Source organism: Poecilia formosa, unplaced genomic scaffold, assembly GCF_000485575.1.
Source record: "Poecilia formosa unplaced genomic scaffold, Poecilia_formosa-5.1.2 Scaffold260, whole genome shotgun sequence".
Taxonomy (NCBI): Eukaryota; Metazoa; Chordata; class Actinopteri; order Cyprinodontiformes; family Poeciliidae; genus Poecilia; species Poecilia formosa.
This window is the reverse complement of record NW_006800199.1, coordinates 1-68921: the sequence shown is the minus strand read 5'-3', so window position 1 is coordinate 68921 and position 68921 is coordinate 1. Positions and strand designations below refer to the sequence as shown.

Sequence of the window (68921 nt, the reverse complement as noted above, 5' to 3'; positions counted from 1 at the left end):
ATATATGGATTCCAGCAATGCAACACACACATTACGTCCGGCTGTGGGTAGATGTCCTAATCGAGCGTTTTGTTCTGTTTTGCTGGGTTGGTTTGGGTTGTATGTTCAGGTATGAGAGGCTGGAGGAGCAGCTGAATGATCTAACAGAGCTGCACCAGAATGAGATGACCAACCTGAAGCAGGAACTCGCCAGCATGGAGGAAAAGGTCGCCTACCAGTCCTACGAGAGAGCCAGAGACATTCAGGTAAACAGTGACTCCAGGACTGCAGGTTTATTTACACTCTTAGTTACTTATCAACTTGATTATTGACTTTCTTATCCACTCATTTACTTATTTGTTTACCTTTTCTACTTAGGTAGTTAATTATTTACTGCCTACATAATTACTGATGTACTGATTGAATTCAGGATTGACTTACTACCAGAAGCATTTTTACTCATAAACTCATTCACTTTTTGCCTTACTTACTTATTTACTTTCATATTTACTTATTCACTTATTTACATGTGTATGTACTTCTTTGTAGACATTTAATAGCTTACATAAGCCATACAGTATTTACTTACAATATAATTATTTACTCACTTACAAACGTATTGTTTCACTGACTTACATTTATTCAAACTCTTTGGCTTACATATTTAGTTATCTACTTATTGACTGATTTAATTGTTTACTTCTATATTTGTTCATTTTTATATTCACTGACTAACTTAACTATATTTTACTTACCAACTCACTTATTACTTACTCAGTAACTTACTTATTAACTTTTTTCAACCTACATAATTATTTACTTACATACTTTAATTGCTTCCTTTCTTACCAGGTAACTCACTTGTATTCATATATATTTACCCACCGATTTAGTTACTTACCCTCCTTGCTTCTTTAATTTTTATTAGCATCCTCGCTTAATAATTGATATGCTAACATTAGTAAGTATATTTACTTACTGACTTACTTCTGTGCTTATTTGCTAACTTAGATGTTGACTCACTAATGTATCCACTTTGTACCTTATGATTTATTTATTTAAGTGCCTGTTTTGTTTTATTTACAAGTTGCGTTATTATGACATCTGAATGATTAATCGTGCATACTTTTAACGTCAGCAATTGTATTCAGAATGCTTTATCTTAATGGTTTGTTGGGCGAGGAGGAATTTCTGCATCTGCTCCTCTTCTTTCTCTGAAGATAAAATCTGACTGTTCTTTTTGACATCCATCTGTGCTGCACTTTTTTGATGATCCAGCAACTTTAAATGGATTTGGCTAGAAATTGATGAATAAATGACCTTTAATGGGAAGGGAATTAAGCTTCCATTTTCATAAATACCGTAACATCTCTCAAACCAACACTTCATGAAACTTTTCTGAGATGTGAAGTACTTCACAGATGTGAAAGCGCGCATGCCCAGAAAGAAAGGCTTCAAGATTTAATCTACGCATGCGCGGGAAGACAAAAACAGTCGTGGATGTCATTGTGCTACTTTACATGTTCAGTTTTGCACATTTCTGATAATGAATACATGTGTTACATGAGCACTCCGTTCATGGGAGACGAAGAATGGTTACCGTTTACTATGAAGCTAATATGAAAGCTAAGCTAACCTTCAAAAGCGCGTGGGGGTTCGATGACGATCTAAAATCACAGCGCCATTTAGTGGCCTGGCGTGACAACTACAGCTAACCAGCGGTTTCTCTCTCTTTTTTTTAAATTAATTATACAATGAATCGTTGAAGTACAGGGTAGGGGGAAAAGAAACCATGATGGGTTAAGACTGTAAAAGACAAGCACGTAACAGTAAGAAATAATGGTTGTTTTTTTTTAAATTTGTTTTGTTTTTGCATATACAGATTTCAAATATTTCAGTGAGGAGTAATAAAGTCTAAAACTGATTTTAAAAAATCAAAACAAGTGGTAGAACCTCTCCAGTTATAGCAGCATATAGTAATTTTAGCAAGCAAGAAAACAATGTTTACCACATCAGATATTTGCTATGAAGGTCGTGTATAGTATATGAGTGATGGTAACATCCAGGACATTCTCAGTTTTCAGTGACAACCAGTTCTTAATGTCTCTCCTGAGTTTACATGAGAAGGGACAGGAAACAAAGAGAGTGTTAATAGGCACAAATTTAAATCTTTTATGCGAAAAATAAATCTGATCTCTTCTAGATGTAAGTTTTCCATTTTGTGTGAACATCTGTAAAAATCACACCATAAAAAATGAAGAAAGGGAAAGTTAGTAGTTAATGTTTGAAATAAAAACGATCATTCACAGTGAGGCTGGCTCACCTGGTCGTTCCTCCTTGTTTTCTGGGCCTGTGCTGTGCAGGAAGCCGTGGAGTCGTGCTTGACCCGGATCACCAAGCTGGAGCTGCAGCAGCAGCAGCAGCAGGTGGTTCAGCTGGAGGGAGTGGAGAACGCCAACGCCCGGGCTCTCCTGGGGAAGCTCATCAACGTCATCCTGGCTCTCATGGCCGTGCTCCTGGTCTTCGTCTCCACTTTGGCCAACTTCATCACCCCGCTGATGAAGACCCGGGCGCGCGTGGCCGCCACCGTCCTGCTGGCCTTGCTGCTGTTCATCCTGTGGAAGCAGTGGGATTTTGTGGAGTTGTGGTTGTTGCCCAGCTAAAACCTGGATTTAAAGGAAGGACGAGAGCCAGGAGACACAAAGAAGCTTCATCAGAAGGAGCCGGAGAGAAACTTGTTGGGCTTGGTACATTTGAGGTAGAACTTTACTGCTCTCCAGTTAAATAAAGACACCACCTCGCTCCATTCAAATATTCAGGTGTGGATGACAGACCATTAATCCCATTGCTATCACCAAAAAAAGTGAGTTTCCTGTAAGAAATCTGATTTTCTAACCATTTAAGAGACACAGAGGATCGACTTGCGCTGACTGTAAATCTTCATGTTGAAGCTGCAGCATATGTTTGAAACCAAGATGTTTTTTTCCATGAATGTTACGTGCTCTCATGCATGTTCTCATATGTGCACTCTGATGCATCCAGCTGGCATGAGTTAGCATCTCATCAATGACGAATAAATGTCTTTTCTGCCAGTTCTGTTGTCGGAAACAAAAGTGCAGATATGTCGTTTCTCCACTCAGTCATTCTCGTGTTTTTCTTTCACATCCTGTTCTGGTGTTACTGCAGTGCTATTGGGCTTTTTTTTTTTTCGATGAAGGCGGGGAGGGTTACAGCTGAACCTGCTAAAACTCACAACGCTGAATGAAATAATTGATTCTGTACACAAATACTAACAGTGTAGACCTACAGCTACCCACGGTGTCAAATTACCTGGCATGTCAACGTTTATATCCAGTTTGCAAAAACAAATATTGCTGTTTTATTAAACTGTGTAAGAAATAAATGATTTCATATATGAGACTATGCTTGATACATTTTTACGGTACAAAGAGATGTTTAAGCTGAAACTAATGCTTTTTTTTTTGTTTGTTTTTGACAAATCTACCATTAAGCTCAAATAGCCACTCACCCAGTCCAGATGCAGAGGATCTCTGAACCAAACCCATGATGTGCATCTTTAGTGCAAAACTTAAATACATGAAACACTGACAAAAATCTTTAGTTTTTACAATAAATCTGATTATACTTCTTTGACAGCAAACCAGTCAGACTGACGATAATCTTAAAATCCCAAAATCATGTCCTGTTTTTACAAATCGTGTCTCTGTTCCTGATGCTCCAGCAATGTTTTGCACAGGATTAAGTAATGGTGAAAGTGGGGGAGAAAAAAAAAGAAGCAAGTTCACCCACCTTTAACTTTTGCATGAGGATAAAATAAAAATCTTCTGGTCTTTCTGATGTTGAACAAACTCGAAGTGCATCAAAAGGTCATTTTGTTGATGCATTTATATACTGATCTTAGTTTTGACGAGAAAAAGATCAGATTTCTCAGCGTTTGACTGAATTTGTTTACAGATTAGAACTTCACTGGTGTGCAGATCAGGCGTGTCAACCTTTCCATGCGTCTTTAGTCCTGTGCACCTGCATTGGACGGCCGAATTATCTCCTCAGCAAGCAGTCAGGAGTCCTGCTGATGACCTACTTGTGTGATTCAGATATGTCGAAAGCACAAACATCACCCGGGTTTAAACCATCAACTCTGCTAAAAACAAGAAGAAAGGGGGAAAATAAAAACATTCAGATGTGTTTGTCGTCTTTTTAATAATTACTGTCAGGCAAAACCCTTACGAACAATACATTTATGACAGGTATTCTTACAGTACAAGACAGAACTCAAGGAGATCAGAGCCAGTGGCATGGCCACAACTGACCACTATCAAGTAAGACATTCATCGTCATTTAGATTGTTCCAACTTTCACAGAGTTCACAAATGTGTTTTGCATTTGACTCGTATCAAACAACAGTTTTCTTGATTACCTAGCAAATTCTAAAGACCTCGATAGAAACAGCAGAGTAGAAAAAAACAAACAAAAAAAAACAAAGAACAAAACCTTGGATAATAAGCAGAGGAATTCCTGATTTTATTTCAACTTCCTGTAAAGATGAACGATGTACAATATATTGCTTTCAGGTGCACGACTTTAAAACGGGTATATCTCCCCAGAAAAACATTCTTCAGATTCACCTTCCTCTGCCGTTTTTTTTTTCTTTTATTATTTGTTTCTCGTCTGCCAGCAGGTTAGACAGAGGTGCAGCGGTCAAACCGTTAAACCGCAGGAGGAGCTGCTTCTTAAAGGAATAAATGAGCCAAACGTACAGTAGGACCAGCAGCCCCTCCAGAGAATTGCAGCTTCCCTTCATTCATCATCATTCGTTGGAAACTCAGTTTATTCGCCTCTTTTCATGGAGTTAAAACAGAAAGAAAAAAAAAAACTATTCATGTTCTCAGAGTCTTGAGATTAAGACACAGTATCCAGTCACAGCGAACATTGGAGGAGAGGAAGGAAAAAAAAAAAGAGAAATACAAATGACACACGGTGAGTATTAAAAGCTTCATATTTGATATTACACAATAATTAAAAAAGTCGAACAGGAGGCAGCACGGAGTTTGGACTGGTCGCATATTTAGTGCTCAGAGATCAAACGTGTAACACTAAAATATGAAAACAAAAGAAGCGTTTCAAGCTCCAGAATCCGTGTTGCCCGTGAATGTAAAATGCTGTCTCAGTGGAGCGTCTGGGCGTTTCCAGCCTGATTGTGGTGTAAAAACATGGACACACGTGTTGGTGTTCAGCAGGACAGGACCTGCCCCCACAGTCTTCAGGCCATGAAGTAAAAAGTTTGTCCTGCAGGCCGAAAAACCTGCAGCCTCATTTATGAAAAGGTCTCTCCCTCTAACAGACATTATCCTGCCCTCTAAACATTAATAAAGTTTGCCTACTATTAGACATGGCAAAAGTTACCCACCTCCTCCACCGGTCTCATCTCCAACCACAGACGCATCTCCACAAATTAGAACGTGAAAAGGTTGAATTTAGTCAGTAATTCAATGCAAAACTCGCACCGTACGCAGATACATTGCATGGAGCGACATATTCCACGCATTTATTCTAGTTAATTTGATGCAGTTAATGAAAACCCAAAATACAGTTTCTCAGAACTGTAAAATATTACGCAAGACGAATAAAAAAAAAAAAAAAATGCAAATGTGATTTTATGGATGATTATCCAGTGGACCGTAGAGGCGGGCGATGTAGAGTTAAAGTTTTATCATGATGCTTCGTGATACTATCATAATAACAATAAAAGTAACAATAAAAACTATTTATTACTTCTTCTTTAGGTTATTGTATAAACTGCAACTGCATGACATGGCAGTCAGAGCTCCAAAATACAAATACTGCTCTTTTAAAACATTGAATGAAGAAGTCGGATTAGAGTTGGTAAACTGTGCACAGTAACTGCATTTAAATGCATTTTCATTTTTTTGATAGTTATTGATACTTTCATTGAACAAACTGTGGAAGAGAAGTAAAGCTAACAATTCTAACAGTATGGACAGTTTTTTTTTTCTTCAAACATCAATTGGAAATTATTGTGACGATGAGAAATTTATCATGATAAATACGATAAAAGCCCGCCTGCAGAAAACAGTCATAGAAGTTTCCCATTATTACAATCGGCCTTCTGTCACCTGAAGAATGTGTCCAGGATTAAAAGACTAACCTCCCAACACGATAAAAAGACACTCTTCCATGGATTTAACTTTAGTTGCATTGATTATTACAACAGCGTGTTTACGGGTTGCAGCGGATCCAGAACGCTGCTGCTCGCGTTCTGACTAAAACCAGGAAGATGGAGAAAATCACCCCACACCTAAACTCCTGTAGCTCAGAGAACAGACTTTAAAATACTGTTAGTTTATAAACCGCTGAACGTCTTAGCACCAAAATACCTTATAGTTCTGTTGCTGTTGTATCGGCCTTCTGGTTCTGATCTGCTCTGCATCAACAGAACGAGAACCAAACATGGCGAAGCAGCATTCAGCCTCTACAAACATCCAGAAAACTGCAAAAAAACACCGAGTTCCTTTAAATCAAGATTAGAAAACAACCTGCTTAGTGTTTATAATCAGTGGTACATTGATTCATTCTGTTCTGGATTGCAAGTTTATTATTTTTAGTTTGCCAATGTAAAGTTTCTTCTTTGTGTTTTTTTTTATCATGTAATGCATTCATGAACTGCCTTGTTCCTTAAATACACCATATAAATAAACTTGACTTAACTGATCTTATGTAATATAATCATTTTTTGAGAAACTAATTTTAGGTTTCAAAACAGCTTTAATTCAAATGACCTGAATATCACTCTGTAATGAATCTAAATATGACAAGAGTTTCATCCCTTTGCATTGAACTACTGACAGAAACGAACTTTCCCATGATAAGTTGCTGACATGCGTCCGTACGGTCGGCTTCCCCTTTGCCCTCGTTACCGTCTCGTTTGGCAAACCCTTTCAAAGTGACATCAGGGAAAGCTTCAGACACCGTCGCCTCAAATGCAGCCCTCAGTACAAGTCACAGCGAGAGAGGTACCTAGGCAGACCTCTGGGTGTAGAAGAGAATATAGGCCTGAGTGTTGCACACTTCCTCCACGCTGCAAACCTTCATCTCAGAGTCGTTACAGTGGACCCAGAAACCTGAAGAACACAAGACAAAAAGGTAAACGGCGACCCCGACGGGACGGGACACGAGGACGAGCGTTTCCTCACCTCCTTCTGTGTTGTAGCAGTATGCGGTGTAGTGCCCTGAGCCGAAGCCTTTACCATGATGCATGACCACAGCCGACAGATCGTAGGTGTAGCCTCCTCTGTGGACAGAGTGACCCGAGTCTGTGCAGCAGTACGGTTTGATGTTCAGAACCTGGTCAAAGGCCACATGGACGCCGATTTTCTCCCTGTGGTTCCGGCCCGACCATCTGCCACAGGGAAGATTTGGCATTAAAAACAAGACGCAGACACAGAAACAACCACAGAGCAACGTGGGTAGTTTTTTTTAAAAAAAGAGGTTAATCAGACAGGAAGGAAAGGCGGCAGAGAAACTTGCCTGAAACGTTTGAGGTGCAGCCGTAAAACCTGAGGTAAGCGGTAGATCAGAAGCTGCTTACGTGCTTCTGACAGAACTAAGGGTTTGTGGGATGATTTTCTTCTTCTTTCTGAAACCAGGAGAGAGAATTAAAAGTTATTCCACAAAATAATAATGAAAGAATGCACATTATTAAATCTGCAACTTCATTCTTTTAAGAACTACTTTACTGTGTCCAGCAATTTATTTTACATCACTTCAACAAAAGACCAGTTCCTCTATGGTTTGTGTTCTTAGTTAGGAGAACAACAATCTGCACTTAGAAGTTATTTTACTTTGTTCAGATGTTTTAAATTAAATTTTCTCAAACTTCAGAGCAACAGGCATTTGCATTATTCAAATGAAATAAACAGAAATGGTTAAAGTGCACATAAAGGAGCTACAGTGACCTGTGTTCACACCCACTGAGCCTTCTCACATTTACTCACAGTACAACCACAAACCACAATGTATTTCTCTTTTGACTGACTGAACACAAACTAAGAAAAATTTAAAATTATATACCGTTTTCAAATATATTACAAAGCAAATCTGAAAAGTGATGTCTTTATACAATAATCTGATTGATTTTGTTGCATAAACCTGCAAAACGAAACAGTTTTGATCTTGATTCTAAATGCCAAGTCTGTTCTGTACCCAGATGTCCAGCACTTTGCTTGAAAGCACTTTATTAATAAAATAGTTATAATTAATGGTTTAAAAGTTGTAAGTTTCAGACATAAGCAGGTATCCCCCTCCATCCCAGTCAACCAATAAAACTCTAACCAAAATGGAAAATCTGTCTTCAAATGAAGAAAAAAAAGCAATCACCCTGAGCAGCAGTCCTGTTCTGTACCAATTATGTTCGAGTGTCATTAATCAACTGCAGCTCTTAGTTTCCAGTGAGTGCCGTCTCCCCTCCTTAACGCCACACACACTACCTGCCAGGCAAGTTTAGTTTACATCAAATCAACCAAACGCAGAAGAAAAAGAGCCTTGATTTTCTTTTCTTTTCATACTAGATGCTTTCAGTCATGAAACGGAGCCGTCTGTCGGCGGACATTTTGTACCGACATGAATGAGTTCGTATCCACACTGGCGACGTTTACTAAACGCTTTGTCAACTACTGATTTTCTATAACTTACCGAGTCTACTTTAAGGATTCTTGTGATGTTAGTAAACAGCTCTGGAAAAAAAGAAGAGCCCTCTGCACTGAACCACATTGAAAACCTCCTGGTTTTTCCACCAAATGTTGATTTCTGAACTCTTCCTGAGTTAAAACATTAGTATTGTTGTTTCTAAATGAACATGAAGTTGTTTTCTTTGCATTGTTTGAGGTCAGAAAGCACTGCATCTTTTTGTTATTTTGACCAGTTCTCATTTTCTGGAAATAAATACTAAATTTTTGCTTAGAATTTCAGAGGCATGTTGTCAGTAGTTCATAGAATAAAATAACAATGTTCATTTTACTCAAACCTATAAAGAGTGAATTCAGAGAAACTGATCATTTTAAGTGGCCTCTTAATTTTTTCCAGAGCTGTATAATAAATCCTTAACATTTGATTATCATTTATAATGGTCATGTTCCAGGAGAGTTAACCATTTACAACAGGAAGCAGAACCATAAAAATAATAGATTATTGAATTCCACAATTAATCCAAAATATTTTCCATCAAATAAATTTAACAAGAGAAGTAAGAGATACCGAATGGTTAAGTAGATGGGTCCAAAAATGGCGACATGTGGCTCTAAATCAGGAGTAAAACACTGTGAAGTAGAAAATCTGAACCAGATCTTCATCTGGTTCAGATACTTGTTTGGGTATCAACAAGTATCCATTTAATCTGTTCAGGTCAAATACTTCATATAAGGAGGCAATTTAAAGTTTTCTTTAACTTCGACACAGAACTGTCAACTAAAAACCTTTATAATTCTAGAAACCAGACAACGGTTTTTCTTTAACTTTCCCTTTTGCCTGTATGCTTCTGGACTCTTTCAAACTTGAAAAGAGGGAGCAATGTCTCATCTGGCCATGAGGCTTATTGTTTAATGGATAACCTTGGTAGATAATAATAATTTAAACATGAAAAATCCTTATTTTTCCAGACTTTAAGTCGCTACTTTTTCCTCCCACTTTGAACCATGTGGCTTTTCTGTGGATTTTCCTTCAACCACCAGGGGGCTCTTTAGCAGGAAGTGAATCATTGGAAGTCAAAATTGGAAACCGAAGAAGAAATCGCTGCTTTTCATTTAGAACAAGCACATGCTAGCAGCAGGTACGACAGAGAAATGTTTTCAAATTCAAACCCCCTCATCATGGAAACAACATGAAGAAGTTCATATGATGCCGCTTTAAGTTGAAGGTTATCGATCTGGTAAACTCGGCGTGAACGAATCTATGGTTCGGCGTTGGAGACGGAGGGCTGATTTATTAAGTGGAAAACCGAGAGCGGCAGAGATACCAGCGGCTTATATATGTACGTTTCCAGCTGTTTTTTTTTTTTAAGCTTTCTGGGTGCGGTTTATAGTGAGGTGCACAGGAAAATACGGTGTTTTCTTTTTATTTCTGTTGTGAAAGTTATCGAGTGAAAATGCAGCTTGTACTAACTGTTGCAGTGGTTGCAGGCGTAGATGTTGCCTTCAAGAGCCTCCATCTCTGTAAACTTGGACAGCATCTCTATGAGGGAGCAGCTGCGCTGGTAAGCGGTGGCGCCTGGGCCTTTGTTCCTGCTGTGATATCTCTCTGGAAACTCCAGCGATAAATCCCAGAACGGCTCCACTGTGTTGGACTTGTGCTTACAGGACAGACACGTCACCTAAAAGCAGGACAAGAGGAGGAAGGAGGAGATGTGGATAATAAAATCAGTCATGTAGCGTTTTAAATTCTTTGTTATATTCTGAATTTTCGTATTTAATCATGCAACTTCTGTTGTTAAATTCTGTTCGTATTTGTTGAAGAGGACCGTATAAATAAGGTCTGACTGATAATTTTACTGTGGTGTCCAAATTAGAGATGCACAGAGAAACTGGCTGGTCTGAAACTCAAAAATCTGGTCTGAAGTGATTAATCAATCATTGAAATAATTGCAAACTAATTTAGTAAATTGATTAATCGCTAATTGGAGTAAACAGACTCAGAAAAGGCCTTTAGCTGAAAGAACACCATGTTCCGAGCAGTATTAAACCAAAACTGTATTTAATAAATATTTTGCATTTCAGATACATTTAAAAAAAAACGTACATTAAAGGAAAAAGTTTCTGAATCTTAACATTTTTATTTTCTTATTCGTAAAGGGAATTGAATTACTTATTTGCATCTTTTAATGAACTTGTAATATAAGAAAAAGGCTTTAGTGACTAAATGAAAAATTTGAAGAATGTGCCAATTTTTTATCCAACTAATCATCAGAATAATTGATAGATTAATCGACTGTCCTAATCTGAACACCCCATTACCAAACAGAGGAAGCTGCCGTGAACAACAACACTCTTCAGTGGTCGTTGTGACTAAGCGACCGTTTATACTACTAATAAAATGCGACCACAATCAGACTTATGTGTGAACAATTTACGACCCAAAGCGACCTGCATGCGCTGATGTCACAACTGTGTATTGTTCACAGAAGTAACAATTAAAGCCGCCATCTTTGGATCAGTTCTAAATTTTGGAGCGATAGGAGCCAATGGCTAATAAAAATAAGCTAAAAAAAGAAAGCATTAACTAGTAGCAGTGGCATTTTGTGGCGCATGCCTGCAGCTTCTGTATTATTTTCATAATAATCGTTGCTTGGTTCAGCCACATCCTGATTTACCATGTCTGGCTTCTTCTGGTGAAGAATTATGACACGTTTCTCCTGTCTGTGACGAAAAAGTCAGATACAATGTGACATGACCGCTCAGACTGCAGACGCCTTGAAAACAATGTGATTTAGCCCCACACAGAAGTGGTACAGCTCTTTTTTTATTTTGGAGAGTTAAAAGATCAGAACTGGGCTGTGTATGAAATAAGGGTCCAATATGAACAAAAACAAATTAATTTTAAAAAAATTGTCAAGTGCTAAAGGTGCCATTTAAATAGAAACTGTATTTTGCACATGTGAATATCTGTCTGGAGTTTGTCGAGGGTCCAACAGAGTCAAACTTTCAAAAAAAAAAAAAAAACTGTTTGAAATGATTAAAATCTTACTTTACAAAAACGATCTTTAAAAGTTTCCCTAAAACCAAGTAAAGCCCAAACAACACAGCTGACTGCTGAATAATTGGTAGCTGATGAGAGGCTGTGCAACCAATTAAAGAAAAATTACAATTTTGAAGTGAAATGAATGACTGTCAGAGAAAAAACAGGCATGGCTTTTAAGGTGAAGAAGAAACCTGACCATCATTTGCTCTTCTCAGACTTTAGGGAAATGTTTCACTGTGTCAGAGGAAACAAAGTCTTTTATATAAAGAAACAAGCAAAAATAACAAAAAGATGAGCTGCAACAAGAAATAAATATGTTTTTTTTTTCTTGTTACAATAGAGCTGCACCAATAGATTGGAATTGGCCAGTTTTCAACTGCTCAGTGACCTGGAAGTCAAATAGAGAAAAGTCTGCTCTCCCTGCCCCCCATTCATTAAATCAGGGCTGTCCACAGAGCGGCTGGGGGCCATTTTGTGACCCCTGGAATGACTTTGTGCATAATAACAATGATAAAAATTTGGCCTCCAGCACAGGTGATTGATATGGACTGAGATTTTAAATTAAGCCAGAATTAAATCTCATTACAATGGAAAATATTCCACACAACACATAGAATTGTTCTGTTAATGACCACACCCCTTGTGGTTATTACCATCTAAGTTTATACTAAATAAACTTTGCTGCAGCCACATTTCTTATTCATCAAACTTGGTTAAATACTCCTGGTATCTATAAAGTGACCAAATCATGTACCTACTGCTGAGACGATACTAAATTCTGTATTCATTTTTAGAAAATCTGGATTTATTTATTTTTTTACCTATGCACTCCTTGAGTTTCCAAAGTTCAGAGTGATGTCAGCATGTCTTATGCTTACCATGTTGTTCCACAGGAGTGTTTTACAGCTTCCTTTTATTTGGACTTTGAATGTAAGTCAATTTGATGGTAATTATGACTTTCATTACAAGAATAAAGTCGTAATATCAGGAAAATTAAGTAACTGTGAGAACTCCTACACAATAATTAAAATTAGGAGAACTGAGCATTTTATGACCTTACACTTCAGTATAAGTTACAGATAAGGAAATGCGTAATCTTTTAAACACACCTGCATCAAATTATTATCAGTAGTACAATTTTGAAACGGCCGTGCAAACAACTGTGTTTATTTAGAAGAAAGAATGACACGGACTGAACTGCTGAGATCAGATCTTCATAACCCTTTGGAAGCCTTTCCTCATCAAAACGACTTCTTCCTCACATTTTTAGCTTTGTTGTTTTTTTCTGATAAAATTGTGTCTTTATTTTGCCGATACGATGACTAGATTTTCATAAAGATCCTCATAGCCTGGCCCTAATGCTCCACCATACATCTCACAGAGAGGATGATGGAAATAAAAATCACTTTTTGGAAATATTTTCTGTCATTTGCAATTTCTTTTTCAGAAAAGCAAGCAAGGAGAAATCAAAAATCGACTGAAATTTGATCAGGTATGACAAAAATCTGCGATTTTATTCAGTATCAAGTCTAAAAACAGTCTGACTGGAGCATTACTAATCGGTGCTGAACAACTGGATTTGCTGCCATGCTGCCGGTCTCACCTGGCTGAGCAGCTGCCCGTGAAAGATGGTGTTCAGAACCTTCAGCACTTGCTTGGACAGCTTCCTCTTTGTGATGGGGATGACTATCCGCCGCTTGGACCCCTCCGTGTCCAGCTCCTGCTGCACCTTGTCCAGCAGCTCACACAGGAACTCCTGGGCGTCTTGCTGGTCGTAACCGCGGAACGCCGGGATGAGGTTCCACACGGAGTGCAGCATGGCGAAGGGAGAGACGAGAGTCCACCGGCCCGACCACATGACCCTGAATAGCGTATGCAGCTCGTGACACAGAGACATTTGCTGGCGAGTCGAGCAGCGAGGCTCTTTGGGCTGGACCAGTTCTGCAGCCTGCGGGGATGGGGCGACGCTCTCCTTTTTGCCCACGGGCAAATTCCAACACCCCGCCTTCCCCATGCGTCCCAGAGGGTTCTCCGACAGTGGCGGCGTGGTGCCGCTGTTGACGACCGCTCCAGTCACCCCCTTCACGCCCTGGGAGTGGTTGGTCTTGGCCAGCAGCTCCTCAGTCTCACACAGGTCCAAAGTGAGAAAACACTCCCTGAATTTCTGCAGGTGGCTCAGCACTTGCAATATTGAGTTCATGTAGCACGTGTTTCCCAAGTTGCGCAGACCGGTGACACCTGGAGCGTGCCTCCTCCGCGTCACCGCGTGCGTGGAGTAGTACCTCCTCAACTTAGCGGCTCTGCTGATCTGTGGCGCCCTGCGGGGCAGGGCGAGGAGTGAAGGCTTCTTGGGAGGTGGAGGTAGGCGTTCTGGGGGATCGCGAAATTTGCGAGGAATGAGTGTCATGGTTGAACGTGGCGCCTGAGTCAGAAGCCTGGCACTCTTTCTGGGAGGAATGTTGCCGAGGTCTTCCAGGAGTTTCCTTTTCACCTCCTTCTTTTGTCTCCTGGCCTCCTCAAGTTTCTCCTTGCGCTGGTTCTGAACCTCTTGGTGTTTTCTAATCCACGTCTGAAGCATCTTTCCTAGGAGTGCTTTCCTCCTGTGGCGCAGGGCCAGCTGCATGGCAGGTTGCGGCCCACCTTCCAACACCCAGGGGCCGCAGTCCCCCCCGGTGGAGGAGCGCAGCGACCGCCTACCTGGGCTCCGGACGGTAGAGAGAGCGCCTCTGAGGAGCTTGAGGTCTCCCTCTGCGTTATCGTTCAGTACATAGTCTCCACAGGCGAAGCAGAAGACATCCAGCTCACGCACCTCCATGGCCAGTGGGTGTTGGGACTCCTGAAAGTGTTTGAGGAAGTGCTCCTCTATGAAGCGTCCACAGGCAACGTGGGAGCACTTGAGGCAGGCCCACACTGAATCCGTGGTGCTGCACTCCACACAGTGCCATTTCTGTGGATTGAGGATGGAATGGTCTTGGCCCAGACGAAGGCGAACCACGTGCTTACAGCGATCCATCTGTCCGGATGCACATGTGGCCTCAGTTATAGGACACACGTCCTGCAGCGAAGCAGCAACTCATTCTGATGGAAGATTCACACAGGAAGAAAGAAAAGGTGCAGGTTTGTTAATGTAAAGATATGATTTCCTTGTAAAAGTAATCATACTACTAAGTCTGTAGAAGATAAGCAATAAATCAATTAATTGCTTGATTGATTGATCATTTCTATTTGCATGATCTAGTTTTTTCTGTCTCTTTCTTCCAAAAACTGGATCAGTCTTAACAAGTTTCAGTCTCAACAAGCTCCTTTTTTTCAGAGCAACTTTGCTTACAAAGACTACAGTAACTTTTTATTTATTTTGGGCATTTAAAATGTTAAATGTTTTTTAGGATTTCAAGTTTATTGAACTATGAGAGGGTGAACTCGCATTATTATGCCACTACCAGTGGCATAATACCTGAAATCGGTCTCAGAACAGCATTATCGTTTATTGCAATAACTTCTACAACAACTTATGATGCCACTCAAACTTTTTCACAACTCTACATTGTTGAACAATCTTTCAGTTATCTTTTGGGGTAGGTCTATGCCTGCTCTGCATTTCCTCAGATTTTTATCCATTTTTTATTTTTAGAAAATAACTCAAACTCTGACAGATTAGCAGAATCTGCGGACAGCAACCATTGCATCACGCCACTGATTCTCATTCTGATTTATGCCGTAATTTTGACTGTGCCAGTCTAACATATGAATCCGTTTTGATCCCGACTGTATTTTTGCAGTCACTGTCCTGCATGAAGGAGGACTGCGTGTTTGCTCATGTTGCAAACTGCAAACATGACTACTTATGGCTTTCTTTCAACAATAAATCTCTTCCAGCCACTCTTTCATAAACAGCAGAGCTGTAGAGTGAACCAGGGTGTTGTGCAAAGGCAAACACTTGGATAAGTATTGTTTTCATTGCTTTCTTTTAATGACACCAGTCACTCCATAGAACAATAGCTTGCTGCAATCAATGTAACCACCACTACTACCAGCAAAATATATTTAACAATTATTAAAGAAGTACTTGAATAAATGCTGGAACAGTTATAGTTAGCTGTAATCATCTGCTAAATGTTTTTTTTGCTGTAATTAATCTTTCTTGGCTTCTGGAAGAACGTTTCCAAAGCCTCTGAATACGAGAACTCAGATGTTTGGCCCATTTATGTCTACATTTATTTATTTCTACATCTGTATTTTTTTATCCGTCTCTCTCCATCTTTAAGTCTTTACCTACTGTATGTTTCTCTAATGATCATGTATTCATTTACTTACCAAGCTCAGTCCAATACTGTTGGGGGGAGTATTTCCCCTCCGACAGTCAAGCAGGATCACAACCTTTTATTCAATGACTGGATTTTTGTCAGGGGAAAGACAAAAATTTTGTGTTCTAGCACTTTCGCCAAATGTATCAGGAGTAGGAGAGCTACTCTTGCTGCTACTCACAGGAGTGCAAGTGCTGCCATCAAAATTATATAAATTGTGTTTAAAAAACCCACAAATATGCTTGTCTGTTTTGTGACATTTTTATCTTGCGACTCGGCGTCTGAGAGGAGTACAGAGCAAGTGTTTTTGACCAGGTTTTGTTAACTTTGGCGTTTCAAAAGAGAGCTGAAAGTAGACGAGCGTGATCTAATTTTGTTTATTTAGGCTAAAAAAATCAATAGCATTAATTGTAAACACATAATTACTAGGTACATGCCGTGTTCCTGTTGGGGACAGGGTGTAGAGGAAATGGTAAACTGGGATCTTGTTTTATAACCAAACCCCACAAAAAGCGTCTCCCCTACTTTATTCCTGACCCAGTTCAGTGCTCACACTGACCTCAGAGGGTCAGAACAGCAGAACAGCTGAGACTGAACATTTTCTGAAAACCCATCTGTAATTTTTGTATTCACGGATATGCTACACTGTGTTCATCTATGACATAAAATCCCAATAAAACACAGTCAGGTCTGCAAATGTGACCGGTAGAAAAGTTCAAAGGAGTTGAACCCTTGCAAACCGCCGCAGACCACTGTCGCTTCCAATTAGCAAAGCTACTGAGCATACATATATAGAGAGAGGAAATGAAACGGGTTTACTAACTGTACAAGAAGTTCTCTTGATCAGATCTGTTGCATCACATCATCTGAAATCAGCAACAAGCCTCAGGCCGATCGCTCACATCCACCGTCAGCACCAGCAACAACAGGAGGAGACTGGAAAACAGCCATGACAGGTCGCATAATGGACCAATTAATGAGGCCATCACTAAATAACGCTACACAAATAAGGCATTTGCAGTGTTTCACATGAAGAATTTCAATCAAGGCTTTTTCCAATTTCTGAACAAAATACAGTCAGTAAAAGCATAAAAGATTTATTTTAACAAGGAGAGTTACCTTGTATTCATTTATTTCACTACTGAGAAGATTGTGAATGAAATCTAGCAGGACATACAATACATGATTATTTTAAATCATTTTTTTGCAATTCCTTATTGTTTCCAAGTTCTGATTGTTAGCTTTGTTTCATTATGAACTGAGATCAAGCTTTGGCTCCCGTATAAAAGCTTTAAAAATTGGCTTTTACAATTGGGATTTTTGTTTTAATTGAATTTATTAACTGTCTTTCTATGAAGAGGAACTCAAGAATAAATAGTGTAATTTTAACAGTGGAGTAGTAGAAATACAACATATTTGTGATGCCAAAAGCTTTGTCTTATAACGTGCATATTTACTGTGTTAATATTTTGAGTTAGATATCAAAGGTTTGACTATCTTTTAGGATACAGTCCACTGAAAAAGTAATTAACTCTTCACAGATTTCTTCTGATTTTATTTTCATGCTTAATGGTCCTGTTTAAACATAATTTTATAAGACAATGGCAACCCTAGTAAATACAAAATACCATTTCATTTAAGGGAAATGTTTTCCAACTTAATCTGGCCCTGTGTGAAAAAGTAATTGCCCCTTAAATGTAAGACATAGACATACCACCTTTGGCAATACAGACCACACAGTATTTTACGTCACTGTTGAAGAGTATTGACCCACTTGTCTTTGCAGAATTGTTTAAACTCGGCCATATTGGAGGGTAATTTTGGTAGCCCATCCTCTTCTGGCAACATTTCTAAATGTTTTCTCCATTTGCTCTCACTGGGCTTTACTTGACTTAGTAATGGCTCTGTAACCATTTCCAGACTGATAAATGTCAGTGCCCTTGATTCTCATCTGCTCTTGATTTATTTGTTCGCTTTATTTTATTTTTTTTGATAGGGCAAGGTGTGTTGCTTGTTTGAGATTTTTCTTTTGTGTGTGCGCCAACTTCATGTTTCGTTTAATGTCTTGGTTGCACAGCTCTGGCAAAAATCATCCTTGAGTGGCCTGACTGCAGAAATTAAAACCAACAGATACAATTAATCACAACTCATTTTTAATTTAACAAAGATGGAAATTGTTCACAAAATGACCACATCGGTTTAGTAACTTAATAGATTAATTTTGTTTTTACTTATGTTTGACAATCTGAAATACTTGGTTATGACAGAAAAAAAAACGTTAAAGGAGGGGAGACTTTTTAACGTGTCCCACACAAACATGGTGTTTATCCCACATTTTATTGATCTGGTCTTTCTAATCAACAAACTTTCAGCATGTGTTAAATTGCAAATTCTTCTGACAAAGTTTCATGGTGCATTTTAACAAGTGCTTTAAATAAGGATTAGAATTATTTCTACCACCACTTCCTTAAAATATACAAAAAGGGTATGCGTGTTAAAATATCATGGTTAATCCATTGTGGTGTTCTGTTCTAAACCAGTTTTTCGTCTTTGTGCAACTCATTCTCTGCTTAACGCTGAAAAATTTTCCAGAAGAGAAACCGTGATCTCTCTGGGTCAGGGCAACTGGTCCCTTCCTGGTTGCACACAAGCCGTGTTATGTTGTGCTGCTGCCGCATGCATGTTCACATTACAATCGCATTAACCCTGATATTTAACATTACTACATCTCCGCTGCGTCGGTGTGTTTTTATCTGCTGTCCGGTTCAAGGGGAGGGGAGCTTTCTCCTCAAGCCATGCTAGCCTCTAGCTCACCATCTCCATGTTGAGCCAGAACAAAGAACAGTCGGAGAGCCACTCTCCAGGAACCTCCAACAACTTTGTTGCTGTGAGCCCAGCCAGCAGTAAGTTAGCCAACGCCGCTAGCCGCTAGCTGCAGCGGCTCTGCACAGGGCTTAGCTCCTGCTATAAACCCCCTTTGCTGTGTTTCACCTGGAGCCCACTTTGTTATACTTGCAGTATTTAAAGTGGTGACCATTCCAGTTGCTAAATAAGAAGTAGCATTAGCTCGGCTGCTAACGCGTTTTTTAAGCGAGGACAATTGAAGTTAACCTAACGGTTGTTGTTGTTCGCTAACGTTAACTAACGGCTAAGCTCCCCGAGCGAACCGTTTAAAAACTCCCCGGTGACATTCTCCGCGTAGAGCCGCCTATAGAGACATGGACGCCGGGCCTCGGTTACACTCGTTTTTCTTTTTCTTTTTTTTTGTTTGTTGTTGTTGTTTTGTTTTTTACTACATTTGCATCACCTTTTATTTAGGAAAAAAAAAGCAAAGTAAGATTACCATCGTCAGGATCCATCCATCCGGTTCACTCAGAAAGCTGCGGCGGATTGTTGTCCTCCTCACAGATTGAACAACCCAACTCTCGAAACGAGCCCGGACCCAGCTGCTCTCATTGGACCGGGACTGAGCGGTAGCCCGGATCTTATTGGCCCAGAAGCTGAACAACAGGCGGCAGGATGGGCCGTACTTCCGTCCACCCACCGAGGCCACATGGAACAATAACCCGAAGCTCGGGCGAAAAGAACGGCTACCTGACTCCGGTTCCCCTCATAATAAACCGTGTGGCCCGGGTGTCAGATGGTTGAAATTAATCTAATAAAATGCAGAGAGCGGAGAGAGGTAATGTAGATTTTAATCTGCGCTGGAGGTGATTTCTCCTAAAGCCCACTGCGAGTGATTGTAGTTGAAGTTGACACAAAAAGTGACACCAGCACAAAGCTGCTGCCTGCAGCAAGAAAAGTTTCCTGTTCTCACAAGAACAGCAACTACTTTAGACGATCAGTAGTTTATCCCACAGACTGCCTTTTACAGAAGCATTCATGCTCTTTTTATTTTTTTTTAATATATTTTTTAGTTTTTGTCACGCTATAATTTAATCTTAGTATAAATAAAGCTGCCTTACAGGTTAACTATACAGGTCTTAGGTTATAAAATACAAAGTTTGAACATTTTAAAGTGATGGTCAAAGAGTATGGCATAATTACAAATTTAAAAAGACAGAGTATTGTCCATCGAACGAAACTGACAAAATAAGAGCATTAATAAGAGATTTAAACTTGCTGTTCTGTCGTTGCCCGTTAATGCTGACTGAAGAACAGCTAGTTTGTATAGAAAAACTGATCATTTTTGTCTCTAGATGTGCAAAGGTAATAAAGAAATTGCAAACTATTCTTCTCCTTTGTTTACACAGTTGTGTATTGGTTTATTTTTATCTATTTGGCGCAGTTGGTAGAGCTGTTGCCTTGCAGCAAGAAGGTTCTGGGTTCGATTCCCGGCCCCGGTCTTTCTGCATGGAGTTTCCATGTTCTCCCTGTGCATGCATGGGTTTTCTCCGGTTTCCTCCCACAGTCCAAAAACATGTCAGGTTAATTGGCCTCTCCAAATTGCCCCTAGGTGTGAGTGTGTGTCTCTGTGTTGCCCTGCGACAGACTGGCGACCTGTCCAGGGTGTACCCCGCCTCTCGCCCGGAACGTTAGCTGGAGATAGGCACCAGCAACCCTCCCGGCCCCACTAGGGGACAAGGGTGTAAAGAAAATGGATGGATGAATGAAACACCAATAAAATTAATTTAGCTTTTAGACTAACATAAAGAATAAGAACAGATAACAGTGGTATAAATACTTGTACGAGGGTGGTGTACACAATCACAGCAAACAGATTTGAATCACTAAAATATTCTGTCCCTCTGGGGAAATTTAAGAAAGTCCATCCTATTTTTGTTCCAGTTTCAAATTATTTTAACCAGCTTATTTACTTCACTGTACAAAAACACAGATGCCACCATTACATGCACATGTTGAACAATTCCTTAAATTATCATACTCAGTTACACATTTCTTTTAATGTGCAGTTTTAATTAACACACATTATTTTTCTTTTTTAAATTTACAACATATCTTTTACCTTTGTGTGAATATGCATTCTTCCTTTTGCCTTCAACTTGCTGCTGGTAAACCTAAATTTTCCTACTGAATGACAAGGGATATCCGTTCTTTTGAATTCTGTCATTGTTTATGTTGAAATTAAATAGTAGAAAACAATGTTTTAATCAAAACTACATTTGTAAAAAATATAATACTGTCATAGATCTGTACTTAAAGTCTATTCATCTATTTTTAAACCTATAATTACCCCTAACTTATTATCAGTTTCAGTCTTTCTAGAAGATCGCTCAAATGTGACCAACCATTAAGGTTTTTGAAGTTTCATTATAGTAATATTGTCTCTGCTTTGTTATAGTAATTAAAAAAAACAAAACACCCAAATTATTTATATTGCTTGTATAAAAATATAGACTTTTTCTATCATATTATGAAGAACCTTGCTTGTGTATTAGTATTTAATACACTCATCTTTCATCAGGATGTTGAAAAATGAGCATAAAAGTAAAAACATAGACTCTAGATACTTTTTAATATTAAGTGTTTTTTTAAATTATTTTATTACAAAAGGCTTTCAGCAAGTTAGGGAGATTAATGCACAGTTGAAGCTACAGCTAAATGAACAGCAGGCTTGCAACAACTCTTAAGCCGTCAGACTGATCCATGGGACCAGAACAAACATATGAACACAGTAATAAAAAATAAAAAAAACTATGCTGCAGACTCAACGCACATTACTTGGAGGGATCTGTAATTTACGAAGTTTGTTGAACAGCTCCAGGTACTGAGTCATGGTGTCAACACAGTCCGCTGGAGCGAAGAGACCCTCAGGTTTGGCAGCAAACACGGTTGGAAGTTCTGGAACGTTGTTGCCAAGAAAGGACTGCATGAACTCCCTCATGAGGTTCCAGCAGTCCCCTGGTACCACACAGGGACAATATTCTACCTGTGAGAAACAAACCCACAGTTAAAACTGACAGACTGAGAAGGTGCAGCTCTTCTCTTGCTTCTAATATCAAACCGTGGCCACACCTCCACAGATATCCCCCTGGCGCTGGAGCTCATTGTGACAGCGCCGACTTTGATCAAGAAGTCACAGTAGCGATATCTTGAGCCACGGCACTCCACTTTGTGTCCCTTGGCGTTCTGGAAATGACTTTTCAGCTTCACCATGAGGACGTCAAAGTTTGCGTCTGCTGTCAGGCAGGGTCCTCCCTCAAACAGAGCCATGCAGCTCAGGGGAACCTCAGAGTTGTGCATCACATATAAGAGTTTGGAGGGCTGACCTGGAACAGGAAGGCAACACTGACTTTATAGAAATGCAGAAAGCTTTGCAAAGTTAAGCAACAGAGTCACTTTGGTGAGAATTGTAGGTTTTTACATTTTAAGATTAAGTCAAAGCACTATTGAGTATTGTAATCTGAAAAAGAGCTATTCAAATTAACTTCAACTTAAATGAAAAAAACTAGTGCCATTCATTTAAACTTAACTTGACTAACAACATGAAGTAGGCTAAAATATATTAAAACGTATCACATTATGCAGAGGTTTACATATACAATAAAAACTAATATATTTATGGCATTGTTTTTCAGTCCTGCTCTTCAATGCCCACTGCCCAGCATGTTAGATATTTTCCTACTGATTTTTTCCACCTGATTTAAAGGTGACATTATGGAAAATTACTTTTGGGGACAATTTCAAGAGGCTTGAAAGTTTTATGTTCTTCTGTTCAGACAATTATATGCAAATATAAAGTTCACCCAAAGCAGTAAAGATCAACAATAGGCTTTGGACTGCACTTTAAACATATATTTGCTGTATGTAGTGTATTTTGTATGCATTTTCATATTATTTTCTCTATTGTAATTTAATATGCCACTATTAAGAAGTGCCAAACTGTTTCCTTCATTGTTCTTATAACAGTGTCCATAAAGATGAATGATTTCATATAAACAGCAAGGGAAAGTCTGGAGTGTCATACACAATGAATCAAATCCCGTACCACATATTACAGTTCAGTACACTCAGAGAGACAAAGACTTTAATTTGTGGTCTGACATCATTACAATGTGAGTTTTGTCACATTAGGAGGAAAAAGGGGTTATCTCTCTCAAGCCTGAGAATATCAGCTCAACTGTGAAGTGTGAAAGTGGCAACATCATCTTATTTGGGAGTTTGCGGCAGGAGGGACTGGTGCACCTAAAATACATTGAATCATCAGGAACGAACATAACGCAGGAATATTGGAGCAACATCTCAAGATACCAGGAAGTTAAAGCTTTGGAACAAATGGGTTCTTCAAATGGACGACGACACAAGGCATAAACCTTTCCGTCACAAAGGTGAGGTAGATTGCTGAACCTTACCGCCTGTATTTCCTGTAGACTGGTAAGTCTCACAGTCCACACAGAAGCTGCCCTGCTTCACAGCACCCAGCTGCTCCAGTTTCTTATGCAGGATGTCCACAGTCTGCTGCACACTCTTTCCCTCCGCCACAGGAACCGGACACACACTGCAGTAAATACAGCACCACAGTCAGAGGATGTTTACGGGGAAGTAGTGGGATGCCAGGCAGGGTCTAGTTCTGTTACCAGACATCCCATATTATTTATCTAGTGTTGATTCACCAAAGCGAAACAACAAAACAGACATAATAAATGATAATAAATGTGCGAAGTCACAGATTAAACCATATAAAGAATAAACATAGGTATTACCATCAACTATGAACTCACCAAGTTACTCCCATTGATATTTTTCGTTTTCTCCTCCTGCCTTGTCGTTTCGCTTTGAGTACTTCCGGGTCATTAACGATCCAATAATTATTATGTAGCTAAATTAACGTCTGTTTTTTAAAAAATTAAACAATAATATATATGTTAATTACATCAGATAAACTAAGTGGGCATTCTTGCATTATAGTAATTATTCGATACGTTTTTTAAAATTGTTTTTACTAAACTGGATGTTGTACGTCGTGAATTATGTCACTTCCTTTGAGGTCGACTTCCACACGTGTTGAGCTTCAGACTGTTTACACTGTTTGCCAAACGTGTGCGTGTACTTTTAGTTACCAATGCTAACATATAACACTTATATTATTGTGTCAGCCTGAGCTACGAAGCAGTGATGCCCAAAGTAAAGAGATCCAAAGGAGGAGGAGAGAAGAGCGGCGGCGGAGCGGTCGAGGCGGTGGCGCTGGCCGACCAGATCCTGCAGGCGGACACGATCCGAGCCCGAGGCCGGGTGAAGGGGCGAGACGTCCGCTCAGAAAACGACGATCAGTACGTAGACGATCGATTGTCTAGGAAGATCTTACAGCAGGCCCGAATTCAACAGGAAGAGCTGCAGACTGAATATGGACTGGCCCCGGAGAAGAAAAAGACACCAGTCACTGTTCTCGGTAAGTGTGGAGAGGTTTAAGCTTTATTTTAATAGCTGGCTGGCTCTTCTTTAAAAACTTAAACAACATAGAAAATAATAAGCCGGTTTTACTGAATGAAGAGTTAATCATAGTTGTAATTTGTTTAGTTTTTGTAAAAATGTCTCTGTACTCTACAGTTGAATTTTTTATGGACAAATTTAGTTTACACTTTGAACTGCAAACTGTACACTTAGTGAAATATTAAGCACCTATTTTGTGATCAATGATATTTTTAACTTATCCTCTAAGAAAACAAGCTCAAGTACCCTTCATTCTGCGTGTTTGACATGTTTTTGTCAACTCAGTTGATTTATCTATGTCCTCAATTCACCATAAAGGCTCATCTGCTGTATTTGTATACTGCCTTGCAAATTTATCCATATACACTTAACTTTTATCACATTTGATCAGATTACAAACATGAGGTTCAGTCTATTCAGATAAGGTTCAGATAAGCAAAAGTTGTGTGGACCTGGGAAGTGGTAAGGAAACAATCTGTTCACCCCCCTTTAATCAGATCAAAGTTAAAGGTGAATAAAAACTGTTGAAAGGTACACTTTTTGAAAGGCTCTCTTTTTGTCTTAGATTTTATTTTTACAAATAAACAAAGATGCTCCAAAGTAGTGTTTTATGTCAGAATATCAAGTTGACACTTGATGAATTTAAAGTTATAGATTTTGAAATGGAGCCCTCCAAATCAAAGCTCATCTTTCATGTCGTGTTGTTTTATGACGTCCTGATAATAAAACTTTACTAAGTAAATACTTGGTACGCTAATGTCCAGACTGCCGTTATAACTGCTGGAAGAAATATGAGTCTGGGAAAGTGTGGAATATTGAAATGGAAAAACAACCAGGAAGTGTGATCTGAGCTCACTGTGATGACCTAAATGTTTCGTTATTTCCATGTAATCCCATTAAAGGCCCCGACTCTCAGGATGCGGACTCGGATGAGGAGTGGCCCGCACTGGGACACGCAGGTGCTGGTGATGCCGATGCGGAAGGCGACTCTGAAGTTGTTGTGGACGCCGACGATGAAAAGGCCATTGAGATGTTCATGAATAAGAACCCTCCAGTGAGGTAAGAAGCAACCACCTGCATTCATTTTGAATCTAACCGTGGGGATTAACGTAGATTGTCTGTGAAGTTATGCCTGTCCTCCGGTTCTGAGCTGGTTTTGTTTTTACAATGGTTGCAGAAGGACCTTGGCGGACATCATCATGGAAAAGCTCACAGAGAAGCAGACTGAGGTTGGAACAGTGATGTCTGAGGTGTCCGGTCACCCGATGCCCGAACTGGACCCCAGAATCATAGAGGTGTACAAAGGTGTGAGTAAGGTGAGTTCACCTGCATTCTTCTAAACCCATTGGGTGAGGGCCTGGGGTGACCAAAGTGCAGCCAGGGGACAATTTGTGTCCCCTGGACTGATTTTGTTCAGTCCCTGACTGCAGTACAACAACGACATAAAGTTTGCCCACCAGTACAGCTGGTTGATACAGAATATTTTTTAATTAGGGCAAAATTATTAAGCACAAACTATTCATATTTTAATTACCACACTTATTGCATTTTCTTTATTTCCATAGTCAATACTATCACATTTATGACTTTTACTTAAAACCCTGTTCCATCCCATCCAGTTCAATTAAATTCAGTTTAGTTATATAGAACCAATAAACAACAAATGTCTCGATGGACGATTTGTCATAACATCTGCTTGTCCCATGCTGCAGACATTTACATAACATGACCATCCAGCCCTGTCAAACTCCGTCCACTAGTATTAAAACGGTCTAATAAATAAGCAAAGTTTTGACTGTTGGATGCTCTGGTTTCTGCCTGATGACACTGTTCAGCCTCCACCACTTGAACCGTCGTTGTTCCTGCACTCTGCATTAAATATATTCTGGCAGAAAGATGTTGACTTAAATGGAAATGTGCAAAAACAAACTACTAATGAGAGAGCTGCAGAATTTTCCACACATTTATTATCATAGCAACATGAAGCAATATTAATATTATTGGATTTGGCTGTGGCAGGTTTGTTTTATTTAGAAATGTGAGTTAAATGTAGAAACAATTGAAACTGAATTCGTAGTTTTTTTTTTCTTCTCTGTCAGGTGTTGTCAAGGTACCGCAGCGGTAAGCTGCCAAAGGCTTTTAAAATAATACCAGCGCTCTCAAACTGGGAGCAGGTTCTGTATTTGACCGATCCGGAGTCCTGGACTGCGGCTGCCATGTACCAAGCAACCAGGTGTTTTATCTGTCTTCTTTGATTTTCAGTTAAAGTTCAGTAGTGTGGAGGTAACCGAGGAAGATGATTTAAAATGGTAAAATAACGCTTTGTTGTTTCAGGATATTTTCCTCCAATCTCAAAGAGCGAATGGCTCAGAGATTTTACAACCTGGTGCTGCTGCCGAGAGTCCGGGATGACATCGCAGAGTACAAGCGACTCAACTTTCACCTGTACAGCGCCCTGAAAAAGGCCCTGTTCAAACCAGGAGCGTGGTTTAAAGGTGGGACTCTATCCTGAGTTTGCTAACGACTAAATGGAAGGTCTTACAACATAACGAAAGCTGCATGTCTGGCTGGCCTAAAGTAAATCAGAACAGCATGTGACTGCAAAGGGGCTGCAGAAAGGCTTAGGAGAAGCATGGTGGTGAACTGCTCGTCGCTGCAGCATTGATGCATGCACAGAGCTGACAGGTTGGCTCAGAGATTGGCCTTAAAACCAAGTCTGTTCTTAAAAATCAGTTTATGAATTAGAAGTTAGAGCAAAGTGGAGGTGTGGACATTCATCCATCCATAGTACCGACTTATCTCCAGCGGTCACTGGGCGAGAGGTGGAGTATACCCTGGACAGGATGCCAGTCCAGCACAGGGACACACACCTGAAGGACAAATTAGAGGCAAATGAACCCAACAGTCACGCCTTTGGACCGTGTTTGCTGAAAGAACAACACATTCGGTGTAGTAATTAAAACTGTACAAATATGTATACATTTTACATTTAAGACATTAAAAAAAATACTTTGTAAATATGTTCCACACGGAAATCCTAAAGTCACATCGTTTTAGCTTCATCCGGTTCAGATGCTGTAAAAAAAAAAAAAATTTTTTTCGGTATCCAGTTATTAATTTGTCAGTCAAAACATAATCAACAGATCAGGCCTACACGGTGTTGGTCTTAAATCAAGTAGAAAGGACTGAGCTTTTCACATGTTGATGTTAGAGATATTCTTTTAGATGCGTCCTTTGCTACAAATGATCAAGTGTGCGCCGAAGGAATGTTGTTATTGCATTTCAGGCAGTAACGTTTTTATTTTCTTACTGAAAAAATAAACTGAATTATTTATTTGCATCTTTTAATGTATTTCTAATATTTTTTTAAAAAAAGGATAAAGTTGCTACATGAAAAATCTGCAGAATTGCCAATTATTTTTTCCGATTAATCGTCAGATGAATTGATAACTAAAATGAACGTTAGATGCAGCCCTAATTAAAATAACTTTTGGTGCTTTTGTTGAGCTGCGGTGACCTTGGTAATGCGGCGACAAGGTCATGCAGTCAACGTTCACTAATGGACCTGTGAGGAAAATCTGACCCATTTAGATAGACGTCAAAGCCTGCAGGGCATCGCAGCCTGTTGTGCGTGGGGCTGCGGATCAGTCAGGGGGCTCCTGCTGACCCCCAGCCATGAAAACAAAGAATGGGCAAGTGAACTTCAGAACTGGACCACGGCGCGATGAACGAAGGTGGCCTGACCTGATTCCTCACGTGTTTTTTATCACTTTGACGGCGGGGTGTGTGTTTGGGTAAATCGTGACACCTGGAGGCGCTATGGGGAAGAAGATAAGTAAACAGAGGCAGTTTGACGCTGGAGCAATGTTCTCTTGAGAAACCTGGAGCCCACCCACTCACATGGATGTCACTTCAACACATAGCCTCTACATAAGTAACCCTGTTTCATTTAATCCCTGTTGGCTGTGGCGTTTTTCAGCCGGATATCGCTCCCTACCACAAAGCAAACATGATTCAGGAGCACAAGTTTGGACAGGCTGTCCTTCAGGGTAAACGTGACATAGACAGCGCTGATTACAGTGAAGGAGGAGCTGCTGCCGTATTTATTAACAACAGGGCAACAATCTGAACTTCTCCTAAAACAGCCGGTGAAATGCATCCTGAAGCTGAAGCTCCTGGACGGTTTATATTCAGAGTCCATCTGTGCTTTTTGCTTGGTAAACAGTAATTGCTATGTAGGTCCTCGTTTCATGTCTGCTGCCGGCCGGGCCAAGATCCAGTTTTTTATGGCCTTTTGCAGAAACAAAGTGGGTGAATTAAATGAATGAAAGGATTTGACAGCTTGTCGCAGAGCAGAAATATCACCCTCCCTGGGATCTGACACATTTCTAAATTTAGTGCTAGATTTATACATTTTATTCTGGGGGACGCTGGGAGAGGATTAGCAGCTGCCTATTGAGTAAACGACACCACTGCTTGATGCTGCATAACGAGCTTCTCAGTCCAACTAAACTGGGTCAGAACAGAACTCGTGTCTCTGTTGAACAGTTCGTCTTCTTTTAATCCTGTTGGTTCTTGTGTCAGCAAGTTGCTCCACTTTGAAAGGGATGATTACGCAAAAACAATCCATGTCCTAAATAATAGAGGGAGGGAAAATAAACTATAAATAAAACAACAAAAACTATGCGAGTCATTACCACCAGGTGGCGGTGTTGGCCTCAAATTAATAAAATGTATAAATACCAATAATTACGTCTTATGATTAAGAAAATGTAAAAAATGAACTAATTATCCACTTAGTCTCTCATTGTGAAGGTAAAATGAGCATAAAATGAAATATTTACCCTCATAAGTTCTTTTTATATTTGTCAATGCTTTAGTATTAATAGCTTTAAATACAGCCAGCTTCACAAGTGCAACCTTTTATTAGCTTTTTCTGTGTTAGAACTACTAGTTAATATAATAATTAATTTATATTTCTAACCCTATATGTCAACCAATTATAAGTTCCCAAAGGTCATTTTTGTGAAATACACAGCTAGTTATGTCTACAGGTTTCCCCACCTGAGCTTCTGTTTTCTGAAGCTCCTCTTGTCTGTTTCTTTGATTAATGCTCTCCGTACCCAGCCTGTCAGTGCAGCTGTGTCGTTGTTGTTGTTTTGGAACCTAACCCTGATTGAAACTTTCTCTCTGATCTTTATTTTGTTTTACTTTGTCTCCGTGATGCTGTTCTTCACAGAGCAGCTGGATTTACACCCATAATAAATCAAACACAGATGGACTCTTGTCTACTCATTACATGACGTCTGGTGTTGGTAAACGGGTCTATACACAAATTCACACCACCCTTTTAAGACGTCCAGTTGTAAAAAATAAATATTTCTTCTTCCACTTCGTAATTATGCACGACTAAAATTCTCTGAGGTTTGTGGTTGTAATGTGACAAATGAGGCAAAGTGTTTTTAAGGGTCTGCTCCTCTGTGTTTCTGCGCCTTTACATTTCGTGTAGGGCTGATTGACCATGACGAATGAATTACTGACATAATCGTCAACTAATTTAGTAATCGATTAATTTTTAACTAAAGTAAACAGACTCAAATAAAGGCTAAAAAACAACATATTTAGATCAATAATTAAGCCAGAGTTTATTTTCCAATTACAATAAAAAACAGTTGTATGTAAATATGTTCCTCCCAAATCTTCTCAAGTAGCATGGTTTTATCTTCATCCGGTTTAAATTAATCTATTCTTATTAAACGTGGGGAACCAATATGTAGTTTTATACTTTTACATTTCTTTTCTATTAGTTCATCCAGGGAAACTCCTATTAGTGTATAAATTGTGGAGTTCTTTTTGTTTTTATTTATGTAAAACACTTTGAATTGCCTTGTTGCTGAAAATGTGCTATATAAATAAAATTGCGCTACCTTACCATAGGAATGCTATGTTATCAAATTTTAGGCAATAAAATATTTATTTTCTCATGTGAAGTTGGAATTGAGTTTGAATTATTCGCATTTGTTGATGCATTTCTAGTATTGTACATAAAAATGCTCGTGTCTATAAAATATCGAATGTGGCAACTTCTTTGTGCGATTAATTGATGACTGAAATAATTGTTAGTAGCAGCCCTAATCTCGTGTTATTTTTGATCCACTTGCTTTGCGTTCTACTGCTTTAAGTTGTTTTCTGTTTTCCGTTGGAGCACTGATGTAATATTTTGTGCCTTTATTGGAACGCAGGTATACTGATTCCGTTATGCGAGTCTGGGACGTGTACGCTGAGGGAAGCCATCATCATTGGAAGCATACTAACTAAATGCTCCATCCCGGTGCTGCACTCCAGGTAAGGCGTCTTCCTCACGTCCACACGCCGCTTCTCACCGTCTCATTGTGTCGCATATCAGACCCACTGTCTCCGAAAACCGCTTTAGCGTGTGATCTGTGTAAGTCAATGCAAGGTCAGTGTTGCATAACTGGTTTAATCGTTCTCGTCTTTCAGCGCGGCAATGCTTAAGTTGGCAGAGATGGAGTACAACGGTGCCAACAGCATTTTCCTGCGTCTCCTGCTAGACAAGAAGTACGCCCTGCCTTTCCGTGTCCTAGATGCCTTGGTGGCCCACTTCCTGTCTTTCCGCAGTGAAAAACGTGTTCTTCCTGTGCTGTGGCACCAGAGCCTCCTGACCCTGGCCCAGCGCTGCAAGGCCGACCTGGCTGCTGAGCAGAAGGAAGCGCTGCTGGAGCTGCTCCGGATCCAAACACACCCTCAGATTTCAGCAGAGATTCGCAGAGAGCTGCAGAACTCAGAGTCGAGAGATGTTGAAGTTGGACTCCCTGCTATCGTTGATATGGACTGACGTAGTCTGCTTTTTCATGTTCCCTCAGCTTAAAAAGACTTTTGGCTGCCTTCATGTTGGACATTTTAAAATAACAAGACCTTGGTGGAATCTGGTCATGCTCCATCTTGTTATTGCAGATAAAACATGCTTATTAGTGGTGATGTAAGATGTTATTTCGTAACACAAATCTGAGCTTGAGAATAAAGAAGCTGTGAGAATTTAGAGTTGGGGTAAACTAGCAATATGGATTAAAAATCTAATGAATGATACAGATATGGTCATTGATTTTTATTTATTGACAAGCCACACAAGCTCAAGCTGGTTAAGACTTTATCCATCATTAAAGTCTTGGAATGATTGAATAATTAAAAAATCTATTTATTTCAGTCACTCCAGGAACATCTAATCTTTTGCTTGTAATCATTAAGTTTGTCACAATAAAAAAACAGCACAGACTTCATTTGCATGAAAACCTTTGTACAATGTCAAACAGAACCTCTGGTGCTGTTAAACACATCTCCTTTATCAAAAAATGAATAACCTTCCTAGTTAATGGTTATTTCAGTCGACTATTTTTATTGCTAAAACTTTAAACAGGAGTTTTTATAACACCATTTTTTTCCTGTGTTTTCTGTGTTGGTTAAGGTCAGGAAACATTTCAGTCTTTAGGTTTTCTTTCTGTAGCCCCATACTTTCGAATGATTTGTTCCCAGTTTCCTTCTATGTGGGATTTCTAAGGTCCCTGTATAGATTTTGTCATTTTTTCCTGTTTCTACACAGTGAAAAATATCAACATTTTAAATGTTAAAACGTGACGACAGCAACCTAAATAAATAAAACTCAAAAACAAAGAGCTATCAAAACTAAACATTGGTTTATACATAGGTACTAATCATTGTCTTGCTACATAACCCAAGTGTGTCTGGACTAAAGCTCAGAAAGTTGACAATTTTTCTGTAAGAAATAAAGTATCTTTTGAGAGATTATTATTATTATTATTATTATTTACTAAAGTTGATATGATTTAATGATCTGAACAGCGAGCGGGGCAAAAAATAATATGGAAGAGTAGTAGGGCCACTGAAAAACAAAAATCTGAGAATAAAGGTCAGAGTTCTTAATTTAACCTCAGAATTTTGACTATTTTCAAATGTTAACTCTTTCTCAGTGGTTTTTATTCTTTTCCGTAAGAAACGGAAGAAATCTGTATGCGGAAGACCTTTAGCTCTTGTCACCATGGTAACAGCACACTTAGCAAAGCAGCTAATGCTAGCCCAAAAAAAGAGGAGTTTTTGAAGCTAGCTAACGTCTTTACGGGCAGCTGGATGCTACGTTTGTTATTCAAAAGCGTTTAGGGAAAGATGGAAAGCTTCAAATATGACTCGGGAGCAAAAACTGTCCACGAATCAGCGCAGGGTGTGGTTCTCAGAGCGGGTAAAGACCTCCCTGTTGTCGGCGACCTCAGGGTCCTGGACAACCTGCGGGCCCTGGAGGAGACCTGCCGGGTGTCCTCCTGCTTCTTCGGGAAAGTTCAGAAGGACATCCAGCCGCACATGAGGAGGATTGTCACCGTATGGATGTTAAAGGCATGTCAATTTTGTCTTAATTTTCATGAAATACATCCAGTATTTTTGGTGTAATAATCACAAAAGCCACTGTTTGGTAGGTGTGTGAGGAGCAGCTGTGTGAAGAGGAGGTGTTTCCGCAGGCGGTGAACTACATGGACTCTTACTTGAGCCGTTTTCCTATCGAGAGGTCCAAGCTGCAGCTTTTAGGGGTGACTTGCATGTTCCTGGCCTCCAAAATGAGAGAAACTGTCCCCCTGACAGCTGACAAGCTTTCTATCTACACAGACAACTCTGTCTCGGTCTCAGATATTTTGGTAAATTTGTTATCTTTCTATTTTCTTCCTTTTTATTTATTTATTTTTTTTTACTTTGCTTCATATTTTGTGGAAAATATGTATTTTCCAGGATCCACAAAAGGTGAAGAGTCAAAAATAAGTAACAATAGTGCAAAAAAAAAGTCTCATAAATGCCATTTAAATGCATGCTTCTAAAATATATTTATTCTTTTTAGCAGACAGCCCTTTGCAAAAGTATTCACTTGGAATTTAACTTGATTTAACTAGAACCAGTTACTGATTTTTTTGAAGAAATTACAATTTTAATCTATCTCTTGAGCCAACTTGGTTCAGATTTATCTTTTTACTTGTCTCCAGAACTTATCTAATAAAAATAACAGCAGTCCTCCTGTAATCTATTTCCATGAAGGCCAGATTTGGCAAGTGGAGTTCCTGTAAAAAACATTCATCCTCTTGGATGATTTACGCTTTTTGTTGCTTTTACAAATAAATCATGATCAACTAAATTAGTCTTTTTGATATTAATAAATAAAATAATGCTTCTGTTGTATTGGTTGGGATGTACAAAAAATGTACATGATACACATTAACATATTACTTGAATTAAAGTGCCACCAATTTATTCAAATTCAGGTAACATACTTTCAGCCTGATAATGGTAGAAAAATACACTAAAATGAACCTTTGTATCTAAAACGGCCTACAAAGCCTACAAAGAACTGGGGAGTCTGGAAAAGTCTGGGAATCTGACCTGGAAAACTTGCAGGAACCCTGTGCAGAAAACTACTTTGTATATAATAAAGAACATTCCCAAACATTAAGAATATTCTCAACATGAATCATTAGTTGTACTAACTTTATGTTTAAAATGAAGCTCACATTGATACAAGACTTCAACAATGTTATAATTCTGAAATGTCAGAATAATTGTGAATCCATTTTAAACTATGCAAGGAATGTGCTTGCATAGTTAACAAAATGGTGTTAACTATGTTAATCATTTAAAGGTATTCATGCATACATGACTTCCTTGGTGTCAGCGTGGGGTGTTGGGGGCCAATAACCTGTGGCCTCATGTATGTGAATGACCTTGCAGTGGGATTATGATGGTAGGTTGATTTGGAGGAATGTGTATGTTGCAGCAGTGGGAGGTGGCGGTGGTTTCCAGGTTAGACTGGTGTCTGGCCTCTGTGGTCCCCTCTGACTTCCTGGAGCCCATTCTTCACGCTCTCCCTTTCGTCCAGGCCCCTCACCTCCAGCACATCCGCCGACATGTTCACTCCTACATCGCTGTGGCAACAATGGGTGAGTTGCATAACATTGTTACCTACACATGAGGTGGTTGGCTCCAGCAAAGAGGAACAAAAGCTGATTGATTAGCTTGGTCACATATTTCATCTGGTCATAAAAGGAGTCTGTTTTACGTTTTGAGTGACTGCATAGCTGATAACTTTTATATAATCGAGCATTTTTTGCTCCTGTGAAATCAAACATCTTTGCAAGCAGCGAACAGTTGCAGTGGCAACAGCCATTGCCGTGGTCACGATGTGTCAGCACTTTGTTTTGGAGGCAGGGAGCTGAGTTTGTGTAATCCTGCATTGTCCCACCGTGAAAGACCTGAGTCCGACTATTCAGCTGGCTCAGTTCCCACGATTCTCCGTGATGGTGCCAGAGGCAGCAGGTCACAAGGATGCCTTCAGTTGGTTCTCTTTCAGACAGACTATAACGTTACAGCACTTTCAGTAAAAATAATTCCCGGATCTCAACTTTTTGCGGCATTCAAAAAGTTGTGACGTAAACACAGAATGGATTTGTCTCACGATTTCTCCTGCCTGCAGCAATTAGGATATTAGGTGGACAGGCTTTGGGGAAGGACTACCTCTCTCTATTTGTCTTTCAGGGTGTGACTCAGTGTTACCCTGCAGCCTTGAGTATCTCAGAAATCCTTACAATGATGAAATCTCTAGTAACTCACCCCCTTTTTGTGTCTCCAGATTGCAGGTTTTTGTCCTTCCTGCCCTCTACTCTTACATGTGCCTGCGTGAGCACCGCCATACAGAGGCTAAAGATGGTGGACAGCCACAGCTTAGAGTCAGTTATCACGTTTTTGGCCAGCCTGTTGGCTGCTGATCTGGTAAGGATAATATTTAACCAGTATTTGCTGCAATCGCTTTGACTTTGCCCGGTCAACAGTATGTTTTGGAGCTTTTTTCTCCCCAAACTTCCTTATCAACCTCAAGAAAAAAATTCTGTTTTTGCTTCTTTTTTTTTTTGGCCACACTTAAATGTTTCAGCCACTCTAACAAAATTAAACATCAGACAATCTGAGTAAATCTGAAAAGCAGTGCTCAAATGATTTTTTTAATTTGCTCAGACAAAAAGCTTAAACCACCTTATGTGAAAATTGAATTTCCTCCCCTGTTAAACCATTGTGATTAGCTACACTGTTTGGAAAGCTGAGCTCAACTAGACAGAGCTAGAGAATCAGCTGGTCCGTCCATCATTCTGTGATGCTAAGCATAAACAAACTTGGTAATTTGAAGAAAACACAACATGTCCACCTCTGCTCCTGAAGGCGTTTGAGTGGCTTAGTCAAAACCTGAACTTCAGGTACTTTGGTAAGACCTTAAGCAGGTCATTCATGCTATAAAACCCTACAACGAGACTTAATTACAACAACTCTCCAAAAAAGATGTGAAAAACTCATTGCCACTTATCCAAACACTTCCTGGCATTTCCTGTGCTGTAAATGCTGTCAGAGTTGTTCACCATTAAGTTTAAGAAACCTAAACCAGACAGTTCCAGGTTGGTTTGGATACCTGTTCTCCTTGCTGTTCTGAGACACTTAAGTGTAGTAAAGAGCAAAAAATAAATAAATCTGCAAGGGTACAAATATATTTTTTCTCAGCAGTGTTGCTTGTTGTGTGTAATGAATTGATTCAGGCCTCTCTTTGATTCAAACTAATGGGATAAATTAACTGTTTGATGATTTTCCTATTGACCTTGATCTACTTGTATTGCTAAGAATGCTTAAACAGAGCATTTCCATACGTTAAGCTCTCCCATCACCTTAAATCCAGCCCCGTTTGTGATTCTTGACCCCGAACAGGATGCCGTCTTCTGCTGCTGCGAGCTGTTAGGAAGTGTGCTGGAGCTCAGTCTGCCTTCCTGTTTCCAGGAGGGAGTTGGCAGGAGAGAAGCACACAGTTCAGAGATCAGCTGCACTCCTGCAGACATCCAGGATGTAATCCTCACACCATCTCAGGAAATCAAGCTCAAACATTCCTCCCTGCCATGAACTGTTCAGATGATTTAAACTGCAGGCAGAAGACTAAATTTGGGAAGCAGCAAAATTATATCCACTCCCCAATTTCTAAATGTTATTTTCTCATTATGATGAAAACTTGTTGTTGAATTTATATCATATTTAAAACAAAGATCTGCTCTAAAAAGTCTGATTGTTCTTGCAAATCGTCTGTGATACTAAGCTGCACTTCAACCTTGACAGCAATGTTTGCTTACTTTCTACCGTAGTGTTTGAGTTTCTTTGTACCTCATCTGCTGCTCTGATCAGTTGAAACTGATGTTGCTGCACGTTTCCAACAACTCTGACCTCAAATGAGTCCAATTTAAAAAATTAACTAAACATTCATGTGGATCACAAACATTAGTCAGCAAATTAGTTCTCTGTTGTTTTTTTATTTATTTCTTCATCCCAGGAATGTAGATAAAACAAACCAATGACAAGCTGGAAACTTTGGCAAACACAGACATCATAAAATGCATGAGCAAAGTCTCCAAACCTTCACCTTCTCTGAGGAGAGGAAAAAGTCAAAATGCCCACATACACCTTACTCTATTCACTGAAAGTGCCTTTGTGAAGTTGCTCGTTTGCCCTATAACTTCCAGTTGAAACATTATTTCTTGTGCACATACGCAGGCGATCCGTTCCTGATGACCTACAATAAAACTACCATATTCATTTAAAGACAAAAGATTTTTTGAACAGCAGCATACACATGCAGCTTTGACATTAAAGTTAAAGGTCATAAAAATTGCTCTACCACGCCTAACTTAATACCAATAGGAATTAGGCAACTTGTGTGTATTGTATACATTTTTAACCAAACAATAACATCTTTCTTGCTTAAAAAAACAAAACAAAACAAAAACAGTAGACGATATTATCCAGAGCCAAACTGATATGCGAGAATTTTTAGGCTTAAATAAAAATATCATCTGCATATATGGTTATTCATTCCAAGTTTTACCCTGATACAAGTCAAGATATTCCAACAGCTCACACTCTGTGCCCAATCCTTACGTAGATATGCAGAGACAAACAAGCACGTGTTTCTATTCTTGTGCGAGAAACAAAGCCTTGGTGCGCCTCGCCCTCTCTTAGAACCTGCCACATGCATGCAAATAGTCAGAAGCCACCTGTTTATGCATTAGTGCAAGGCAAAAGCAGGTTTGACTGGTCACACCTGTTGAACCCTGTATTATTTTTTTTTTCAAGTCATTATCCAAACAAGTAATTTCAGGGAAAACATGAAAAGAAACAAAACACTGAGATTACATTTCACTTACAGGCAAACATAATCTTGGCACTTCCTGTTTTACAAAACACACCAACATCCGAGTAGATTTACTCTTTGGTTTACAAAATATCAGTTTGCACACAATAAAAGCCATAACAGCAGAAAAGTAATCCTAACATTTAACCTACATACTGATCACAAAACTGAAATTTAAATGGGTCAAAACAGGGTTAATGTACACCAACGGAAATAAAAAACTTTGTAAATCAAAAGGTCATAAATGGTCATAAATGTGAAAAGTAGGCCAACGTGAAACACTGGTTATAAAGAGACAATTAAAAGAGAAAGTTGTCCAGTCGACTGCTGTACTTGAAATATCTTTTCCAAACTATTGTTTTGGTTAAAATGTGAGACAAATGAAGAGACACTCTGAACGTTACAGCTCTGAAATTTTGAGTTTTAGCTCTCATCTCCCAAAAATCTTTGACGTTTAACTGATCCTTAGCTCTGCTTAGTTTAAATACAATTAAAATCAGTCTAATTTTATAGATTAAATCCCAGATATGAATCACCTAAAACATATTCAGATCTTTATACGCTTTTCCTCCCATTTTGGTTCGGTGTAATTCTTCAAGTTTTCCAGAAGCCCCATCTTGGCCATCATGTCCTCGGTAGCCGGATCCTTAGCTTGCTGCAGATCCCCGTTTAGCCATGGCCTGTTTGTAAGTTTCTGTCACATTATCGCAGTCACTGATTGAGAAGGCACTGTCGGCCACTCCGGACCTGTAGCAGTCCCACGGTTTCAGCACTCTGTCCCCCAGAACCCTGTCCTCAGCTATGTCCAACAGATTGTCTGCAGAGACGCTGCCTCTCATGCTGGTTTTGGCTGGTTTGTCGGATTGTGTCGGGGGTCTCACGTGGTCCGGCAGGTCCAGCTGATCAAAGGACTCCGAGGACAGAATGCTGTCTTCGCTGATGGCTCCGCTTGGTCTGGACCTGGTGGCTCCTATTGGTAAAGAAGCTGCCAGCTGATCCAGAGAGCCAAACTCTTGGAGCCCACCGGAAGAGAATTTTCCATTTCGCTTGAGGATACCTTTTCTACAGGTTGGAGCTGAAGGACACTCTTTAGTTTGTGGAACCCAGCCAGAGTCACTGTGTTCAGGTGAAGAAGAAGAATAACCCGACTCTTTCTCTGCGGGTTTCTTGAGAATGCCTTTACGTGGCAGCGCTGCAGGAGAAGTGACGTGAGAAATGTTCTGGGAATTCACCACACCCACATTCGGGCTTTCATGCATTGCCTTCTGTTTTGCGCTATTGCGCCTCTTTAGAATACCCTTACAGGGCCGGGAGTCTGTGATTGTTTCATTAACCGTCTGCGAGACGTTATTCTCCTTTTGGGACCTTCGTAGAGAGCGCTGCCGGACTATTTCACCTCCGCCAACCTGCGAGCGGAGCAGGCAGCGCATCTTGGAGCCGTTCTCCAGTAAAGGCCTGGATGTACGCCGCAGCCAGCTAGCAACAGTGGTCAGCCCAGTGGGATTTGATGAAGACACCAGAGAACTGGTTTGCTCTGTCAAACTGTTTTTCCTCTCACAGAGCAGCGGCTGCTGGTAGCCCCAGTTCAGCCACCAATGTCCCGCAACCTCCTCAATTGTGGCTCTGCGCTCGGGATTCACCATGAGCATCCAACGAATGAGTCCACAAGCATCTGTGAGAGCAAAAGAAGGAAAACGTTATAGATCTAGTGCTCAAGTTTGGCTTAGAAATAAGATTACACATCCAAATGAAGAGCATCAGATGTACCAGATGGTTTGTTTGGTTTCCGGTAGCTCCCTGTGCTAATCTGCTGCACCAGGATTTTGTGGTTGAGCCCATCAAATGGCATGGTGCCATGAACCAATGTGTACAACAGCACGCCAAGGGACCAGGTGTCGACCTCAGGCCCACGGTACGGCCGCCCATTGACGATCTCTGGGGACGCGTATAAAGGGCTGCCACAGAAGGTCTGAAGGTATTCATCTCTGTGGTAGAGGTTGGACAACCCAAAATCTGCAATCTGAAAAGGTAAGAAGTCAAAAGATTACCTTCATATCTCCTGGTGTAGTAGATTACCATTTCATTTTCCATTACTACAGACACTATTTAGTGAAGATAATTATTCTGTCTTTAAATAATGGTCAGTACAGCGAGTCTAAAGAATACACGCAACATTTAGTAAAGTGACAAGCATTATTAATCATTTTCCTCATTTAATGTGACATACATTCTGTACAATTCATTTGAAAAACAAATATTTGGGGAAAACGTGTACAAAAACAAGTAGGTAACCTGGTTGTATAAGTGTGTAAATCTCAGATTTTAATGGCATCTCCACGGCTCCCTTCAAGTGTCGTATTCAGTTTTCCGCTCTATATACTCTATTCCAAAACTTTAATTTCCTTCAGGTGAAGCATTTCATTGTTGATTGTGATGTTTAGTCAGACTCACAGTGACTCAAGGTAGACTCACATCTACCTTGATGGAAACCCATGTTTTGCTTTGGGTATGCTGCACAAACATATTTTGTGGAAATGTGGCAAAATATATATATAAGAAAAAAAAATGGTTCTTTCTACTGCAACCCTACTTGTAAAACAAAGAAATAGTACTGAAGGCTGCAGCGCCTTCAGCCATCCTGGGCAGCCAGATTTACACTAATTGTTGGGAGGAGTACATTCAAGAGCTGAATTTAAATCACACGGTCTATAAAACAAAGGGTTTATACACTTATGCAGCCAGCTACTCCTCATTTTTCATTTTCAACATTTCCCCCTCACTGGTTTGTTTGATTTTCAGTCGAATTGTAGACTACTTCTTGGTAATTTGGCAAATATCCAATTTTAATAGCCACTGTAAATAAGAAAAAAAGTAATTATGAAAGGTGCATTTTATTTTTGATGCATTTTATTGGTATAACATAATCTGAGAAAGAAAAATGCTGGTAAAATATTTCCAACTTTCACGAGTTGTTGCGTGTGAATAAAACAGGGTGTAAACCTAGCATGCATACCTTCACATTGCCGTTGCCATCTAGTAAAATATTCTCCAGTTTCAGGTCCCTGTGTACTATTCCATTCTAGGAGGAAATAAAAAGTTGTTAAAAAATGTGACATAATTGTAGCATAAAATTCAGCTTCACTCTCATTATTGTACACCAGTTAACATTAAAATGTCCACATTATGCAAAAGTGCTATTTCTTTCTTTTTCAAACTGAACATTTTCTTCAAGTATGTCAGCTATGCGTCTTTGTGCTTCGCTCTGCAGGGGGGAATACCTTTCATTCAAATTAGTTTCCCTTGGAGTAAAAAAAAAACAAAAAAAAAAACATCACCAAGCTGCGTTTCACAATCAGTATTATAATGCATTCTAGAGTTTTGTTGTATTTGTTTATATCCAAGATGCATCTAGGTAAAAACTAATAGTTCGTGCTAACGTTGTGGGTAATAAAACACGCGGCGATGACCTTTCACATTATGCAAGCATGGAAGATTAAATATTTAACAAGAGATGAGTGCCCCATAAAAGTAAAATAAGACAGATGGCTGACGTCGTCTACGATAAGCAATTAGCAGTAAGTTTCATCCCAGCAAACATTTATGAAGGTAGTCCAAAGTGCAGACTGTTCACCCTGACATGTAGTAAGCCCTAAATGTCACTGTGCTGGACTGGGCCGTAGAAACAACCAACTCTTGTGTGTTTGTCAGGGAGGGGGTTGTGTCCATTCACACCCTCATTAAACTGTTAGACCATGTGTGTGTGTGTGTGTTCTGGAAGAGCTGGCCTCTAGCCCCAACGGTAGCTCTGCTCATTTCTGTCTCATTGTTCTCACAGCCTCCCTGTTCAGAGCTGCCTGGTGACGGTAAATATCGCCCCTTATGTAACATTTTTAGGTGGAAAATTTATAACCCGTTTCTATGGTGTTTGAATTATGATTTTATGGGCGAAACATTCTTACCTGATGGCAGTAGTGCACAGCAGATACGATTTGCCTGAAGAAGTGCCTAGCTTCGTGTTCGGAGAGGTTTTTCTTGTCGCAGATGTAGTCGTACAGATCCCCCTGGCTGGCATACTCCATCACTATCACAATTTTGTCCTTGTTCTCGAAAACTACGAAAGCAGAAAGCAGCCTTTGCTTAAATATTTACAACACTAAGACGCTGTGTTACAGGTTTCTATAACAAGGATGAGGAAGCACTGATAATGACCGTCTCATTAGAGTCGATTGGTGACAGAGGACAAAAGAGTCAACACATTATCTCAGAGCTGCTGCGGTACTCAGCACTTATATAACCGCATCAAGTCTTCAACACAAAGACCTTCGTGACTAAACTCTCAAACCCGTCTCTCACAGCAAGATGTCTTTTTTTTCTGTTTTTCTTACAGCTGGCGGTTTGAAAATGTTGAACACTACCTGGTAAATCTAAACTCTCAGGAAAGTAGGAGTATTAAATTCGTACCTTCGTAAATGGTTATGATGTGGGGGTGACACAGCGAGGACATGATCTCAATTTCTCGCCGAATATGAACCAGGTCTTGGTCATCCTTGATCTTCTCCTTTCTGATCGATTTTACAGCCACCTAAAAGAAAAAAAATGGGACAAAATGCTTGAATTAACGTGTTTTATGACATCTTTTTTTATTACAGAGCATAGAGGATTTTATGTTTGCCATCATACGGTTTCCTTTTAATGAGAGGCTGAGGAAAGGAAAATTTATTAAACATTGCCCCTCCCCTACCTGTTGCTAACCACTAGCTAGCACAAAGAAAGCTACTGCCACCAATTTTTTGGTTAGGAAATAAATACCCACAGTGGAGTAAACTACTGCATTATTTCAGAGAAACAGTGAAACCTTTGTTTATTCGAGGTTGTCACACAGTGGAAATGTCTTACCCAGCATGGCTAATAACAATCCATTAAAAAACAAAACATCAACCATTGCAGTCACAAGTGACTCCAAAGTGAGTTCATGTAAATTATTTTTCTATGAAAACAGCTTCGGGCAAGATGTTCACTTGAATTTCACCAGCATCATTTACAATTTCATATGAAAAGAAAAAGCTGACTTTTAAAAAAATCTTTGCATTAAAAGGAAAAAAGTAGCTTTTCTAAGACTAAACATTAAAATCAGTATTCAGCCCTGGTCCTGATTCATTGTGCTCCATTATTTCATACCTTTGGTTAGTTTTAGTCATTTTATGCCACATTTTTCAGAAGTAAAAAGTTGTTGTTGAATTAAAACACATTTACATTTAGATTTTATGTAACATTTGTTTGTATAACGTTATGAAAATACTTGACTATGACAAAACATTCGTATGCCATCCTTTGAGGAACTGTATACAGTATATGAAATGTTTTGTTTTAATGGTAAGAAAAAGAAAGGTACAAAAATAGTAATGCTTTTTGTCCGTCATTTTGAAACAATGAAATTCTTGACCACCAGCTGAGGGAAGTGGACCAAAAACTTCTGCAGAGCTTTTTCTAAATAGGCCAAATGAACACGAGACTAAATATTTAGGAATGCAAGAAGAAAAATAAATATTTTCCACCATTTTTTTTCTCTGGAGCCCTTAGAAGAACGTCTGAACGGGAGCTATGGAGTCTGTTTTTCTTTGAAAAGGCTGCATTCATGTTTGTATGTCCTGGTTGTCCATTTGCAGCCCAGATGCCTGGGATTCCTCTGTGTGCGTCATCAGTCTGCCCAAAGCTCAGGGTGTCATGAGGCGGCAGATGGCCCAGCCGGTGGGGTGTCCTCCTTTTTCTCTGCTTATCTCTAAACCCTCAAGGTTGAAGACTCGGGAGAATGAGTAAAGCAGCGACTTGCTAAATCACTTTCGACACGCAGCAGTCTCTTGTCGTGAGTCAGACTGTCTGGCGTAGCTCTTTCTCTAGGGGTCAGCACAACATTCACACCACGACACTGACTCCTTTTCCTGATTCTGGCCGTTTCCTGCATTTGTTAGCATAGCTTTCAGAGGGTGTGAAATCCTACTCGTGACGACCTCACACCCCTGTGGGGGTTTTCAGACTCTGTGCTGTCTTTGTTGGAGGCCAATCTGCTTCACACAATACACAACTAGTGGTGAAAATGTTAAAATTTCACATTGCCTTTCTGTACAAATACACACAAATCATAAATCTAACCTACAAACACAGTAACGGCAAAATCAATTAGCTAGCTGTGATAAAAGAAAAAAAAAAAGGTTGGTTTGCAGAGATAAACCTGCTGGATTACAAATAAAAAAATTAGTTTTTTATTTGTAATGTCAAGAACAGCAATTTTTTTTATGGCTCCTCCCCTTGTAAAAGGAGAGGAGACAGAATATTTATCATCTAATTTAAGTTTATTGGTTCTAAGCCATAATATAACTGACTAACAACAAATGGTAAATATTTATACTCTCATATTTAATATCACACAGCATGTTTGACAAAATTATAACCACAAACTCCAAAGAGTATAGCTATAACATTAGCATTATTAAGAAAATAGTGGTTGCTATACTAATTGAGTCACAAGCTAACAAAAAGCTTTCAGATTGATATAAATATCTGCAATTACATCAATGTATAACTGTTTTATTAGTTGAACAGCACAAAACTGTAAAGCTTACGTTTTTTCTTTTAAATCAAAACCAGCCATTTTCCTTCCAAAGGAATAACCAATAATGTTGGTGCGAGAATTAAGCCAACATTTTTTGTGATCTGGAATTTAGGGTTTCTGCTCTAAATCGATGAGCAGAAAAACAGAGACAAATTAAAATAGATGATAGCGTCTTAATATGATATTCCCTACAAAGAGACACAAAAATCAAACCTTTAATCCATGACTACAAAATAACCAATACTAGCTAGCTAATAGCTGCTAGCTAGCTGTGCCATCTGATCCAGAAGGCGGTTAAAAAAAGAGATTGGATTATTATTAAACTACACTGATTGAATATTAATGTGATAAAAACAAAAGTATCTTGTAAACAGAGAGCAGATTTAAGTTTTTGGTGTTTTTAACTGCTGGCTAGTTTTTTAAACAATCAAAAAAAGCTAATGTACTACGCTAACCTGAAGCTAATTAGGAAACAAGAGAATAATGGGTTTATAGGACAATAATCTTAAATGTCAGAGCTTTCCAACTTATTTGTGATGCTAATTAAATATTTCTGTTTTAATTGATTGACGCAGAAAATATTAAGTAAACTAACTGATATATTATCTTCACTCCCTGCTGGTCAAAAAACACGATAAAATTGAAGCCAAATAGCGAAACACTTTCGCTATTTAGCAAACCAGGCAGATTCTTACTTCATCTGCAACTGAAAATATAGGCCTTGTGATCACCTTCCTGAAGTTTTGCACATGCAAGTTATAGTCAGAAATAACTAAAAGGTAATTTTATTCACATTTAACTAAGGTGAAAAGGAAATGTGATGACATTTTTTACAGCACAGGAACACTTTCGCTATTTAGCAAACCAGGCAGTTTCTTTAAAACTTCAGCTCAGGTCATTCACTTTTAATTGGACACTTTCTTTTCCTTGTCATAATAAAAACCAGTGCTTATGCAACTTCCATTATAGAATAAAAATTCCTCACAGTCTTTTATAATCTCTGACCTTAAGTCTAGACCAGATAAAATCATTTCACCTGCTTTAAGCAAATCCTTGTCATGAAATGTTGACGTAGGTAAAAGTATTTGTAGAATACCACAATAGATTCTGTTGAGTACGTCATAAATTAACTTTAAAAGCAGTTTAGTAAAGCTCTGCCTTAAAATTAAACCAAACTTATTCAGAATTAGTGAATAATGTAGGGGCCAAACCTACACAGTTTTCCTGGTATGTGATTAGCAGCACTTCACATATACTGACCCCCAACCTAAACAGGATCATGTCATAAAATATGTGAACAGACAACAGGGGCAGCAGCAGTGACATGATAAGAGAGACACAGCCGTCCATTGTCCGGGTCAAACCAGTTACCATTACTGAGCATTTATTATCGAAAAATAATGCCTTGTTCTTTTACCCTTGGTACGTTTGGCTTGTCTTCTCTTTAGACGGACTTATCATTAAAAAGACCCGAGGCATATTGTGTCAGGAAACTCGTCAACAGGAATGAATCTCAGACACCGACTCATTTCTCAAGATCTGCTCTGCGATAAGTCAGGTCAGACGGTGAGAAAGAAGAGAGGGCGTGTAGACAAGACTGAACTTGAATCACTGCATGTTTGCTTCAAGAATCCCAGGGAATTTCCTGAGATGAAACGGCTTTCGCTCATGCTACACGCCATGTGTAAAAATCGAAAAGATCCGATAAGAAAAACATGAACGTTGAGCCCAGCCTGTTATTTTTAGCAGTGACTTGAATGAAAGCAGATAATTGAAACTAAACCATTAAAATATCCCTGCTTTCACTTGTGACGTCCTGTTTGCTGAAAACAAAAACAGGCACTGAATCATGCATTTGTTGTACCAGACTTGAGTAAAAATACCACCAAATAAATAAATAAATCTAAATAAAAATATATCACATTACCTAAATTAGTTAGGAGTGGAAATGACTAACACAGAAAAGCATAAATTGTACAAATAATGAGTCATTTACATTACTTATGTTATTAAACACATAATATAAACATAAGCTAAATGTGCCTTCAAAGTAAATATGATTATTATCCATAATGTTCAAATTATTAGTTTATCTTTACCCCTTTAAACAGCAAGTCAAATTTATTTTTCTTGTAGACAAAGTGAAAGTGTAGAAGCCATCTTTCATTCAGCTAAACGGCAGTGTGCAGCAGAATGAGGGGGAAGGCCAGTACTTTGTTCCTAAACCATGTTGCTTATTCCACTTTCTCTGGCATTTTATTAAAATTATTTTACGTTGTAAACACCGACACCATTTGTTTTTTTCTCAGTTTAGCCATAACTGTTTTTACTAATGGGAAACAGAAACCAAATGTTTAACTTCTTGTTTAAAAACATAAAATGTTAAACTGAAACATTAATATTTTTTTCTCTAAAAGTAGAAATAGTCAGATTATATTAGGGAATATAATTTACATTTCCCATTTTTAGCTTTTTTTTTCCTCCTTACCTTTTCTTTTAAATGCCTCTCATTTCCTTGTATCAAAGGGAATCGGTATTCACCTGAACATCCCCCTCTTCCTGAATCAGGAAGTTTGAAAGAAAGTTTCTAAACTTTCCTGTCAGAGACTCCTTCAGGGGAAAAGCTGCTTTTGTCAGCCCAAGACAATGCCTTTGTGCCATGACTCATGTGTGCGTGTCAAGTCAAAGTGATGATGTTCAACTAGTTGCAAAGGTGAGAAGAGTTGCATTACTTCCACATATTTGTATTCAACTAGAAGTAAAAAGTAACCATACAAGAGAGTAAAAAGTATTTGATAAAAATGGCTACTCATATGCTATGCATCTGATTCAAATTTTCAAAATGATGTCATGAGACAGACAAAAATATAAAGTTATGTGACAATTCTGGTGTTTTAAAGACAAATACTATATCACTACAAAATAAATTTAAGGGTAAGAAATACTTTTCCTATTTTTTTTAGTATAAAAGTATGACATATCGGTAAGGTGTATAAACTAAGAACAGGGTAAAGTACTTCCACTTGCAATAAATGATGTTTCTGTACACTTGACCTCCAAATAGCACTGAAACAATGAAGCGTACAAACAACAAGTCTTACTTTATCATAAACTGCAGGTTAGTGTCTGTGCTTGGTGCATTTTTGATTAAAATATTTTTGTCCTACATTCAGAGAAGTAGAGTATTCAGACATTTTATATTCAAGAGTAGCTTTACTACATTTCACTATTCAAGCAAAAATAAAAAGGACGATGCGCTAAAACTGCATCGTCCTAATCAAGACACAATGTGTAGATGAGGCTTGATTACATCAAGCCTTGATCATATAAAGGTTTGATGTAAATGAACCCGTGTCTTGGCTGTTGAGTACATTTTCTCCAAAAAGTTACACGTAGCTGCAAGTAGTTACTACCCACCTCTGACTAGCTGTTGTTGTGAAAGGTCTCAGTTTGTGCAATGTATTTGCACAGCTGCCAAACTCGGCTCCTGATTGGTAAGTAAACAACTGGTTTGGATTCAATGCATGTTTTGCAATTCTGTTTATTTTATAATTAAAAACTAAAGAAAGAAAGAAATAAAAACACCCATTCTGCATTTCATGGAGAAACATCCCGATTTCCCTACAGTGTTCCCCTCTTACTTAAATTTAAAATACACACTACCTGCTGGCGGACTCATAAGAACAACCCTCTACCTGTAAACAACAGGTGGTGTGCAGGCAGGCTGCAAACCTGGTGTGTGGCCATACATTATTAACAAAAACAGAGAAGATAATATGCTGCATCTCACCAGTCTGCCAGATCTTTCCTTGGCTTTCTTCACCTTTCCGTAGGTCCCTTTGCCCAGGGTCTCCAGGAACTCATACCTGTGCTTCAGGTTGTGTTTGTGATGGTGTCTTTTCACGGCTTGCCTCTTAGCGGGCAGCTCGGACGGAGTTTTCCCAAAATGAGAGTTGTCATCGGGTGGGAAGCGGGCAGCGTGTGGGCCATCCATGCTGACACGCACCGTGGTGGTGGGGGTCTTTGTTACCTACTTTCAGAGTCAGGTGTTGCTGCTATAAAACGCATCCCAGGGACTCCGGAGCCGACGTGGTTCTCTCTGGTCTGGTTTGAAATTAAATCTAAGAGGTCTGTTCTTCCCGTGGAGAGCTCTGACCAAACGCCAGCAGGGCCGAGCGCAAATCGTGACAGAAAGACAAACATGAAGCGCAGAGATATGCAGGTACACATGTAAGCGGGGGAGAGAGGGAGCACCGCCCGCACAGCGCTACGTCAAGCGGGGGAGGAGACGTTTCAGGTGACGGATCAGATGTCTGTGAAAGTAGAGTGCCCTCAGTTTTTCTTTCTCTTTTATCAGTTTCATTGCTTGTGTTTCTATTTCCTCGCATTATGCTTTATTTAGCATTTCTTGATTTTCTTTCGCCTACTTTGGTTGCTTTCAAGTTGTTGCTCTCCCAGTCGGGACGCACAGGTCGATAGAACAAACGCCATTAATAAATTGAGAAGTCAGTAGCGCACCAGAGCGCGAATATAGCGTTTAAATTAAGAAAAATAAAGACTTTTATCTTATTATGCTGTTAAAGTGTATCATCTTTTCTAGGATATAAATTTGTTTAGCACATTTACCTCGAAAGATCCTAAATTAATGTGATAATAATATCTTCAACATTGTTTGGAGGATACGCGTTGTTTCTTTCTGGAGAATAGAATAGAATAGAAATTATGTTTGTTGTCCCTCAGCGGGGAAATTAAGTTACATCAAAGTGCAATGCACGTCAAAACATCAGATTCACAAATTAAAAAAAATACAAAAACGGAAATTACAGACTACAGTAAAAAATTACACATAAGAAAAAAACACTGCAGTCATTACAAATAGCATCCTTAGATTGAAAGAAAATTGCAACTGAGTAGGGTAGGATATTCAATATGTGGATGTATATTTATGGGCAATAATAGCAGACTATAAACGAGATACAGAAAAATACGGGCAAAAATGTAAAAAGTCGAGTTTGTTGCGAGCAGTGTTGGTCGTAGACAGATCTGTCTCTTATTTTTGTAACTATCTGAACAAGTCCATAGGAGCACTGAGATTTTTCCTTAAATCAGTTTTTTTTTTAATAAAGTTATTTACAGTGCCATTCTATCGTACAGCTTATACACAAAGTGTTTTCACTCCTTTTTTTAGCTGCACTATGGATATCCCATTATATTTGTATTCACTTTTGTTCAGAGGTTTTAGATAATTAAAGAAAATAAGGAACAAGTTGCCATGTCATTGCAGCTGGTGGCCACAAGAGGTCAGCATCGCGTCACCTGTTTTCAGAAAGTAGGTTAAGCGTTTTGAACCACTTCAATGAAATCAAACAGATGGAGCACAGGAATACTGTGTACACTTTATTGCGCTTATATATGTTTGTTAAGTGTGTAAATATATATTTATCTGTGAGACATGTGTGCTCTTGGGAACAGCTAATGGACGTGTCAGTGAGAATGTTATGATCAGCAGTCGTCAGATTTAATTTTTGAAAAGTAGCCGCTCATCCACACATTGTGTCTTGATTAACCCCCCGTGGACAGTCCGTTTGTTTTGCATCTTGTTGGCAGAGTGATGTGCCAGACATTTATTCACTCGTGCATGCAGAGGAACATTGTGCACAAGATGAACAATGGATATGAACGGATTCTGGTGCCAAGTCTCGCAGTTGTGACCAAAATTTAGAGAAAAACAAACACATGACCTAGAAAAAACATCACATCATCAGCACTTCCAAAAAATGAAGAAGGATAGTAAGGTAGATTTACAAAATATTAATTATCAGTTTGACTGTAAATGTGACTCTTTCATTAAAAATAAAAATCCGATTTAGAGTGAATAAATTTTATAGTTTACAGTAACATTTTTTTGTAGCTTTTGTTGACTTGAAGAAATTAACTCTGATTCAATATGGAAAGGAAGTCCATGATTCGCAATCCTGGCTAGATATTTGCTATTCTTTTTGAAACTTAGCAAAGTTTATTCAAAATAGTTGCTTTTTTTGGGCTCATACCTCAACATTTAAGCAAAAGAACAACTTTGTAATCAACGAGATTCCGGTCTACCTTGAACTGGAAACTTGTAACACCAGCTTCCCCAGTGGAAATCAACTGGGCAGCGACCAAAGAAGAAGCTCCAGCTCCAAAACTGACACCTTCATGGAAATATTTTAGCAGAAACCAAGATCACACCAGATGGGGAAAAGTTTTATGCTTGGACAAGACAGAAATTTATATTGGTCAGTCAGTAGAAACGCAAAAATAATGTACTAAATGTCAACGGTGTTCAGAAAGGTGTTCAATACTCATAAAGTTTCAAGAGCCTTTGGCGTCGTTTAGCTGTGGAAACAATGTTTTCAAGATGACCTGGAACTTGTGATGTATTTTGTGCCTCTGGAGAAAATAAAATGTACTATTTGCCTTTCTAGATCAAAATTCAGCACAAATGCTGGCTTTGCAAAATTGATCTAGCTGATTTTCTTTCAGACTTTTTCTGATGTAATGTATTTTTACAGCATGGATACAACTTTATATATGAAATACTTTAACATCAGCCGCTGAAACAAAGTGATGAACATCAGCAATAAATAAAATAAGAGAAAGCATAAAAATCAAGTGAATAAGCTAATTAAAAACTCAATTCAAAACACAATAAAATAAAGCCACCACAATATCTAATATTATGAGATGGTGTATTTAAGGTAATGCACAACTGGCTATATGGTGTTTACCTTCAGAGACACCATTTAATCTTCATACTAAAAATGAACCTAGTTGATATCTTCTGTCCTTATCCTTTCTGTTGTGTCTTTGTGTAATTTTAATTAAGTGTTTTTTGTTCATCTTTAATTTTAGTTTTACTTTCCATCCATCCATCTATCATCTTTCACATAATCAGGTGTGATTCCAAAGTAAGAACAAATAAAAAAAGACATTGGAAATCAGAAATCCCAACAACTCTTAAAGTAATTAAGAGACATAATACAGGCTGTTGTATTTATTATGGTTAAACAGAAAAAGCAAATTTTTTTATTTTACAATGTAATAAGTATGTTCATGAAAGATAGGTGTTAATTAGAAATTTATATAGGAATAAATAGGAATGGCTTCAAAGTTCATCTGGGGAAGTAGTTTTTATCTCTATTCTTAGTTTTTTAAGAAGAGCGGGTGTTTTGGGAAGATCGTTGTATTGTCTGATCCATACTCCAATGTGGAAGGTGGCGGTAATGCGCATTAAATTGTTTGCCAACCGCCGTATAAAACCAGGAAGAAGAAATGACAGCGGTTGTTGACAGTTTTCCTACATTTCCCATGTGGCAATGCGCCCTGTCACTTCTGGACCCTCCCCTTTCATTCCCTAACTTTGCTCTGCTCGACTTTCTGTTTAGCTGTGATTTGATTGCCTGGTCCCTGCTCAGCTATGCGGTTCGGTTTGGACACACCTCACCCTGCGACACCGCAGCCTTTGCCGTTCATCTTCTTCGCCAACTGACGCTGCCATCCTCGTTTAGTTGCGTTTTTGTCGCTCTCCAGGCTGGAAGATGTCTGCTGGTTTTCCTTCTCTACGGCCACTTTAGGAAGCAGTCCCCTCCCCACGGACACAGAGCCTCGTCGGGAAGAAGACTGGCGCCGTGGTCCCGCTTTGGCTGTTCATGTTCAGAGGAGTTTGGGCCCCGTCTTTTACACTGGGGGCTGCACCGCCGAGCTCTGGGTGGTTTATGTGAAGTTAAAGAGGATGTTTATGTTGCCAGGCCAAACTGTTAACGGGCAGGCGATGCCCTCTGGCTAGCGGCGCTAACGTATCTGGAGGAGCTAGGTTGCAGACAGATATAAACAGCATATAAGTGGGGCAGACATAACGTAGCATGTAAAACAATATCTAGATACTATCCGACGTTTTTACCTGGAGTATATTTTTTAAAATCACAATATGAAACAGAAGCTAGCTTGGTAAATTTTCGACCCAATTTGTTTTGCACGCGACGTCAAGCTAGCTAGCAGCTTTGGTCCGTAAAACAATTAATGCTCACTCCTTAATCTCTGAGAGACTAAAGCTACTGTTTACTATTGATACACTCCTGTTCAAGGTAAATATTATTTTACCTACTATATTAATTTTGTTGAATTAGTTAATAATAATAATTTTAGCCACATGAGGACAAGCATGACAACTAATTAGTTGTTGACATAAAAGGACATCTTTATTTCTGTTGCTGCTTAAAAAAAGTGATATAAAAAACCCTCGGAATTTGGACCCTGCTAAAAAAAAAATCACGTCAAGAAGACAACAGCTCAACCTGTCGACCATGGAGGGAAATGTACAGCAACAAAAAAATACTCCTCTAGGCCGGGAACTGCAGAGAACATTTAACAGCTACAACAAGCACTCCATACAGCTGAAGAAAAACTTGAAGGAGACCAATGTGTTCTTCAGAGAAATAAGGCAAAACTACAGCAATGCATGTGCAGCAACCATAAGCTCAGATTCAGCATCCCTGGAGGCAGGTAAGCTTGAACACACGCAGCCACATCATCTGATTAAGACGATGATTGACATTTAATCAAAGAAGGATGTTTGCTGTGCAACCTGAAAAGACTGGGGACCAACAAATTATTGGTGCAGAGGGCTCAGATCTGCTTGCTGTGGGGAAAAAAAGCATTGACTAAGGTGATAAAACAGACTTCCTCTATAATGCATGAGCAGTCTAAATGCACTGATTATGTTGAAATCTTTGCTGAATTGAACGTTTTGCCGATTTCCATCTTTCTTTGAAGTCTTACCTGGTGATTTTATTTTTCTTTAATCTAAAGATCCATTAAAGAGAAAAAAATGTTTTATAACTTCTTCTATTACAGCTTTTGTGTGCAAGTCTTAATCTGATTTTCATAGAGCTTGTTTTGATTTCACTTGGACTTAAAAATGATTTTTTTTTTTAGTCATTCAAGGTAAAATTGGTCTGGCACAACATCAATTTTTCATATAATATTAGTGTAAATATACGTTTCTGTTTATTTTTTTTTCTCAGTGTTTTAACAGTTTCATTTTAGTCTGCATTTAATTCACAACCCTGTTAATTACTTTATGAAGGCTGGTCAAGTTTCTAACATGTTTCTGTTTATTTGATCACCTGGAGTTTTGATCCCAAAACAAGTTTTGTTGTGTTTTTGGGATCACTGCCCTGCTGGAACGACCACATGGGTCCAAGTTTAAACCTCTTAATCCAAACTGTGAACCTCAGATAAAAGAAAATCTGTTTGGGCGTTGAGAAACCAGCAGAACTCAACCATACCAAGAACTGAGAGCAGCAAGAGATGGGATGTGCAGAAGTGGTGTAGCACATCTTTTGGGAAAGATGAAAACGATTAGTAATGATGTTAAAAGGAGGTCAAAACTGTTTCCCAGCTTTGAATGAACAATGTTAAGCTGAAGATTAGCCTTGATAAAAATATTAAGACCACAGAGCTGCCCTCAATGGAAAGAGCTAAATCCATGTTTTTATCTGCTGACTAGATTAAGCACTGAAATTAGTTTCTGGTCTTTTTTATGTTAATATATAAAGAGTGACTTTCATGTTTCAATTAAACTAGCTGAGATCAGATCAAGATTTAAAGAAAGCAATCTATTTGGATTGGTCCAGTCAAGACTCGATCATCTTTTAGACTCTTTTCAGCACAGTTTGGATTTCTTAAAGCTCATCTCTGTGGTTGTCACATCTAGACTCTATTGGATTATAGCCAGTTTCATATTATAATTATTACTAAGCTTGTACTAGATTATTATAATGGGAGATAAAATATAATAGTTTTATGCATCGTAGTATTTATGCTTACATTTAATTTAAATAAGAGAAACAGTTTTCCTAATGAAGCAACAATTTATTACATGTTGATTTAGTATTATAACAACTTTGTATATCATCTTGAAGCAAAAATGTAGAATACAAGACCTCTAGATTTACCACTATATTTTAAGTAGACATGCTTATTTTTCCTGTCTTGTTCTTTGTAGAGTAATGTTGGGCTAGTTTTAGATGTTTTTTTTATAACATCACTCTCTCTAAATAGTCTATTCTGTAAATGTGGGGACCTTGCTTTAGACCAGCAGACCAGCATTGTGCAGCACAACATTACTCCATGCTGGAGAAAACTGAGCGCTCTGATACTTTCTGCTGCATCTCCAATGAAAGGAGGAACATTTAATCTGTCTTGAAGCAGCAACCTTTTAAAACCTGGCCAAACTTTGATAAAATTATGTTGCTTTTGTCTAATTACAAACTCAAACGGATCAAACCTGAACTTGAAAAGAAAGGAAAGGGTTGATCAAGGTTTCCCCCCAGAAAACCTGCTAGGCCCGGTGCTTGGGCAGTCATTCATCCAGCGGCCCGTCGTGTTTTTCAATTAAAAAATGTTTAAAGTTGACAGCAAATTTGAAAATATCACTTGATAATTATGTGTAATTGAAAGATTGTAAGTTTTACTCCTGAACACCAACAGTAAAGTCTTAAATAAGCAATGCTAAGCCTGGTGGGGGCGCAAGTGAAGCCTGGTGGCCCGTCAGGTTTATAATGCACTGAGGGAAACCCTGGGTTGATTAACTCAGAATTAGTTTCATATGCAATAAGTTAAGTTTAAGAAAAATGTTCCTACTTGTTAACGATGGTCTTCACAAGTCTTGTAACATTTCCTACAACGACAAACAAAAATCACTGACCTCTCCAAGTGTCTTTTCTTCTGATGAGTATTTTTCTCCAGTCAAATCAATTTTCAAGGCTAGTTCAGTAAGTGTAATTCCTAACACCATGCCCTGTTTGTGGTTTCAGGACTGTGTGCATTAAACTGCATTAAATGTGATTCTTTAGAGTGATAGATTACTTTCTACACCGCCTTTTGACAGAATCATTATCCTCGTTCTCGGTTTGGTGTGTCTTTAACACTTGTGGTGGAAATTATTTATCAAGAGGGAGAGGAAACTTTCAATAAATTACAGAAAGGTCTACCGTTGTCTGTAGATGCAATCAGCGTTCAAAGTTTCTGCCACTTGACTAGTCAGAGCAGAGACACAAGTTTTATACACTTCACCACATCCTGCTCATACAACCCAAATATGAGACGAAGAACAAGGGGAAACCTCAGCCCCATCAGAAACATAAAAACAGCTCAGCATGTAGAGATGCAGCTCTAACCAACACCTGCTTGATCGCTTTTTATTCACTGTGATTTCACCCACATCGTGTGGCCTTTGGGTGCATCTGCTTCTTGCACTTTTGCTACACACTTCTTTGCATACAAGAGCTGAAATTAAGCAGACAGTATGTATTAATTTTCTACTACACACTGCTGTGGGTATTACTATGTAATCAGTGCAAACCAAAACTATTATTTGGTCAGAATCAGACACAAAGTGTGTCATCCAGTGGGTAGGAATCAGTCAATGCCTGTAGTTACATTCACAAGCAGCAGTTTCTCTAGCTGTTTCTGAAGATGTTTAAAAGTGCAGATAAACCATCCATCCTTCCAACCTTCATGGTGTCTGTCTCCAGCAGCCATTGGGTAAACTTGGACGGGTCACCAGCCCAAAAAAACTCATTTCTTACTTGTAATTGTTCAGTTGAAAACCTTATTTATTAAACTTTATTATCAGTCTGCCAATTACCCTTTTATCTGCTCCAATTGGTCCTCTGCAAGCCAAATACTTAGGCCTGCTAGCCTCCAAATCTTTTATTAATAAATACCAATAAAAATAGTAACTCCTGCACTTTTTGTTTTAAGCACATCAGCCAACTACATGCAGTTTGAATCACTTTTATGAGTTGTAAAAAAAGTCATGAAACAGTTGAGGAATGGGGATAATCTTGTAATCCACGGGATTCAAAATATCCAGCTCTATTAAAGAACAGGCTGAACTTTTTTCTCCTTTTTTATTTGTGACATTTGAAATATAAAAATCAAGAATCAGACCTTACAGAAATCACAGCTCTGTATCGGTTAAGTGCATCTCTAATTCAAAATTTGTTGTATTTTGTAAACTTCTTCAGTCTAACATCAAGACGGTACTCGCTTAATTTGTCATTTAGGTAAATATCTGCAAAAATAAATGCACATACAAGAGGGTTGATTCTGTTGTTGTGCTAATTTACAGCCGTTGTTCCCGCCAACACTTAATCGGCTCTGGCTGCAGAAGAAACTGAGGTTTTGACTAAGTAGAATTGTATTTGGTTAAATAATAGGAAAAAAGCAGTAAATGTTCTTGTTTTTCATCTGGATCTGGTCTAACATGGTCATGATGCTGGAAAAAGAACAAAAATAATTAAGTTTTTAAACCCCACTTTATTATATGGGTGGGTAATATAAATATACTTATTTATCTGTCTGGGAAAAATTTTGTTTTTGCATGAAGGCTCTTCATGTTTTTTTTAAAAGATTCACGTGAACCGTAGTTTATTTTTGTCCTTAGTCTTTTTTTAAAATTTGGTTTAAAGCAAATGTGGGTTCAGCTAAACATCCGGTGCAGTCGGCACATAAACCTGGTATTTGTTGTCCTGTTTTTGTTATGTAACTCTTGGAGACTGTGACTCAGCGTCCTGCAGGATTATCCCCGAAAGTACAGGAAGGAGGCTGAATTGGTTCCTCTGTGCATGTGCTCCTCATCTTTGGGTTAGATCAGGACTAATAGCCGGGAGCTGTTATCAGATTCAAAATATTTTGATGTCTTTTGTGGTAAACAGCAATTTACAGCATATTCTGAGAAAGCCGCTGTGGTAGATAATCTGGGATTTATTTTAAACTGTGGTGGTGGGCTGTGACGCGATGCTGCTGATTAATTACTGGCCAAACTATATTAATTAACCACTTTACTGTCATTCAAATGCAACATATGTTAAACTATGGGTCATTTTCACAGGCTTGAGCTAAAAATTCATTCATCCAAACCTTCTTTAGGTACCTTTTGTTTCACCTTTTCTCTCCCTCTACTTCGGATTATCGTCTCTAGTTTTACTTCACTCCTGAAAGCAGCACAGTACACAGTAGCCAGCTTTTCAGACTTACAAAATAAAGTAAATGTTAATGTTTCGTGATAGAGGTGCACTGATTAATAGATCTGTGATCGGTCGATATGTGCATGAGAAGCTGATCTTATCCACCGATCTTATCTGCCTCTATAAAGATCTGAAAATCTTTGTCGCTGCCCAGAATGACAGACTGGCCCACCTGGTCATGTCTGCACGTTTGCAGTTAACAAAAGTCACCCTATTGTTGCCAACTCAGCAACTTTCTTCCTATATTTAGCAACATTTCAGACCAAAAAAGTCAGTATCTGTCAACATCAGAATTGACAGGTCAGGCTTTTTAAAGATCGGTAATAGGTGAGCAGTCAGAAAACTGCAATGAGTGCAGCCCTATTTGATATTTAAACTAATTTCAAACTCTGGTTATGGTTGGCGTAAGTGCACAGTGCTTTACATTGTTTTAAAATATAAGGAAAACATCTTTCTGAAAATGTGGCAGCTCTTATTTTGAAGTGGCGGTGCGCCGCGATCGGTTACATGTAGAGGAAACCCTGCGTCCTTAAGTAGATCATCTAATCTTACATTGCTGCTGAATAAAAGAACTCAAGAGTCATAAATATTTGTTTCTGAAAACCATGCATCACTGAAGTTGCAACTCATGTGTTTGATTTGGTGAAATCCTTTTGCAGGCCAGCTTAGCTGCATCACCTTCCCAAGTCATGAGGAAGAGTTCCTGCGCAACACAGTGGGGGCTGCTCCGTACATCCTGGTCCTCGGCCAGGACTGCGCTGCCCGCTACCAGCTGCTCAACTGCCTGCTGGGGGAACGGCTCCTGCCTCTGGGTGCAGAGGCCGGGGAGGCCTGCAGCAGCGTCCAAGGCATTGTCTGCAAGCGGAGGAAGCTGTGTTTTACTCACGGCAGACAGACGCGGCTCAGCTTGGCGCTGCCCGGCCAGTATGAGCTGGTGCACCAGCTGGCTGCAAACCGTGGTCGCTGGGATACGGTTCCCAGGGAGGACCTGGAAATCCACGAGGAGTGTGAGGACCCGGCCCATAGACTAGCAGAGCTGGAAATCACCCTGCATCATCCTCTGCTTCAGGTAGGATGCAGCCACTCTGACCCCAGGTCTATGCAGCTTTTTACACCAACCTATTGAGCTGCACAAACACAAAGTCCTACCAAGTAGTTTTGATCTATTGCAGATATCTTACTCAATAATTCCTTAATATCAATAATAAAGTACTAGTTCACTTATAACATAGGAAAAATTTAACATTTTGAGCATGATATGTTAACTGAAACAAAAAAATCTGTATTTTCTCTTCTTTCTTATGCACTTCTTGTTACTGTGCACTATTTTATTTTATATTTGTATCATGTTCGAATAAAATTTCATTTCATTTCATTTCATTTCATTTCATTTCATTTCATTTCAAAATGTCTTGTTATAAGTGAAATAATCTGCCAATAATAAGATTATTTATGTAAAACAAGCCCTTATATCTGGCTGAACAGTTACTTTTAAGTTAGTTTTTTCTTACTTCAAGTGTACTAAGATATTTACACTAGAAACTATATAAAAATGCTCAGTAAGATATTGTGTTTTTGCAGTACATTTCTTAGTTTTAGTTTCCGACTAATTGCAGCTAATTTTGCTGGTAGAGACTTTTTCTCTTTTTTTAATATGGACATCTCCCAGTTTCTCAATAAAGTAGCTGAATCTGACATGAAGGTCAAAGTGTTCATCATCTTGTCAGGAGATGTAATTATGTATCTGCTGCATCGCTCATAGACTTCTCAATGAATCAGAAAGTATCAAATCAAAGTTGTCATTCCAGATATGGAAAATGCTGGGATTATTTTTTATCCGCTTCTAGAAACAAACAGTGAAATGGGTAAATATTGTTGTTGTTTTTCCCCGTCTGGGACAGGGAAGCTTGTCAGAGTTGGTGGGGACGATGGATGGAGGTAAAAACAGGACAGTCCTGGAAGAAAACCCCTTAAAAACTGGGGGACATGAGGACAGAGGTCCACCTTCCAGCAGGACAATGTCCCTAAGCATAGAGCCAGAGATGGAAAGGATTAGTTCAGATCAAAGTATAATCATGTTACACTGGTCTAGTCAAAGTTCAGATGGAAATTAATTTGATTTGTAGCCATGCTTAAATATTGATGCTCACATAATGTATGTTTCCTTTGTCTTTATTTTATCATCTTCTAAAACAAATCATGGAGAATTTATCATCTTAATCTATTCACGTTAAATAATTCATGTCTCTTCTGTGTTTTATTTTGTAGGGAGGTTGTTCTTCCTCCAGATACAAAAATCGATGCATAGATTTCCTTCTTTGCTTTTTCTCGTAAAGTTCAACTAGTTTTCTCTCACATGGCTCAGCTCACAGACAGATTACAGAGCTGAGCAGATTATTTCTTGGGCCGTTCACTTTCCTTCCCCCTCACTCTACCTGATGTATGCTGCTGCTCAGGAATGCACTTCTTAGCAGCTGCTCTCACTGTTTGCTTCAAGCATTTGTTGAAATAGACCCGTAATTGTGTGAGAATAGGGAGAAACGTCGGACATGCTGCAGTCATGGAGCAATTTCATTCGCTGTGACCTGAAAATCACAATATCCCTTGGGGGTGAACACATTGGACACGGGGGAAGGATCGCAGTCACTCCTGTCATGTGGGACAACATGGAAATTGGCCTCTAATCGCTTAAACCAAGATCCTTCACCAAGCATCACACAGCCCAAGAAACTGGGCTTAGCTGTGCAGCGGGACGACCCACCCGTCCCGTCCCAGCCCCCTTACGTAATGCCACTGGTCTGGTGTGATTCACATGACTGGGTCATGTAAAAAAAGATCTCAAGCTCTTTGCTGTGATGCCGTTGCCATGGAAAAATCCGAACTCTGGGACACTGACAAGAAATAGTTTGAGGTTGTTTTCTTTTTTAAACCTTAGCTAAAACAACATTTAATACAGAACAACTGAAGTAGAAATCAATTTTTGCCAAAGCTTGATGCACGCTGCGAGATGTCCAGAGGTCTTGACCTTGACCTCGTTTTCATTTGGCTACAAATTTGCATTTAGGTCACAGAGAACTGCATGAAAGGAAAACATCTGTCAGCAAAACAAAACCAATCATTTTACACCAATATTCAAATTTCCATGGATGGATTTGCTTTTTTTAGATCAAAGTGTGTCACATTTAGGCGGTGACGGTTCAAACAACATAAGGACGAGTTTAATCTTGCTCTATATGTTTGTTCTTAACAAACATGGGTTTGTCACATGCTGAAGCAGCGTGCTGCTGAGGTTCATGTTCCTGCTGAATTGGTAAGGCAGAGCTGTGATTAAACACGGGATAAATGAAGCTGCAGAATCTCTCTGCCGGCTGTGGTATTCACACGGTTCTGCTATAATCACAGCACTGTGCTTTCAAGGCCCTGCAGACGAGAGCCAGCTTGTTAATTAGCTGTCCTTCATGCTGGAGTTTAGGCTCGGCTCCCAGACTAAATTAAATATAGTCTTAACAAACTACATTTGTTAAATATAGTTTAACAAATGTAGCAACAAAAGATTTAATAGATCATATTAGGTTATCTACTGGTTGTGATATTAGCAGGTACTCTTTTTTTCTTTTTTCTTTTTTTTGAATGAATTGGTAGTAACAGAGTCAAACTGCAATGAAACTGGATGAGATTTGTTGTTTTAGATTTGTCCTGTTTAGCCTGGTTTGGTTCTGCCAACCTGTTAGTTTGAGCCATTTAGAGGTGGATTTGCTGGTCTATTTCAGATTAGGGGTGCACCGATTGCAGTTTTCATGGTCGATTGTTTCTGAGTTGGTACCAGTGGGTGACTGTTGTTAACTACAAATGTGCAGACATGACCTAGTGGGCCGATCGATCAAACAAAAGATGAGGTAGATAAGATTGGTGATAAGATCAGCCTCACATGTAAGTATCAGCCGGTCACTGATCTCCCAAAGTTATGGAAATCGGCACCGATAAATTGGCTGGTTGATAAATTCGTGCACTTCAGATCATTGTTTTGCTCCAAAAGGCTCATGGATTAATGGCTGTCAGTATGATATTGTTTCTCCAATATTGGGCGACTGTGGCTCTGTAATCTTCTTGTGATGGGAAGGTCGTAGGTTCGATCTCAGCTTCCTCCTGTCACATGTCGATGTGCTGCTGGGCAAGACACTCAACCCAAAGTTACCCACCAATGTGTGTATTGGTGTCTAGTTTGAGTGGTCTTAATGATTGGAAAAGCTCTATATAAGTTCAGTCCATTTACCTTTTTTATACCAGATGTAATCAAACACACACCTTCCAAAAAGCTGAACCTTTTCTTATCAGTCCAGTAAATGTTCCCATAAATCTTGGCGATAATCTAAATGTTTAGTATATTTTATGGAGCTCCTAAGGGACAAAGTTGGTTTCTCGCTCGCACCAGATACTGTCTTATATAATGTGAAATTAAACGAGTTATAATTTACCTCATCTTCTTTTTTTGTTTTTGGATGACACTGCCAAATATATTTCACATTTTCAGGAAGTTTGTTGCATATTCTTCTGCAGCTGCAGCTGACCCAGATCTTGCTTGGTTGGCTACCAAGAATAGCAGGTTCGCATGAGAAAGCCATGTTTTTTTTTTAAAAACATATTTCCTTTGTATAGATAATGCTGGGTGCCAGTGCTGCACAACACCACCTGTTGACCAACACTGGTAGCTTGTTCTTAATGTTTAACTTGTGATAAATGAGTGGCCAGGGGGAGTTTAGAGGTGGCTCATCTTCACAGGCTTATGACGGAGATGTTTTGTGAAAGAGGTTTTTGATGCGCCGCTTCCAGGAACGCCCACGCTGCTTCTGGATTTCTCTGTTTTTCTCGCTGGGGTTCACTGGAGGCTTGAAACTTAGAAAGAGCTTTTCAATCCTTTCCAGACTTATGGATATCAGTGACTTTCTCACCTGTTTTTGAGTTTCTTTAGATCAGATCAAATAAGGCCATAATGTGTAGTTTTTGAGATCTGATTTCTTGATTCTTGGGCGAATCAGACCTAATGTTTAGTTTGCCAGGTGAAATTGAACCCACCTCCCTCAAAAATGTCACACAGTTGATTTAACAAGAAGGGGCTTTTCAGTTTTCTCACAGGGACCAGTAGGCTTGGATCATTTTTTTTCTACTTAATAAAGTTTTCATTTTTTGTAACAGCTCAGGTTATTTTTGTCTGATATAAATTTTAGTTTGACCTAAAATGTGAGGGGAAAATAGGCCAAACAGGGGATCTGTTATTCAAAATTAGCATTTTGAAAATTTTTTATTCTTCTATTTTGTCTCAACTAGGCCTGTCGCAATAATCAATTAATCAAATAATAAATTAAACAAACTTAATAATTTCCATTGGCATTATTTGTCATTTATCTCTTTTTTTTCTCTTTCCAACAAAAACTGGAAAGTCTTCAGTTTGGTGCTTTGGTCTCAACAAGCCTTTTTTTTTTAAGGACGTTTTGTTTCCAAAGACTTCAAAATCAATTTTATTTGTTGTTTTATTCATTTATTTTGGATATTTAAAATGGCTTCCAGTTCCAGTGTTAAATGTTCATTAGATTTAAAGTTTACTGATCTTTTAGAATGCGTTCTTGCATTATTATTTTCCCATTACCATTATATTACTTAGAAATGGTCTCAAAACAACAATTTTATCATTCATCTCAATAACTTCTAAAACAATTTATTGGCCAGCAAATTTTGTTATTGTGACAGGCCTAGTCTCAACTGCTTCTAAAAACAGCCCAAGCGTTTAAAAAACACTTGGCTGTTGGAAGTAAGTTAATGTATTTTAGTGTCTGTAAATGTAACTGTTTCAAGAACCTCCTTATAGCTGAGTCACATTCCATGGGCACTGCTCCGTTGCCTAGCAACCCCAGGAAAGCCCAGCCTGTCACCTAGCAACCCAATCTGAGTTCCAGCACTTATATCAGCTGGTCTTACCTCTGTATGTGTAACTGCTGGGCATCCAGAAACCACTTGTGACATTCTTATTGGTTGTGTACTTCTGTTTTCCAAACATGTACGGTTGTATAATTTTGTATATGTTTGCAGACGTTTTCAGGTACAAGTGTAAAAGTTGAGTTGGGGGAGTGGCAAGCAGGAGCTGACTAGGATTTAAAGTGACAGGAGGCCCTAAAACATCTCATTCTGAAAGGAGCTCAGAACAGGCAGAACTGACTAAAATCTTAATGATTAAAAATGTTATGAACATGTTTTATAAACCACATAGACATATCATTACCTGTTCAAGGTTGTAGGTCACTTATAATGGACGCCATTTTTAGCATTATTCTGTTCAGACTTGCTCAGGTTTATAGAGTCACTCGGATGCTGCTAATACTCACTGTGACTGTTGTGGTTTTACAATGCAGTCCAAGTTAGCACTGTTGAGGAAAGATATGCAGTGTTGTCCATAAAGCATTTATTCTGGCTTTGAAGATTAAAGCAGTTTTCTATCTTAAAATCAGCAGTCAGACATTATTTTTGATGAGTTGCTATTAGAAACAGGGTTACATGAAGGCAATTCAAGCACTGTACTGACTTCAACTTGCCATAAACAAAAGTTTGCAGGCTATCTTTGTTCCAAAGAGGCTGGCCAGGCCGACTCGCCTCTTGTTTCTTGGAGACGGGACTGACTGTCTCCTTTGTTATGTGGTTGGTCATCCCTATCTCTCTCCTCTTTTTTTATGCTTTCTCTTTCAGACCATCTGCGAGTCTATTTTTGCTAATGTTATTTAACATGGCTTAAGAAAATCTCTTTATTTGTGTAATTCTTTCTTTTTCTCCTCCATCACAAACATTCCTAAGGCCACCGCAAATATTTATGTGCTGCTATGTGTTAAGAATAGAAAGAAACATGTGATACAAGCAGATGTTCTCATTTTCTGGCTGTTTTTCAGCAATGTTTGGCTTACACTGGTCTGAAATGTTTAATTCATCAAACAATATTAAAATAATGCCCAAATGTTTGTTGGTTTTTCACAAACACTGGTATATTTGGCCATTAGGAGGGACTTCTACTGTGTGTGATGCGGACAGCTGATATAAATTTTAGCAACAAGCATCAGAAAGCCCAGGAGAAGTGGTGTAAAGATTGGTAGGATGGAAAAGCCACATTAGTGACCTAAATGTGATTTATTGTAGTCAGTGTTATTTCAATGATCAGACATAATGTGCAGGGTTTTCCCAGCTGCCTTTCTGTTTGGACAGTACTGCATCAAAGTAGGCTTCAAAAATAAAAGCCTCAACACTCGAGGTGAACCGCATTAAATACAATTTAATGTTTTAGAAGTTCCTGTTGAGCGCATAATGAGACTGATGTTGGCAGATATTCTGACTAAAGAAGAATGTGTGGTGTATGTGTTTACACCTCACACTCGCTTGCCTCTGTGTCTGCAGTTCAAAATCGATTAGGTTAATGTAAATAAACCATCCCACCATCAATCACAGACAGGTCTTTTCCATCCAATATTCCCTGCAAATACTGCCTTCGATTGGACAAATGACCAACCACACCCAGCAAATCAAAATACTTCACCAGTCATTACTAAACAAAGAAAACTTGATGGTATTTATTTTATTTATATATCTTTATGTTTGGCTCTTTTTCAAAGCTCTATGGTTGTATGTTTAATGTGAAATTACTAGTCTTATTTTTAAACAACTTCTTCCTGCTAAATGATGTCCTGGTGCCCCGTCCAGCAGGATCAGCAGGTTTTCTGAGGGAAACCCTGAACATGATCTCATGTTTGTCAAGGAAATCCCCTCAGGTGATGCCTATAAATTATTAGCCATACTACTCTCAGTTCAGGAGATTGTACTAAGAGGACTGATTAAAAATGTGTTTATTTTTATGGTCAAACATTGTGGAATATTATTGAAGACCAAATTATGTCCTGTTGGCAATAAATATTTTAAGTTTTAATAGTAATTGAGGCAACAGCAATTTTGTTATGTGGGATATCCTCTATATAAATCAACCTAAAGTCTGAATCTTCAGCTCAAGTCCCTCCAGCTTATCCTCCTTCAGTTGAATTTCCAGATTAAAATTATGCTAATATAATCTAAACATGGAGTTTAACTCAAATTGTTCATAAGTCACAGAATGATGCTCATCAAAGCAGCAGAGCTTTTGTCCCAGACTGGCCCTTCAGTGTTTAACAACCTTTGGACGTTTCCCTCTTTTCTTGGTGCCAATTTCCTGTATGTTTAATGTGAATTAAGGCCATCGATGTCAGTTTATCGCTGCGTCAGCATTGCTAAGAAAATGAGCTCTTCCACAGAAGGTTATGTCTAAGAGGTCAGTTTGTATAAAGTGCAGCCTCCTCCTGACAGTCCATTTTTTTGGTAAATAGAAGAAAAGGAAAAACTTTGATCTCTTCTTTTACGACCATCTGAACGTTTTGGTATTTATGCTGATCAATACAATGGCTGTTGTATCAATTTTGTTGACCTGCAGTGGAGGCTGACTGAATAGAAAAGCATCAGACTGGAAAACTTGTGCTTAATCTTTGGAAACTTTTCATGGGAATTTACTCTGGGGATTTATATATATATATATATATATATATATTCCCAACTGGCAAATATCTTACATTTATGATAATTGACTGGACATTTCTCACATTTAAATGCATATATATGAACGTTTTATTTTGTTATAGTCATGCGATTGTATGCCTATATAATTGATATATATCGTACATCAATTATATTTGTTAAATATTATAAAAATTTATTTTTTTAATGCAAGTAATATAAAAAAACATCACATTTTATGCATTGTTGCTCTTGTAGTCTGGACTGAAAAATGTGGCCTCCAGGTTCTAGAAATAATCGGTGCATGTGATGGAGAAACGCATGTGCATGTGGCCCTGCAGTATGCAGTAATTAATGCGCTACATGCTTGCATGTGATTGAGGAATTGCATGGTTATCAAGTGTACTTGCATGAAATTTAATTGTTTTACTCAAGAATTAAGTGTGGATTTTTTTTTTTTTATTCCCTTAAATTCCAGTTATATGGTGATTCAAATGGAAAGTTTCCAACCCCAAAAATTCCCACAACTTTGCAGCACTAAGAAACCGTTACATTTGTTCTTGTTGACCATGCAGTTTTCATGACTTGAAATAATTTTAGAATATTTGGACAAGTGTAGAAAGAGACCAGTTTTTTAGTACATATGTAGGACATTACTCAGAGATTTAAAGCTAAGTTTTATTGTCTGTCTGTTGGGACTTTGAGAACTGTTCACCACAGTAATGAAAGACATATTTTCAGTTTTTCTCGTGACTCGGTGATGTAGTATGCATTCACAGAACTGCGTCCCTTCCAGGCTGTGGCTACAGAAATGTTTGATTTTTATGTTTTCGAGGGAAACACGGGGACAGCATTTTGAACTTTAATTTTTAAAGTAAAATAACATCACTTTTGTAACCTTCACAATTCCTACCTAATAGACAACGATTGGATGATTATTCAGTTTAACTTTAGCATCAGTGTAACATTAATTTTAGTAGTAGTTGTGTTACATATCATATTTTCTTATGTATTAGATTATATTTATCAGGGATGAACTACAGCCTGCAGCCCGAGAACACGATGCATGATGAACATTCTCACTGATTTTATGATAAGCGATCAAACTATAAATGTTTTTAATTAGCTGTCTGAAGTTCAAAGTGCATCATGGGTAGATACAGCTTTTACTGTGAAGGTTTGCCAAGTTTGCCTTGTAAATAGAGGCATAAACTTTTGTGTTGTCTACTTGAAGAGTTCTGGACAGAACTTATTTGCAGATTAATTTTTTTATATTAAATTCAAGATCTACACACACACATATATATATACACACATATATTTAAAGTTTTGGCTGCTTCTTTCTGCTTGTTTTTGATGTTTTTTTTTAGTCTCTGTTCTCCAGTTAACAATTACTTGAGTTGAATTGCACAGGAAGACGATGGCCAGGCTCCTCTTTTGCAGAATGGAAAGCGGAGTATGCATAAATGTCGTAACTCGATGTATAAAGTTAGAGACCTGCTCCATGTATCTGCAGCTATAAATCCTATCTACAAAATAACAACTGCTGGCATACTACAAAAATCTCAATAATATATGGCAAATTTTGAGGTGAAAAGAAGCAAAATGGCTTGAATATTAAATATTCCTGTTTCTCTTTAGGAAACAAAGGTCATGGTGGTCCCCTGTCCAAGCGTCCAGCCCATAGAAGAGGCCCTGGAAGACTGCATTCGCCACGTTGTACCCGTCATCCTCTACGCCATCAACCAGGACTCTCTCAGCTCGGAGCAGGTGGCCGAGCTGCGGAAGGTCAAAGAGCTGCTCTCGTTTCCCATTTGTTTTCTCCGCATCCCTGATTCCACGCTAACGGCCTCCCCAGAATCCAGCCGCCGGGCGGAGAAGGAGAGGGAGAAGAGCATCCTCCACAAGCAGCTGCTCTCACTCGGCTTCCTCAACACTCAGACCGGACACTGTTCCTGTGGAGCCCCTACGCAGACTTCCGCCCCAGGGGCTAAGCCCCAGAGCATACTGCTAGAATCTTTCGAAAGGCAGCCTCGGCCGCTGGTGCCGTTCGCTCGCCAAGTTCTCCAGAACCAACAAGTAGAAGCAGCCAACCTACTTAACGGGCTTCACTGTCGATGTCTTGACCTTTTCATCAACCAGGTCAGAAGATGACGCATCCTCGCGCCGGTTTGCTGTCGTCAATCCGTGACCCGTTTGCTGCCAGAGTATTTTGACCCCTTGCAGTCCCGCAGCACAAACACTAACAGACCTTTGTCGTCTCTTCATCGCTCCCATGCAGGCCTTCGACATGCAGAGGGACCTGCAGATAACTCCCCGCAGGCTGGAGTACACTCGTGAGAAAGAGGGTGAACTCTTCAACTCCCTGATGGCCATCGCAAACCGAAAGCAGGAGGAGATGAAGGAGATGATCGTGGAGACCCTCGGCAGCATGAAGGAGCAGCTGCTGGAGGACGCAGCCAATCTGGAGTTTACAGGTCAGTGAGGCGCCACTCTGGACACTAATGAACCTCAGGCTGCTAGAAGGGTTTCTTTCAGCTTTCTGGAGTTTGGGAAGCATAAATAACATGATGCAGTCTGGAAGTAGCCTGAGTAATCTATAAATTACCTTCTGCAGGGTTGACTTTCTACATGGCCAATAAATTAAACACTCGTATTACATTTCACAACTCACTACAGTTATTTTACTAATCTATTATTCTGAAGATTAATCTGTTAATTGTACAAAAAAATTCTCTCATTCTGCAGATATTTCATTTAATCACTTGAGCTTATTTTATACAATATTTGAAATCAATAAGAAAATCCAAATAAACAAATAATTGTTTTGAAATGGCAAAATAAACATTTTATTTTCTAAAATGCAACAACAAAGCATTCCTTGAGTGAATGCTTAATCGTTTGTAGAAAAGTATGAATCTACACCTACAAAAAATACTTCCAACATC

At 39.0% G+C, this 68921-nt stretch overlaps 7 protein-coding genes across 9 annotated transcripts in view; 4 read left to right on the top strand and 3 right to left on the bottom strand.

Moving 5' to 3' along the window:
• The window catches only part of tmcc2 (transmembrane and coiled-coil domain family 2), a 12286-nt gene extending 8887 nt beyond the window's left edge, over positions 1 to 3399 (top strand). For both annotated transcript variants that reach the window (XM_016680866.1, XM_007570373.2), the window contains 2 exons: positions 110 to 245; positions 2343 to 3399. In XM_016680866.1, coding sequence (XP_016536352.1) covers positions 110 to 245; positions 2343 to 2642 — 436 coding nt within the window. In that variant the 3' untranslated portion in view covers positions 2643 to 3399. The remainder of the gene's footprint in view (positions 1 to 109; positions 246 to 2342) is intronic.
• Positions 3400 to 4660: 1261 nt separating this feature from the next.
• Positions 4661 to 19538, bottom strand: usp49 (ubiquitin specific peptidase 49). 2 transcript variants are annotated; one of them, XM_007570369.2, is made up of 7 exons: positions 19393 to 19537; positions 16873 to 16985; positions 13349 to 14823; positions 10174 to 10381; positions 7546 to 7654; positions 7212 to 7417; positions 4661 to 7139 (listed from the first exon to the last, which is right to left on the bottom strand). In XM_007570369.2, exons 3-7 carry the CDS (start codon positions 14756 to 14758, stop codon positions 7036 to 7038), a joined length of 2037 nt encoding a protein of 678 aa, XP_007570431.1. In that variant the 5' UTR covers positions 14759 to 14823; positions 16873 to 16985; positions 19393 to 19537; the 3' UTR covers positions 4661 to 7035. The 2 variants fall into 2 exon arrangements, with proteins under 2 accessions (XP_007570431.1, XP_007570432.1); XM_007570370.2 differs by lacking the exon at positions 16873 to 16985 and having other exon boundaries at positions 19393 to 19538.
• Positions 19539 to 21517: 1979 nt separating this feature from the next.
• Positions 21518 to 23839, bottom strand: med20 (mediator complex subunit 20). The gene is made up of 4 exons (XM_007570368.2): positions 23732 to 23839; positions 23363 to 23508; positions 22026 to 22279; positions 21518 to 21939 (listed from the first exon to the last, which is right to left on the bottom strand). The coding sequence occupies exons 1-4, from the start codon at positions 23743 to 23745 to the stop codon at positions 21718 to 21720; spliced, it is 636 nt and encodes a 211-aa protein (XP_007570430.1). The 5' UTR covers positions 23746 to 23839; the 3' UTR covers positions 21518 to 21717.
• Positions 23840 to 23975: 136 nt separating this feature from the next.
• bysl (bystin-like) lies at positions 23976 to 31733 on the top strand. Its single transcript, XM_007570367.2, has 7 exons — positions 23976 to 24399; positions 25343 to 25499; positions 25618 to 25756; positions 26540 to 26673; positions 26775 to 26935; positions 30683 to 30785; positions 30942 to 31733. The coding sequence occupies exons 1-7, from the start codon at positions 24126 to 24128 to the stop codon at positions 31294 to 31296; spliced, it is 1323 nt and encodes a 440-aa protein (XP_007570429.1). The 5' UTR covers positions 23976 to 24125; the 3' UTR covers positions 31297 to 31733.
• Positions 31734 to 32394: 661 nt separating this feature from the next.
• ccnd3 (cyclin D3) lies at positions 32395 to 36925 on the top strand. The gene is made up of 5 exons (XM_007570366.2): positions 32395 to 32864; positions 32945 to 33160; positions 34285 to 34447; positions 35137 to 35276; positions 36252 to 36925. The coding sequence occupies exons 1-5, from the start codon at positions 32640 to 32642 to the stop codon at positions 36438 to 36440; spliced, it is 933 nt and encodes a 310-aa protein (XP_007570428.1). The 5' UTR covers positions 32395 to 32639; the 3' UTR covers positions 36441 to 36925.
• Positions 36831 to 48635, bottom strand: nuak2 (NUAK family, SNF1-like kinase, 2). The gene is made up of 6 exons (XM_007570365.2): positions 48120 to 48635; positions 42181 to 42301; positions 41679 to 41830; positions 40733 to 40798; positions 39487 to 39739; positions 36831 to 39391 (listed from the first exon to the last, which is right to left on the bottom strand). Exons 1-6 carry the CDS (start codon positions 48321 to 48323, stop codon positions 38367 to 38369), a joined length of 1821 nt encoding a protein of 606 aa, XP_007570427.1. The 5' UTR covers positions 48324 to 48635; the 3' UTR covers positions 36831 to 38366.
• Positions 48636 to 51676: 3041 nt separating this feature from the next.
• Positions 51677 to 68450, top strand: LOC103150713 (dual serine/threonine and tyrosine protein kinase; the record flags this gene model as incomplete). Its single annotated transcript, XM_007570433.2, has 4 exons — positions 51677 to 52870; positions 58062 to 58471; positions 67615 to 68115; positions 68255 to 68450. Coding segments are annotated over exons 1-4 (1306 nt in total), but the record flags the coding sequence as incomplete, so codon positions are not given.
• Between the last annotated feature and the right edge of the window lie 471 nt (positions 68451 to 68921).

Coding starts and splice junctions, on each gene's coding strand:
- ccnd3 (XM_007570366.2), top strand. CDS start 32,640: ATGGAAAGCTTCAAATATGACTCGGGAGCAAAAACTGTCCACGAATCA. Junction 32,865..32,944: donor TCACCGTATGGATGTTAAAG/GCATGTCAATTT, acceptor ACTGTTTGGTAG/GTGTGTGAGGAGCAGCTGTG. Junction 34,448..35,136: donor CATCGCTGTGGCAACAATGG/GTGAGTTGCATA, acceptor TTGTGTCTCCAG/ATTGCAGGTTTTTGTCCTTC.
- bysl (XM_007570367.2), top strand. CDS start 24,126: ATGCCCAAAGTAAAGAGATCCAAAGGAGGAGGAGAGAAGAGCGGCGGC. Junction 25,500..25,617: donor AATAAGAACCCTCCAGTGAG/GTAAGAAGCAAC, acceptor CAATGGTTGCAG/AAGGACCTTGGCGGACATCA. Junction 26,674..26,774: donor GCCATGTACCAAGCAACCAG/GTGTTTTATCTG, acceptor TTGTTGTTTCAG/GATATTTTCCTCCAATCTCA.
- med20 (XM_007570368.2), bottom strand. Junction 22,280..23,362: donor GTCTACAGGAAATACAGGCG/GTAAGGTTCAGC, acceptor TTCCTGTTCCAG/GTCAGCCCTCCAAACTCTTA. Junction 21,940..22,025: donor CCAGGGGGATATCTGTGGAG/GTGTGGCCACGG, acceptor TGTTTCTCACAG/GTAGAATATTGTCCCTGTGT.
- usp49 (XM_007570370.2), bottom strand. CDS start 14,758: ATGGATCGCTGTAAGCACGTGGTTCGCCTTCGTCTGGGCCAAGACCAT. Junction 7,655..10,173: donor CGCCTGCAACCACTGCAACA/GTTAGTACAAGC, acceptor TCCTGGTTTCAG/AAAGAAGAAGAAAATCATCC. Junction 7,140..7,211: donor CTGCTACAACACAGAAGGAG/GTGAGGAAACGC, acceptor TGTGTTCTTCAG/GTTTCTGGGTCCACTGTAAC.
- nuak2 (XM_007570365.2), bottom strand. CDS start 48,323: ATGGATGGCCCACACGCTGCCCGCTTCCCACCCGATGACAACTCTCAT. Junction 42,302..48,119: donor AGGAAAGATCTGGCAGACTG/GTGAGATGCAGC, acceptor TTTTTCTTTTAG/GTGGCTGTAAAATCGATCAG. Junction 39,740..40,732: donor ATGGCAACGGCAATGTGAAG/GTATGCATGCTA, acceptor TTACCTTTTCAG/ATTGCAGATTTTGGGTTGTC.